At 39.8% G+C, this 70798-nt stretch overlaps 6 protein-coding genes, 1 long non-coding RNA gene and 1 pseudogene across 9 annotated transcripts in view; 3 read left to right on the forward strand and 5 right to left on the reverse strand.

Moving 5' to 3' along the window:
• Window positions 1–27273: 27273 nt before the first annotated feature.
• On the reverse strand, window positions 27274–29472 carry LOC124193526. The gene is made up of 3 exons (XM_046587393.1): window positions 28804–29472; window positions 28532–28714; window positions 27274–28463 (listed from the first exon to the last, which is right to left on the reverse strand). The coding sequence occupies exons 1-3, from the start codon at window positions 28870–28872 to the stop codon at window positions 28248–28250; spliced, it is 468 nt and encodes a 155-aa protein (XP_046443349.1). The 5' UTR covers window positions 28873–29472; the 3' UTR covers window positions 27274–28247.
• A 244-nt stretch (window positions 29473–29716) lies between these two features.
• LOC124193427 lies at window positions 29717–31050 on the forward strand. The gene is made up of 2 exons (XM_046587224.1): window positions 29717–30506; window positions 30575–31050. The coding sequence occupies exons 1-2, from the start codon at window positions 30477–30479 to the stop codon at window positions 30881–30883; spliced, it is 339 nt and encodes a 112-aa protein (XP_046443180.1). The 5' UTR covers window positions 29717–30476; the 3' UTR covers window positions 30884–31050.
• A 23401-nt stretch (window positions 31051–54451) lies between these two features.
• LOC124193417 (40S ribosomal protein S2) lies at window positions 54452–55850 on the forward strand. Its single transcript, XM_046587218.1, has 5 exons — window positions 54452–54531; window positions 54743–54975; window positions 55037–55154; window positions 55212–55535; window positions 55628–55850. The coding sequence occupies exons 2-5, from the start codon at window positions 54745–54747 to the stop codon at window positions 55789–55791; spliced, it is 837 nt and encodes a 278-aa protein (XP_046443174.1). The 5' UTR covers window positions 54452–54531; window positions 54743–54744; the 3' UTR covers window positions 55792–55850.
• A 1374-nt stretch (window positions 55851–57224) lies between these two features.
• Window positions 57225–61669, reverse strand: LOC124193416 (WD repeat and HMG-box DNA-binding protein 1-like). Of its 3 annotated transcripts, none has more exons than XR_006874233.1 (11): window positions 61434–61669; window positions 61242–61352; window positions 61027–61178; window positions 60841–60962; window positions 60319–60727; window positions 59652–60249; window positions 59049–59587; window positions 58725–58972; window positions 58609–58649; window positions 57617–58460; window positions 57225–57537 (listed from the first exon to the last, which is right to left on the reverse strand). XR_006874233.1 is itself a non-coding variant. In XM_046587216.1 (10 exons), the coding sequence occupies exons 6-10, from the start codon at window positions 59728–59730 to the stop codon at window positions 58408–58410; spliced, it is 960 nt and encodes a 319-aa protein (XP_046443172.1). In that variant the 5' UTR covers window positions 59731–60249; window positions 60319–60727; window positions 60841–60962; window positions 61027–61178; window positions 61242–61352; window positions 61434–61669; the 3' UTR covers window positions 57225–58407. The 3 variants fall into 3 exon arrangements, 1 of the variants encoding a protein (XP_046443172.1); XR_006874234.1 differs by having other exon boundaries at window positions 58533–58649; XM_046587216.1 differs by having other exon boundaries at window positions 57225–58460.
• A 696-nt stretch (window positions 61670–62365) lies between these two features.
• LOC124193557 lies at window positions 62366–66022 on the reverse strand (annotated as a pseudogene).
• On the reverse strand, window positions 65827–66410 carry LOC124193894 (heat shock protein 83-like). Its single transcript, XM_046587881.1, has 2 exons — window positions 66023–66410; window positions 65827–65960 (listed from the first exon to the last, which is right to left on the reverse strand). The coding sequence occupies exons 1-2, from the start codon at window positions 66408–66410 to the stop codon at window positions 65827–65829; spliced, it is 522 nt and encodes a 173-aa protein (XP_046443837.1).
• Window positions 66350–67595, reverse strand: LOC124193558 (heat shock protein 83-like). Its single transcript, XM_046587447.1, is given in 4 exon segments — window positions 66350–66719; window positions 66791–67082; window positions 67146–67379; window positions 67542–67595. Coding segments are annotated over 3 exon segments (513 nt in total). The 5' UTR covers window positions 67154–67379; window positions 67542–67595; the 3' UTR covers window positions 66350–66506.
• Window positions 67596–70595: 3000 nt separating this feature from the next.
• LOC124193649 overlaps window positions 70596–70798 on the forward strand; it is a 4036-nt gene continuing 3833 nt past the window's right edge. The window contains exon 1 of the long non-coding RNA XR_006874383.1: window positions 70596–70798. This exon is cut by the window's right edge and continues 57 nt beyond it. This is a non-coding gene — a long non-coding RNA (uncharacterized LOC124193649).

Consider the following 70798-nt stretch of genomic DNA (forward strand, 5'->3'; position numbering starts at 1 on the left):
GTCGCACCAATGCATATAAATTATACAGTAATGCAAGAAGTTGCTGTTGAGGTGAACTGCCATCAGTCGCCTCTTTCTTCTGAGTTGGATACACTATTGGCTACGGTAATAGTGTCGAAGACGTGTGATGGATGGCCGGCCTCGCCATAACCAACACACGGCGGCAGATAGAGATAGTAGCAGACGACGCAAGTGGCTGCGTGCAAAGTCTTTGAGCGATTGAGATGTGACTCACTGACGAAAACGACTTACCTTTTCTTATTTTTCTTTTTTTATTCTTTATCTTTTTTTGGCAGAGATTGAGCTGGACAGCGATGCAGCAACGGTCGGGGTCGTCTTTTGAATCTGGACAGGACGAGGACAGTGGGGCTGTTATTTCAACGTCAGGAACACATCATCTTACCGAAATCAATCGAACCAACCCCCCGGAAATGAAACGCCAGCGGTTCTAAACTCCTTGGCCAATGCAAATTTTCACTTTCTAAAAAGCTCAACGGCTCAGAACACCAACCCGACTAACATCTTAGTTTTCCATCCGCAATCCACCGACTTGTTTGCTTCCATTGATGCCGACGACGTCATCCGCGTCTGGGACATTCAGACCGGATCCGTCACTATCAAACTGGAACCACATCCCGACCAGGTGACCACCAACACAACCTAAATTTAAAAAATAAAATTGGGATTCAAATTTCATTTTTAAATTTCTAAGGCAAGGCTTGATCAACGTAAAGTCAATCACATAAACGAAGCACTGCTGTCCAGGAAGAGAGCGGCAATTGGAAAAACAGCCAGGGAGACGTTGGTTGTAAACTGCGATGTTTTCCTTGTTTAGTTGAGGAGCTGACGAATTTTCTTTATCTTCAGTTGACTATTCGTCATCGATCACATTCAGTCGTGGCACTGGGGAAAATTGATTGTCGACGAGCTCTTTCAGTTCGTGGAGCTTGATGGATGCTTTTAAAGCAACTGCTCGCTTGGCTAGACGTTTTGTGGGCATTACATCTCCAATCACTTCATCTCTCAAGGGAGAGTTCAACGGAAGAAAGAGATGGCATTGGAATAAATTGTTGATCGATGAATATTTGGAAGCATCAGTCGGTAATTTCTTTAGTATGTCCTTGATTTTCTGTAATTTCAACGTCTTTTTTCTGCAACTTTCTTGGTAGTCAGTTGTGGAGCCAAACTAACATCCAGATCGGAAGAAAGTTGACCACAGTACCTGTTGATGACGATACAGCTTTGCCAGAAATACCACTAATTACGCTGTATGTAATATTCTCTCAAACTTATTTTCCCTAAACATAGAAAGTGAAAGAAAAACGGTCAGAAACGGTGTGGTTTGAAACGTTATGTGGTGATTCGCCACGCATCCGCGCTCAATTACGAAGTCAAAAAGCCCAGGAGCAAACAGAAGGAGCTGGCAGACGTTTTAAAAAACAAAAGATTTGTAAGAGACAAGAAATGGATGGTTACTGCTAATGTATTTATCAGTGTAGAAAAAAGTGAAAACAATGTGAAAAACAGCGAGCACGTAGTGGTGGCTAAACAGATGGTGGATGAAGAACAAATACCCAGAGAACGCCCATCCACGGAAGAAGAGATGAAGGAGGAACATCGACTAGTTACAAAAGTGACTAACCCAGTGTCCCTTTCTAAAAAGTTGCCAGATTTTGGTAACTCGAACTGAGACCCCACATTTCCAGTTCTAAGAAAAAACAGCAGAACACATCACAACATACATCACAAAGCAGACGACTGTCGCCATTGAAACATAAATTTACGGGACTTTCACAAAAACGTCGTTTCTTAGAACTGGCAATGCCCAAACATACCTCCACAGCTTCCAGAAAATGCGAGTTTTTTTACGCTGCCCAAGTTCTCTCTAAATCCGCATCCGACGCTATTGGATATTTCCACTAAGACGCGGGAGACAAATATGAAACCAACTTCAACCGTTTCGGCACTCCATGCAAACCACAATTCCTCGAACATGAAATTTTTTTTCTGTTTTGGCACCAATTTTTGCCATTTTGGGCACCAATTCTGTGCCAAATGTAACAATAAAAACAGTGTTTGGGTACAGCATGGAATTTGAGTTTCCATTGCTTGAACGGCAGGAAATGTCATCAATGGTCTAATGGTCAGCATCACGGGCTTACATGATAAAGGATTTAAGGTCAAATCTCAGTCGAGTCGAAAAAGAGATTTCCATAATATAGCAGTTTTGACGGCAGTGACTGCCATATCATGCGGTCACATTTTGCATAACATAATTAAATGTCTTACCCACAAATATTATGATATCAACGGTAGTCTAATGATCAGCATCTCGTGATGCCATGCCAAAGGACTGAGGTTCAAATCTCGGCCAAGTCGATCAGGAAAACTCAGTTTGATTTTTGATAAATTTAAATTATTAAGCTTCAAGAAGTTGATAGAAGATGGAGAAGTAACTCTTCACGACCGCGACTGTGGAGGGAAGAAGATAGAAATGACCCAGAGCTTCAAGCGATACTTCACGCCTGGTAAAATTTTTTTACAATTTATTTTTCCAAAAATTTAAACTCAGTTTCCCTTTCCGATTTGATCAAGATTCGAACCTCAATCCCTAGGAATGGAAGCCCAGGTTGATGTCCACTACACAACAGCCCACAAAGGAGCAACAGGGAAAGCATGGGTCTGAATTGTAGCTCGCTATCCATTAGCCGAGACATTGACTTATTTAATGCAACATGTAACCGCATAACATTGGAGTAACTGATCTGATGCTGCTGTAATTCGAAATATTAAAAATTAATTTTTTCTGAAAATTTCATCTCGACTTTACAGAGATTTGAACCTTAGTACTGGCAGCACGGCTGACCATCATACCACCGTTGACATAGGAGATGAGGATAAACGTGGGGACGTATGGAGAGGGGTGGCAGGTAAACCCCTCTTTCACTGAACCCTCTTTTTCAATAAAATTATTAATATCCCATAAATAAATACAATTGTGCCGAATAGGAAAAACATAGTGCCGAAATGGAAAAACACACACGCCTGGGAACTCTGCCAAAAACATGACGCCCGGAACTAAATCTGGCGGCGGTGCCGAAAAAGATAAACACAGTGCCGAGATCGATAAAGTCAGTGCCGAAAACGACAAAATAAAAGTGCCGAAACGGGTGGACACCTCTTTTATTGGCGAACAATTGGTTTGATGCCCTCGAAAACTGGGAGACAAATAAAATAAGAAGATAATAAAAAATATTTTAACACCCACATTTTAACTTTTCGTGATTTTATAGGCATTGACAGATTTGTATGACCTCTGCGAAGCTTACAAAAATTGCGGCCGAAAAACACGCAATAATAATGTTCACAGCTTACTTCTTTTCGTTATGTCACTGGGGTTTCGACGAATAGCTTTTTTCCAGAAACGATAGTTTCCTTATCTTTTGAGAAAGAAAAGAAAGACCTATTTTGGTCATCGTATTGTTTGGATTTCGAGAAGTACACCTGGAACGCGTCAAGTGAAGAATCCGGATTCAGATTCGTCAGAATTCGTCTCTCTGATTGGTTGGATTCATGAAAACCTTCTAAAAACCCTCTACCGGCAATCCGTTCGAACTTAATTTCCCGTGTAAGCTTATGGGAGACGAATTCTTCGCTTGGCGCGTCCCTGAGAGTCAAGCCATTACAATTGTGCACTTTGACGGAAACAAAAGATTCCACAATCTACTATTTCAATCGCGATCGTAAATGCGGCGACGCGAGCCACTTGCAATGGCTGCACTACTACTGCAAATATAGGTGCGCTAAGGCGATCGACGATGAAAATATGTCAAAAAGAGCAGTTTTTAAAGATAAACATATATTTATTTCATAATAAACACAAATTTCTTTCATACAACAAAAAAAAGGAAACACGTATTCCCATAAGGCCTGTGTGATACTGTGGAAACGGAATTGGGGGGGGGGGCAGAAGTACTTGCGTTCTTGGTCTCAGCAGGCTTACGGTTAGCTTATAGGGGAGAACACTCCTTACCAGGACGCAGCCAAGCAGACGAATTTTACTTCGTGGTATTACAATAAAGCGATTACGTTCTCTTATAAACACTTGGCAGATGACAGCCGTAAGCCCGTAACGTAGGCAACCATAGGCAAAGATTTTATACGTCTGGCTAAACTTTTCCATCTAGCGACAGAAAAAGGAACTAAATTCTCTGCCCGAGGCAGAATCAGTGACGGCAAAATTTTTCGAAAGGGCTTTATGAGAGCAGTAGTTCAGTGAAAATCGTCATTTTACCCCAAACAAATTAATAGTAGGTTTTTTTCAAGAGGTTTGTTTCTACTAAAGTATTAGTTGTCCCAAAAAGCCCAATGAAAAATTAACGGAAACATAAAAATCGTAATTTAAGAATGAAAATGTATTTGAAGTGCTTGTACTATAGGGGAGACCGTTCCCACTTTGGTAGCTGTCCCATTTTAAACAGTGTCCTAAAAAATAGATAAAATGGTACTAAATTTTATCTATTTTTTAGGATACTGTTGATCACGATACTGATACTGTCAGATATAAAAACATCTCATTAATGTCATCAAGACAAGTTCCTAATAATTTTTTTTATCTATTTTTTAAATATCCATCTACATATGAAAAGAGTAATTTTTAACTCATAATTGAGTTCTTTTTATGCGTCAGCATTTCATGAAGGTTTACATTTATTTTGTCCTACGGTTTAGTGATCCTTTAATAAAAATTGTGTCCATATGTGCATGTGAACCAGATAGCGAAGATGAGTTTGATGTTAGTGAAGTGTTACGTTATGAAATGTTATATTGATGATAGTGAATGATGTTTATAGTCTCTAGACGAAGAAACTTATATAAACAAAAAAGTGAATCTCGTAAGGTACATTCCTTTTTACTTCAGAAACTGCTGTATTAACTGTTTTATGCCTCCATTTTCTTTTAGAGATTCGTAGTGATCTTACACTTGTGGAATTGGAAGAATATACAACACACAAATTACGAGAGTGGGTTGTGGAAAGTGGTATCGCACACACACAAGCTACAAGTTTACTGCTCATTCTAAATGATTTTGCTGGGCTAAGTTATCTACCAAGGACAACTTCCACTCCCCTTGGATCAACTCGGGGGAAAATTAATTTTGAGACATAATATGCGCACTGGAAGATTTTCATTGTGGAATAGAAGTTGCACTGGTGAAAATCTCTTTTGCATTGAAAGCATTGGGAATCCAAACACCGACCATGTTAAAGTTGATCTTTAATATTGATGTAAGTTCAACATTAAAAAGTAGTTTTGCGAATTTTGGCCCCAGTTTTGTGGAACTTTTGGTAAGTTTTTCATGATTTATCGTGTTTTATGCCAAGCATAAGTTGTGTGAGTAGAACGCGAACGCCTTGTGGTATCTGTTATTTAGAAAAAAGTTGCGCAAGTCAGATTAACTATACCAGGAAGTACCCTAAAACCTCTACCACAAGGCGCCATGACAAATAACCTGCTTATGACAAATACCAGATTTCGAGTTTCCCCATTATATTCAAGTGGTTTTTTGTGAATCACCACACATATTTATTTACCTATTTTATTTTTTGGTTGGTATCATGTATTTTTGGCAGGAATCCATGGCAGGATACCATGGCCCTGGAAAACCCAAAGACGTCAACATTTTTCTATGAGATTTTCAAGAAGAAGCTATTACATTAAAGTTCTCTGGAATTTTGTTTGAGGGTAACAAAATAATTTTTTGTTATTGGAATGAGATGCGACGCCCCAACAACTTCATTTATTTTGAACATTGAGAAACATAATGTTTTTTATGAATGGCGTAAATGTACAAAGGTGAAGTGGTCCGTTTGTGTTACGAAATGGAAAAATTAAGATCTAAGTAAGGTCAAGTAACATTTTCTGATTTATATGTTTCTCTTCTAATTGATTTTTCTTTTCGTCAACGACCCAATCGTAATCATTATCACAAAAACGGCGTAAGATCTATTGTACAGGACGTTGTCATTCCTTACTTGATAATATTCATATTGATTCCATGCATTTAGTGTGTATTGGAACATACAAAAAATTATTGATTTGCTACTGCTACCCTCCTTTCAATAATATTAGACTAAGTCCAGAAAGTTTGGTTGCAATTTTACAATTGTTTCTGTTTCTGTTTAAAAATATATTCCTAGCGATTTTACTAGGATTCCTAAAGAAGTTCAACACCTAACTCGTTGGAAAGCAACCAAACTTCGTCTTGACCTTGTCTACCTGTGTCCCGTAATATATAAGAGTTTTTAAGTAGAACTAGTTATCAAAAAATGATTTTTCTGTTGCTATGCCACTTTTATTAGGGAATGATTCTTGTCAAAGCGAATCTGATTATTCAGAAAAAATTTTACGATTCTTTATTAAATCGTACGCTAAACTTTTTGGCTCGCAATTTGTTTCTTTCAATGTAACATGGTCTATGTCATTTGGAAAAAGCTGTGAAAAAACCGGAGTCTTGAAGAAACAAGTGCGTTTCCGTTTGAAAATAAAATGCAAGTTTAGTTAAGAACTCTGTACATAATCGAGGAAGAGACTTGGAACAAGATGTTTGTCGTGTTCGAGAAAAGGATGCAATAACACTGTCAAGGGTAGCAGATGTGTCAAAGACTACTACATTTCTAATAGGTATTCACAAAAATGGGCTAACACTACTAGCAATTGGTAATGCCCAAAAGCGTTAAAATTTCGAGAACAATGCTGTTAATTTTTTCAAATGGCTTGCAAGTCAGATGTGTTATCATCAAAGATGTAACGTTACAAAATTTCAAAATCGCAATTTTTGTAATATTGCGGGCGTGCCCTTTATTGCTGGAAAAAGGTAACTTAAAGTAGAATCTACTTTTAAATTCCCTCTTTCGTCAATAATGCTCTTCGAATCTGTCGTTTCTACATTATCTAAGTTGGAATTACGCCCGTGAATCTGGAACATTTTTGGTGTATTGTTCATTAAACTTAAGAGTTAACTAATATAATGTGCATCTATTAGGTTCAATACCTTGTCGCGTCCCAATTTAATTTATTGCCATGTGTTGCCTCTCCTGAAATATTTTTTGGGGATTTGATAGTATGTTCCTTGGCAATATAATGCCTTATCTTTATATGAATGAAGCTTAAAACAACCTTTACTGGTACGAAAGTACGATACACATGAACATATAACATACGGGTTGTGTAAAAAATGTATAAATCTCGTACAATGTCCTGCGTAGAAACTAGGACAGCGATTTTACTGTTCAAAACCACTTAGCAGCTGGATAGAAAAACTCAAGTCTTTGTTTTTCGAAAAAGGCTGAAGGTTGAAGAAAATTATGCGCTTTCCAGAGCAAGAAAAAAGTCCAAGAGTTTCTAGAAAATAGCGTTTTTTGAATGAAATACTTATAAAAGTTATAATCTCGTTCTGCCATAAGTGTACATCGAAGATATAAAGTATATAAAACAAACGTTATAACCTTGACTTTTTCAAGGCTGCAACCTTAAGTTTATAGATGTTAGAAAAGGTCCGCCCTGTCTTTTCATCCTTAATCCCATAGAAATAGCACATTATATACATTTTGTTAATAAATATATTTCACTCCATGCACAATTTTCGTCTCTTCATCAACCATACTTTGTATTTACTTCAGCTATTGGTTGCTTGTCCGTTGTGCCAAACAAAACATTGCAGATAACATCATAAAAAATATACAAGAGAATGTATAGGGATAACACCTTCCCACACACAATGTCACTTCCTCGGTCATGAAGCTAGTGAAGATTCTTCTTTATTATTACAACTTAACTGCTGCTATCTAACATCGATCGGCCCACACCCAGCTGGGTCCTTTATGAACTTTGTATCTCACCAGTTAGGCAGTCACCACTACCACTACCACCACTAGCATACGACTTATTTAACTTGACATCTAATTTTTACATTAAATATAAAAAAATGAATTTCCCGAAATAAATTACACAACTACTGTTGTCAAACATGGATGATGGATCCACATCTAGCTGTTCCCTTTAAACCAATGCAACTATTGCCAGTCCGCCACTAGCATACTACTTTTCTCTCTTGACTTTTAAGTTAAAGAAATTGTATTGCATGAAAAGCAAGCTGTTGATATTTATCTAGAAATCTGACCAATAAAAAAAATTTAATTCGTATAATTTGTCAGTTGTCAACTTGTACTTTGTTTTCCTTATTCAAGGAATCCAGCTACCAAAAATTTTTTTAGAAATAAAATTTCTTGAAGATGTTTACTTTGAACTTTGACAGATCAGTGAGACAGTAATTTTAGTATAATTTGGTCCAGAGTAGGATACACTCTCGTGAGTTCCAGCCTTAGTCATGTTGGCTGTCCAGGTCTGCTTCTTTTTTCTGGATTCTTTATAGATGCTGTTTCCACTTCAAATGGAGTGTGGAACATATTGTTTCTAATCATAACATTTGCATCCACCAATTACTATTTAATTTTCATAATTGTAGTTGAATGAAGGAAGCAAGTGGTCAAATACCAGCGAGGGAACAAACATCTTTTCCTTCTGTATTTCGTAACAGGAATTCCTTTTCCATTATTTCGGATCTTCATGATGTTTTTCGCTTGTTTTAATAATGTACTGTTAAATTTAAAATGAGACCTAACGACCCATTTTTCCCCGGGAGTCATTTTAATGATCATATAGCCAACAAATTCGCTACTTTAAATGGCGGTCAACATGTTGATTATGTAAGGGACCTTGTTGAGCGATGGCGATTGAATTCCAATCAGAATTGATTGGAATTCCTTAATCATGTAGATATTCATGTAAGAATTAATTGGTAATTATCATCCTTGCTCAATAATGTGCTTCAATTTCATTTGATGTTCGGCTGGCATCATATGAATAGGGACGTATTGAATATGAAAACCAACGCAATAACAACCAAGAATAGGAAAACCGGATTTTCTACAGTTGACACCGAATCAATTCAACGTCTGCTTAACTTCAAACCATTCGAATTATTAAGCACTTTTAGAAAGAATGAGAAAAACATGTACGCTTAGAAAGAATAAGAAAAAACGTATGTTATGATATTGATTGACGTATGATTATTGATATTGAATTTTTTAAAAAATAAGTATGATATGATATTGATCAGGAGTCAACACATTTTGTACCAATCTACTTATTACGGAAGGAGGAAACTTTCTCGAGGTTTTTTCATTTAACTTAAAGTGTGCTCATTTCCTGAATTTTTTAGACCACGGACAGTCTTAAACAGTCCACATCTGTTTTTCAAAAGAGACATTTTATTTTATTTTTTTTCATTTTACGCTTTGACTATCTTTCTTCTAGCTTATCATAGCAAGAATTTAAGACGCAAATCTCATATGAACCCTTTACATATTCACGGAACATCCAGTTATGAATAACTCCAAACTTCAACTGAAATTAAAACACAACCCAGAAACACACTGGACGGCAGGCGCAGGCCACGAGGGTACTCAGAACAAACTTTTTTGACAAATTTCTGTTAAAAATATCTGTTCAAAGGTCAATGCCTTAGCAGAGACAAAAAAAGGTAGCAATGGAAACGAAAATGAAAGTCGAAGGTCGTAAGGTCGTTCTTAAGGCCGTTAGTTCGTTTTTTTCGGGCCGTTAAAATTACATTGAATTGGAAAAAAATAAAATTATTTTGTTATCCTCCATTCATTCGTCACTATCTGTCGTCAGTTATGGGAGGGGGGTGGCTAGCGATATTTATGACGTTTTCTTTGATCATTTCCACCCCGTCACCCAGATCCGTTATCGGCATTCAATAAAAAAACTTCAAAACCGACAGAAAATTTATTGAATTGAGGTGAAATTGCCAAAGAGTAAATGTCAAACTGTTTTGTTTGCATTAGCAAAAATTTTTATTTTTGACTAGAAGATATACAGTAGGCAGCAGTACAGGTACACAGAAAGAAAAATAACAATAAATCGTTTCCTCAGAACTCGAGGAATGTGTCACGCACCAACAAAAGGCTTCAATTTCAACCATCTTTTGTTTTGGCTGCCGCTTCTCTCTTTTTGTGACAAAAACATTCGGCACAATTCGAAACAAAAGAAAAATGCCATTTGAACGAAACAACCGCCGCTGTTCCAAGACTATTCTAAGGTATATAGCCGGGTCCAAGAGGGCCAGTCCGTCGGCCGGAACGAATGAATATACGCGACCTATCGTTCCTGCATAATCCAGTAAAGTAAACCCTTTTGGTCCAATTCTTCTGTTTTCCACGTCAACATCCCGGCCCTGTCGGCTGATCACCTATCCCTGGTTGCTGCGATCAATGATCTCGTCATTGATACGAAAAGCGAAAAATAAAAAATCTGGTGTGCCCTCGATAGTTTAAATGTTCCAGACGTATAAAGATCGCCAGGCCATCGCCAGGAAACGATGTAAAATGTCTCTATAAAATGTCGAGACGTTGTCATTCCATTCGACTCTGAATATATCACGAACGGAAATGCGCATATGCTTCAAGTTGGATCAGACGAATTTCGCGCAGCACATCTATTTAATTATTCTCCCCTTCCAGAATCATTTCACCAATCTTCATCAACTGGTCCATTCAAAAGCCCAAAAAATATTTTTGATAGCGTTTTTCATTATTCACCGTCAAGACTTCCGCTTCTTTCTTTTTCGATATTATTCGAAAATTGGTGGTGGAAAAAAAATTGAGCAGCAAATTAGTGGTATTATTACTGCTTTGTTGTTGAAGAACTAACAGCGCCATCAGTCCCAGTATTGGAGAAGCTGATTGAATCTTTAATGGAGACAGGTGCAGCATCTAAAAAAAGTTTTCAGGGCGCTTTGACGTTGAGAAAAAGAGTCCACTCGTACAATCCTAGAAAGGAAAAAATAACAAATTATGATAACAACAAAACAAAGACCATCCTTTTATTTTTTATACCTCGTTTGGCAGATAGAATATCAAATTCAACGTTATTTTTGTATTCCATTTCAGACTCGAGATGATTTTCATTCGCCAACAATGACCCCACTCCATTAATAAGCGACATATCGGCGCACAAATTGCATTATTGCACCAGCAATTTGAAGTACTCGTATTGTTTAACGTCAGTTTGCTGTCCAACTAATTTGACGATGCTGATTTCCACAAACGGATGCTGAATGGATTCAGTGGCAGACACAATCTTCCAGCTGATTTTCGATCTGTAGTTTTTTTTTATTCTGGCATGAATAAATGACAGATCATGAGATCAGACTCCACACAGATAACTCGACTGGCATTAGCGGAATTACTTCTGTGCATGCCCAGTCACGTTTCACATAGTTCTTCATCTGGAAGAGGAAAAAAACGTGAAGATTAAACTTTAATCATTTCAGCTACAATATGTCTCTAGCGTTGATCTGTTTCTCATCCGTGCCATAATTCTTAGAGCGGAAAAGTTGAGGAACACCTATTAACTTCAAGACTAGGGAGGCAGCCCCGGGCTCCACTGCAGTAAGATATTGGCCGGCGCCCGGTGCACAATCAATTCGTTCACGGCGCCGCATGTAAGAATTTAAAGTGGTAGTGGCAAGAAATTATGAAAAATGACTGTCTGCCGCATATTGTGTGATGATCTGGCATCTCATGGCATCTGGCAACGCAGCACCCATCCCTCCAACATGGATGTGCCCAACAGAGAGGCTCGCACCTCCTCAGTCCAGCTTTGCCCCTCTTAGAGTGACGGTCACGTCGCATCTCTCTCCGTACCTATTATGCAGATTGCCTTTCGCTTAGTTTAAGCGTACTTCACTTCATCGCACATTGTAAATTCAAAACATTTACAATAATTTAAGTAAATTGAAAAATAAGATTGATTTGTAAGGACAATTGAGTTAACAAGAGAAATCGATTGATGGTTGATATGAAAAAAGCCGTAACAGTTAAGGCTGTGTTGGACTCTCTCCTTAACACAGGCAATCTTCTCCCGATGGTTTCTTCTGTTGTTCTCAGCTTTGAGGCGACATCATTCTGTATAGTCGTCCTAAGGTTCGCTACGCCTTCTTGAATAGCTGGCATAGCGCCTGTCAACATCGTGATTGACTGGGATTGCTCCCTTAGAATTGCATTTATCTCAGTTATCTGAGCGTCAGTGTTATTGACGTGCTCCGTTAAGTCGGCAATCCTCCGGTTACACAACTGAACTTTCTGTTATACCTTACCCATCAGCGGCTGTGTCAGATCTGCCGTGATACCGTCTAAGTTCGGTTCTGGTAGGTCTGGCGACCCTAAGTTCTGTGGGTTTTGTTCCGGTGGTACAAACGTTGCACCGTCCGCATCAATTGGCGTGGTTGGCCGGCTTGCCGGACTTATGGAACTAGAGCTATCGCTCGACCACGAGCTCAAGCTTGGTGGTAGCTCGGCCCTACTGGCTTGTAGCAACTCAGTTCTTAATCTTTCTGATCCTTCATCTGGTGCACCTCAGCCACGTCCTGTGAGAGACGGTGTGACAGGCTCTGATCCTCTCCCTCTGCCTGCCGCGTTAGCTTGTCTCCTACTGACTACCATTTTTTTTTTTAGAGAATTTATACGAACACAGATTTTTTGGTAAACAATAGCTTGTTTATTTTACTGGACTGAATGCTTCTCCAGCCGGTTAGGACAAAAGCAAGGCCCAACAGAAAATCAACAACGAACAGAACTTAATTACTCCGTACTCAGATGAAGCTGGGCGGCTAAACACAAACAAATATTTGGTTTGACTACTAGATTAATGAAAAAAGAGTTTTTAATTTTTATTGAATTTAATACGGTCCACGTCAGCAATTAGCTGCTCGTCCTGCGACGGGTGGATCTCAAGCTCCACTTCCTCTATCTCTATGGGTTCCGGGGTTTGTGAATTGACTGGTCCGGGTTGAGGAGAAGACAGAAGATCCGCCTCGTCCTCGCTCATGGACCCAAACAGACTTCCAAGGTGAAGATCGTCTTCCACATTTGGGTTTCTCAGAGCTATCGGAGTACGAGGGGCACTTGACGTACGCACCCTTGTGCTCTTTTTGGACTTCTTGTCTTTCTTCTCCTTTTTTATTTTTGTCTTGTTCGGAGTAATGAAATTAGGATCTCACAGATTATGATCTCGTCCGAGTTCTCGTCTGCCCCAACTTAGGGTGGCAGTTCAATGGAAGGCTTTGGACCTAGAGCTTTCCCTAAAGAAAGAAAAATCAGTATTTTACCGGTAGAAGATTTCTAAGTCTAGTACCTTTAGCTTTTTCCCGAGAGGGTGTAGCCTGATGTGTCGAATGCCGGTGATGCAATGTCTGATTGCTCCGCCAAGCCTATAAAGCGAGAGATATTAGGTATTTCTCCCGTTGGATGGAAGTTTCTCTTTACCTTGGATGCTCGCCTGAGTGGATACAACGTAGCCTGGTGTGACTGCCACAGCTGACTGTGACGCAGGTGCAAAAGAAAAGAAAAGGGATATTATATGCTATACCCAATTATATGCTATACCCCCTGCCTGCTTGTGGCTACCGGAACCGAGGAGATCTGCCGGGCTAAACCACTTGCCCCCGCGTGAGCTCGTGGGATATTGGCCAAGTTAAACTGAACTGCTTCGGCCTCGGTTCTGTGGCGTTCCCATAATACGCAAAATTATAAAAAAAAGTACTTTTGAGGTTACGCATCTTTTATTCGAAATTTTAATTTCAAATTCCAATTACATACAGATATTAATATTTAGAAACAATTTAATCTTTTGTTGTTGACTTGTCGTCTTCTTCATATGTAGAACATACTTCAACAGTGCTGCTGCATAAATCAATTAATGAAGGGCTGCACAAATCAATTGTCGATGGTCCGGCAGGGCTGCACAAATCAACAGTGTTCCCGCTTTGGTTAGTAGATGAGGTGAAGTGAATATGAGGCGAGGTGGTAGAATTTTAGGTGTCGGTCCATCCTTCCATGTCGGTGGTTGATGGCAGGGATGTTGATGAATTAATGTGACACCTGTTTGATTTTTCCTTTCTGACTACTAAGGCTTTTAAATTGTAATGTGTACAAATAGAACATCTTTGGAGTAGTAGTACTAAATTTATTAAGAAAGTAGACACAAATGGAACAAGAAGAATGTTGAGCTGACATTCAACATTCTTTAGAAATTGACATGTTAAAATCATCAACATCATTATTAAAAGGGTGATCGGCGACATGTGCGGGAAAAGTATATTTCAGTTCTTGCACGATTTCGTCCAACAGCTCCATAGTAGATAACTGAATGTAAAGAAAAAAACTATTTTAAGTAAAGGAAATTAGGTGTTTTATTCTGTTTTCCGTTACCTCGTGTTCCATGTAGCGCGCCCAGAGCGAAAAGAGGATAGAGTCCTTTTGTTGAACATCTTTCTTCCGATGCTGTTTTAGTTTATCGTGACAAAGAAGTTCAGAAGTCAGTTCTACTTCGTCACAAAGTTTCTCTTACACCATAGTCATTTTGTAAAATGGTAAGTTAGGGCCTCCTGCCAACTAAAAATATAGAAAACTAGTATACATTAATTTAGAACATGCAAAACAGAAACACACAAAACCTTGTTCCACTCGTTGTGTAACCCCTCACCTTCATTGTTGGTTCGGGAAAGTAAATTGAAGCACGACTAGTTCTCCGGAGTCCAAAACTTGCCCCTAATCCAATTGCAGTCCATGTAGTCCAAGAGTTCTGCTAGCTCAACCGGCGCCTCGGCTCTCAAAGAGTCAAAAACAGAAGCGATCTTTCCGGCTACAGATAACAACAATTTATAATCAATAAAACTTATATGCATATTAAAAATTGTTTAATATTTACCAGGAAGATAGGCCAAGCAAAGAAGACGGAACACAAAATCGCGAATTGGATTGGGCCCTTTTTTGTTGTACGCTGCAGAAAGTTTGAGGTCACGAATCTTCTTGATGATGGCATGGCATCAGTGAGCATTGCACCCAAAGTGAGTGCAATTTTCAAAATGTTGCCGAACAGCAACGAAAATTGCCCTTTCGAAGTCGGTGACAATCCTCTGGACTCTACGAAAAGGCATGATTTGCTAAAAAAATATTTAATTAGTTAATGGATTCATCGATGTTTTTTTAGTACCTGGCTTTATCTTCCGGAACAAAGCTGCGTACTCGATTGCTCTCCTTCTGGTCATGCAGCAAAACAACAATGGAATTTGTTTAAGGTGTCCTTTTTATGAACCCGTTGATCGATAATAACTGCAAGTAGGAAATTTTTAGTTTTGAAATTATTTTGGATAAAAAATGATAAATTGCATTATACCTGTTTGATAGGCTCATTGACGATGTAGAAGGTAGCGTCGATAAACCATGTCCTGCAATCCTCTCATTGCCTCTTCATAACAGGAGTGAACAACAGGAGATGTCGGGCACGGTCTGTAGCTGATCCAGCGTAAATTGGTCCCTGATAGAAGTTTTCTGGGAAGAAATCTACCTTCACATCGAAAAACGGTTCGTTTTTTTGACGGGTTCACAGGCATAAATTGCGATCTTAGGTATCTAGACACAAATATAAAACAAATATTCATTTCTTTAATAAAGGTCTCTAAAGTTGAATAATAGATGCAATATTACCTCAAGCGGCGAGTTGCATTGTCAATATGCTGCATATCTCTTCCTTTGATGGACTTCCTTTTCTGTATTTCTCCGTAAAGAATCTCTCGGGGAGCAGTGAACTTCTCCTTAGCTGCAACTTGCTTCGCTTCCCTGAAGATAGGTACCTTTTTTTTAAATTGGATGATTAAAAATAAATCTCACGACAATAATTATAGGTTTTGCTGTTTTGTTACCCGTATATGATTTCCATGGTCAAGAGCATGGTTCTGTTTGGTGTTTGAGTCATGTGGGATTTCAGTAAAATCTTCCTTGTCGAAGTCAACGAAGAAGTCACGGCTCTTGTGCTTCTTCTGCTGACAATGGCTTTACAGGCATTTTTAGCTGGACGTTAAGAGCACCGCCAAGTGTAGGTGGCGTTGCTCTCGGCCTTCTTTGTGAAGCAATAGCCTAGAGAAGAAACACTTAATTATTTACTTGTTAAACAACGAAATATTAAATTTTTACCTAATCCGTTTGTAAGCTTTACTTTTCCTTTGTTTGACCCGTCGTGGTGCACCTGGAAGTTGGGCTCCGTAGGCTCTTCAAATGACGATTCTTCCATTGTATACTCGATAGGATCTGCAGGAGCTTCATCTCGATATCCATCACTGTCATACGGTCTTCTCTGAACAGCAACGACTGGAGTTACAGCTTCAAATGGAAGATCACCAATCACCTATGGAGGAATCAATTACGGTAAAATTCCAATAATTAGCAGAAGTTAAGATAAACGGTAATTCAGTCAAAATTGTGACTTACGGGTGGATCTCCAAGTGATACAGAAATATTTTGAATTTGTAGGGCGCGTCTATTTCTGCGTGGTGGAGGAACTGGTGGAATTTCTGGAGAACTAGGCATTGGAGACATAAGAATAGGAGAAATTACTAATTGGCCGATTGGAGATTGAGATTGGCATTTCGTTGAGGTGTTTGGGGAGATGACGAATGCTGAGGTGATGATTCACGGCAAGGAGATGGAGATTTCTGCTTTTCCGGCGCTTTGTGAACCTTTCGTCTTTTGCTAACATGTGAGACCAAGAATTTCTCGACGCTTCACAGCCCGTTTTGGACGAGATTCACTCCGAGCACGGATTGCTTCAACATCATCTTCGTCACCTGAACCACCAGCAACAGCATTGTCATCTCCGACTGCCACACCACCGCCACCATCACTAACAACACCATCACTAACAACATCATCACTAACAACACCGTCACCAACAACACATCACTAACAACACCCTCATTAACACACGCCACATTGGTCGGATCACCCGCATCACACTTTACACAACGCCAACTGATGCGGAATTCATCCCAAGTAAGCAAACCACCTTTAGGAAACGAAACTGGAATGTATGGTAAGTTTCAGATTAAATAAAGTAATCAACAAAAGTTATATAACAATTAATGATACAGTTAATAGAAAGTAACGGCAACAACATTTTAAACTTTAAAATACTTACTTCCACAACAGGTACGATGAATTGATGACTTACAACTTAGACAGCAGCAGAAATGCGTCCGTCCGATGTCAAAACCACAAAAAGAACACAGAGAAGACGAGAGATGAGCCATGGTAATCGAATAAACTAGTGCAAAAACAAGAACAGACTGTTGAAATTCAATCAGAGAAACAGGTGAATTATATAAGGTGATGTAGCCAATGGGAGGGGCCAACATTTTTTGTGGTGAGAAACATTCCCTTTTTTTCTTTCCGCTTCTTATTTCCCTTCCGTCCCAGCGGAGCATCTGACGAAAAGCTTCCTGTTTCATGTCGCCGAGAAGAATGAAGACTAGTCGCATTGGGATTTCAACCTGCTTAAAGTCTTTCTTCTAAATTATGTTGTTCTTCATAAGATTGTTTGAAAGGAATAGACCAGATAAAAATTATTTTTGCTGTGTCAACATTTTTTTCAACAAACTTCACATAGATTGGTTTAGAAACAATGTATTTTTCATTTACATCCCCCTTTCTTCCTCATTCACATCTAATTCTTCGCCTTACTCTTATTCATCTACTCCTTCTTTGTCTTTTCCTTTTTCTTCACCGTCAATTCGTTCTTCTAAATAAAAATAAAAATTAATAAAGATTAACGCCAATATTGCTATGTTTTAATTTTTAAAAAATGAAATTTAAAAATGTATACCTTTTTTTGTTTCATCCGCAAGTACGTTCACTGGGCCGCCCCCTTCGTTGCATAAACTCTTGTTGATCGTGGACTCCTCCTCGTCCCTCTTCCTTTTTCTTTGTTCCACTTAACATGTGCAAATTAAAGGGGGAAATGAAAAAATATAAAAAAGTAGGAAAAAATAATCTCATAGAAAAAGAAACTCAAATTGACTTACCTAAAATGGAGTTTACTACTCCTGCAAAAGGCTCCAATGGCGTCGAAGCTGCAGCAGGTACATCGTAAAAAAACATAGAGATTTCTTCCAGTGAGAGACTAAGTTGGTTAGACATATTTCCTTGGAGTATTTGCCGTAACTAATCTTGTTAAAATTCCGCTTTCCATAAGTAAACTATTTTTAAATTTTAAAAACTGCCGCTATGTGTGTGATTGTTGCGTGATTGCGTGGTTGCCGGAAGCTTTTGGGCGATTTTTATTTTTCAAAAATTCGAAACTCAAATTGATTAACAATACACCATTGCTGATTTGAGAGGAAGGAAATAAAGTGTGCAAATGGTAATTTGCTATCCATTACCATAGATATTGACTTATATAATGCAACATGTGATCGATTGATATTACAGTACCTGAAGCTGTTGTTATTTAAAATTCTCAAAATTAAACTTTCATTTATCTCGCTTTGACCGAGAATCGAACCTCGATCCTTGGAAAATGTCTTCATATTCATCAAAAAGATAATTACTTCGTTAAGATGATCGTTAACATAAAAAGGATAAAAAAATAGTCCAAACCATTACAATAACGGTACTACTTATGAGAAAAAGTAAATCGCATAATAAAAATCAATCCACTATTAAACGTCCATTTGTTTTCCATTTCAAACGCTTGCTCAATGAATGACGTTTCAAAGAGAATTGCCAACACGTTTTCAAGGATTTTCGAAGAAACTTTAAAACGTTGACCTAATTCCATACGGGGTTGAATCATAAGGGATTGCTTTTGAGGAGTGCAAGGATATACAAACCAGTTTGAAAAAGAATAGCATCAGTCAGCTCCTGACAACCTCATCTCTTAAAGCAAACTTGTGCAATAATCAAAATTTTCCGGGTTCTTGCAAAAGTACTTCAAAATGTGTTTTACAGCATCTCACTATCGTGTCAAAAGTGAGCCATCAATAGCTTTTGAAAACTGAAAATAAAAAATTGTAAGAAAAGATACTTTCTTTGCAAAATAATTTAATTCAATACCTCGCTTTTGTCTTCTATGGTTGACCTATTGCGCTAAATCAACAAAAAGGTTTTTGAAAACCCCACGATAGGAATGACCCTGTACCAACTCTAGAAACTCTATACAGATGAAGCCTGAAGTCACAGAAGCAATAGGAGAATCGCAAGGGATTTTTTCTGAGACCTGGTTACTTCCATTGCAGCCAACAAAGTTTTTCTGTGACTGTTAAAAAATAAATTTTTTTTACTTTTTTTCACATTTCCTTTATAAATTGTTGATTCAGCGGATACGAACCGTACGATTCCGTTAGGATTGGGATAGCAACTTGGACACTACCTTGTGTACCCACAGTTCTATAATCAAGCAATGGCTTACAGTAGTACAAGAATCGTCAGTCCCATAGAGGAATAATCGACGTCATTAATTGTAGAAGCAACACCATTCAATTGAGAACTGTAAAATCTGTTGAAAATCTTCAATGCGTCTTCACCTACGCGATACTTGAAAGCCATCACGTTAGCAAGAATATTCATCTTCTTGATGGCGGCGGGTGCCATCTAGATTTTGGTTTCAGCAAGTCATCCGACCGGAATAGGAATTGCCCGTGCAAATTTGGTTCTCCAATTGATTTCTCATCTGTTACATAAACATACTCTCACCAGCACTAACTCCAATCATGGCAAGTTCTACAATTAAGCTTAATTAAATGTTTATTATTTTTTAACTTCCAAAATTTAACATAATGTGTAGAATTGATTACTTTACAAAGTTCATGTTTTAAAATTAAGCATAAAATACCAAAATATTTTTTAAAAATAAAAAAAATTACGGAAGAATTCGGATTTTGATGAAAGATTTTGTACATTAGCCCGTAATAAGAAAAAGATATGAATATGTTATAATTCCAACACATCCAACAGCTCCGGCTCTTAATATGAAGAAGCGTTGCGATCCAAGTTTTCTTGAAATTCCTTACCAAATACTGCCACCTGAAAAATATCATGAAATATGTGCATGAAAGCCGGTAATTCTACTAAGGTATCAGTAATCAATACCTGCTCGGTAGCCGATAAGATGGCTGTTATGAGGCAGTGTTATCACTGACTATCCGTCAAGTCTTCAGTCATCAAAATTAATAGTTAATTATATAAAAGTTTAATTGGTTTAAAATTAACGTCGAGTCTTTCTTTGCCAAGAAGTATGTCTATAAAAATGGCAACCATAATCCAATAATTCATTCGTTTTACTCCTCCTACAGACTAACGTTACCGGTGCTTTCAAGTAACTTTCTGGGGGGATTGAAACACTTATGGGCGAGTCCCGGTACAACAAAGATACAAAGAAAAACAAGTATTTTTCGGCCGGGGCCTTTCTGAGTTTTTCCAGCCTCAGAGCTAGTCTGGGCGGCACAAGATAACACAAGAATGGGCGGCGAAGAGCCTTTTCTGAATTTCACAAGTAACAGTTTGTTCTTAGGGCAGGTTAAGTACCAACCGGTTGGCCAGGGAGATGACATCTTCGCCCGGGGAAGGATGGAGCTCCAGCTCTACGTCCTCTGCCGGTTTAACAGACTGCTCTGTCTGTGCAACTTTGAATTCGTCTACCTTGATTGGAGGGGCAGGCACGGTGAGTCTGCCAGAAATTGGTCCTTGTCAGTAATGGAGCCAAATAAGTCGCCCACCATGTCTTCGTTTTGTAATGCTGATGGAGGCGTCAGTGGAAGGGGTATGGCCCGCTTCCTTTCGTTCAGTTTGGTAGCTTTCACCGATATGACCCGAGCAACTCTTTTTGTCTTTGGCTCTTTCTTCTTGGGAACGTTTTTCCGTAGTTCCCCAAAAAAGCCTCTCTTACTGCGTATACCAGTTCGGACCCACTGGCTCTCACTGGAGAGCTTGTGTTGGGCGCTGACACGGTTCTGGGCCGAAAATTTTTGCCTATATATGAGAGCGATTGATACTCTAGTTCTAATGGATGGTTAAGAATGTTACCTTTTCCGGTTATGATCAGACTGGTAGGTTTGGCGACTCAATCCACCAACGGGCGAAGGGCCTTTCCGTCCTTTACGAACAATAGACCAAGTGGGTTGGGTGGTGCGCTTGGTGCACTCCTTGGTTGGATCAACCCTTTACCGTCTTTCCACAATTGCTCGATGTAAGCTGGTGCGGGTGGCACTATTTTGTTCAGTGTCCAATTTGGCGTGGAACCTCCGGGAGGGGACTCCGAGTAATCCGTAATCCGTATACGCCGGTGCGGCTATCTCTAAATTTTTTTGATCGGGTTTAGCAACAATTCTTGTTGTTAAACTTAAGGAAGTTACCCTGCGACGAATTTGCTGGAGAGGGTGGTGGACCGGCTGTACGGGCAACTCGTTTGATCGCTGTTAGTAGCGGGCTGATGGTGGCTGGAACAGTAGATTACTGCTGTGCCAGTTGCGTTGGCTGCAGTGCCTTGCGGAAGTCTGTTTGGACAAGCTCTTGGCAACTTTTGCACTTCCTATCCTCAGGTTATCACCTCACTGGTGTGTGTGGTTGGTAGTGCGCTCACGGACACTGTATTGCAATGGATGACTAATCCGGCGTCGTTCCGCAATCGCTTTTTTTTGCGTCTGCTTTCAACCTGAAACTCCACTTCAACGAGAGAAACTTCCTCATAAACCAACGCTTTCCTCTTCACCGTGGCCCAAGCTGGTAAGCCTCTAAAAGATTGGCGTTGTGGATTCCTCGTTGCTTGCAACGAAGCCATTCTTCATGATACAAGAAAGGGCCATGCATGTTTTTTGATAGAACACGTCAAATCCACTGTTCCTCTTTCCCTTTAAACAATAAAGTATTGTTTTTGATTCGGTAGAAATTGACCGAAATTTTTAAGCCTAGGGTTATGCCACGACAGAGCGTCAACAGGACATTCCCTAATTTGAATTGTTGCGTTACTGTAGTGCGTAAGTCGCAAAGAAGCACGCCTTAAACAATACATTAAGAGACTTCGTTACTCACCCAGAAGTAGTCACAGAAATCAACTACCATTTTGAATTTATCAATGACCTTCAATTATCAATTGCGTGGCTTCAATATCAAGGTTGTGAGACGTACAGCTTGTACACTTAGCCAAAAAGATTTTTCTAAATTAAAAAATCGCAAATATTACAATGGTGTCTAAGAAGCCACGTTAGAACTTGGTATAGACAAAGACAAAAAAGAAGGTTGGGCTAAATCAGTCTTGCCACGCCATCATTTTTTTGCCGATAATTTCCGCTAGGATGATCGGTTTGAAAGTGATCAAAAATCAAATCTTTGAGCGAAAGATTTAATTTTCGATTAATCTAAAATAATTTTTTTCAGATTACGGTTTGTGCCATCTAGCGGTAAGAATTTAAGTTTTTAGACAGGTGTTGTCCCTTTTCTAACACATACTGTTCATCGAAGTTATGAGAATTTTATCAATCCCCGTTAATTGAAGCACCAAAATGAAAAATCTTTGTAAGTGAAATTCCTTATCCTCAATGAATCAATGAATAGTTTCACGCAAATTAACCATCGACGCTTAAATTTACAAAGAGAAAAGTATATATGAATTTAGAATGAAAATACAACGAATCGTGTTGTGAAAAGATTTTATTAAGATTACCACACGGTAAACGCTGGATCATTAAGTTTAAAAATAAAAGCATCTCAAAATGTTGGTCAGTTAGATTAGTCCTTTTCGGAACATAGATCAAGCCTCCCTGGGCAAAAAGCCTTTCCACGGAAGCCGATGACGGCAGCACGACATTGAACCGCTAAATGGCAAGCCTACGACTACCACCATATGTCATTTCATTATAATTAACTTAATACTTATTTCTCTGTCAAATGATGTTGATAAACAAAATAAAATAATAATCAATAAAAACTAGTTATTTAAGTCACCAAGAAAATTTTGTATTTATAAATATGGTAAAAACTAATAATTAGAAACAAACGAGATTGTGATATGGAAACACTACTTGTTTTATTTCGTCTGTCACTCGTTTCCTCTCTTGTGTTTCTATCAAATCATCCATTGGATTGGGAGGGCAGGTGAGTGAGTCGAATAAGGCGCCGCTTAGTGATCGGGGCACTTTGGGTTTCCGAGTTCGACTTTTCTGGTAAGCATAGTTGCTCCCACACCTGGGCACGCACCACTACACAAACAGTTCACACCTCTTCCTTTCTAGAAACTTATAAATCGTCAAAAAAGCACAGAAATCAAAATGATGGTACTTCTATCAACCTCTTCCACACAATAACACAATGCAACATTAACACTGCTCACGCGAACCCCAAAATCAATAGAAAAAATATCTCGTCGGTGCAAGAAGGTCATCTAGTTGAAGATCAGATGTCTGCTGGCATAGCAGACGCACCTAATCCTACCAAACCAAAATCCACTGGATTGGAAAATTCATCGAACAATTGTTCTTGTCGACTGATGCTATCGAAATCTTCTTCCAGTCGAGAAATTCGCTGTAAATCTTGGAAGTTACGTTCATCTTTCATGCTGAACAACTTACTACCTTGCCATTCTGATTCCTCTTTTGTAGGGTGCCCTTCTTTGTCGTCGACCATTGCCTCGTACAAGAATATAATTCCGCTTCTGGGTGCTCCGTTTCTTCCTGAATGACCAAACGCATGTTCTTCCACTCGTTCGCTATCTGGAAGGTAAGTCAAACAGACATGCAATCCACCATTCTTGCGTAACAGGTTACTTATTTTAATATCCGTTCCTCAGCCAGTCAAGTTAGAAGCCACGGTTATATTTCTCACATCGAGTTCAGCGCTTTCGAATACCAATTTTTCATAGTCCGCGTGTAACGATGAATTTTACATTTTTTCCTCTCTGAACGAGAAGCTAAATTATTTTTCAAGTGTTGATAAACAGTGTTGACTCCCTTAATTGAGCGGCAGAAAATAATAATGGAACGAATTTTATCACCAGAGAGATCAGTTAATCGTGTCTCTTGATTGACGGCCACAAGCCAGCTTTCTTTTGTTTTGTAGACTGCAGTCGGCTTTAACGTAAAACATTTGGGCAAAGCTGTTGGAATTTCAAAGAAATTGCATTTGAATTTACCCGACATGAACTTGCACTCTCTCTCTGAGCCCAGCGTTCCCGAAACGCCAGCTATTTTACGTTTGGATTTGATGAATGCTGCGTTTGAGACGAAGACAGCTTTGAGACTTTGTAGCGTTACCTTGCAACATTCTTTTAGCTGGGGAAATTTATGTATTCCTCCGTCCCATTGTGAAGACGTTTGGTCCGTCCCCGTGTCCTGGTCGTTAATAATAACTTGCGGTTCAAGATCCGTGGTAATATTCGATCTGGCTCGGTCTTGATCGACGACGTAATCCTCGTCTGGTCTGAGCTGAAGTGCGCGATAGGCATTGTCCAGCAAAGTGTCCATATGTCTGTCAACAAAGGACAGAAGATCCTCTGGGATACGAATGCGTCACTCCCGTCTGACCACATTGCGGAAAAAGAAGGCCAGATGATGATTGAGTCCTGATTGGACATATTTACTTTGGTAGTTGAAGGTGTTGTTTGTGATTTTGTCGGCATCTTGGATCAAAATTCGTCCTTGCGAGTCTATAACTTTCATTTCGATTCATAGCGCGTTTTTCTCGGACGGGTGATCTTCAAGTGGTCCGTGAATAGAATTCAAATTGTTCCTTGTAATAGCACCATACATATCAAAGAAAACGGCAGATTTGATGGCTTCACGTTCCATCGGCTGATGGATTTTTTCCCAGATGAAGACGTCAAAGGATTCCAGCATCTCTATTCCAGAAATGTCGTGCGATAGGTAAAGGGTGTTGTTACCTATGTCCAACAGCATGCAGTCGACCTCGTGGACGATGACAAAATTGAACGTGCGGTCACCGCGAATGTTGCGGTGGTAGAATTTATCCAACAAGTAATCGCGCTGAAAATTACTCAGTTCTCGATAAACGACGTTGGAATCGTAAGCTTTGACGCGGTCGTACTCGGTTCAGCTGCAGTTGTTGGCCACATTAACTTCGAAAAACGTGTAGAGGTTTCGCAACCCACCTTCATCCACCGAATAGTGCGAGTCACGATAGGATATTGTTACTTGTTATGACGTCAACTTTGTTTCTCTGTTTGTTCTTGTCTGCGCTCGGTAGACGAGAAAGAGCGAATGCGATAGCAACTCCGGCTACAATAAGCGATTTGCTTTCTCCAGTGGCTACCAGAACTAACGTGCCCTTTGGTGATTCAGTGAATTTTATTTCGGTGTAGTCAGTCAGCAATGTCATAATGGCAACTCTTTTGGGTGTCGCGGAGCTGAAATGGCACTTTCAGTCCTTCCTTCTGAAAGGTTTTCTGAACTGCGTAATCAAAAACGTAGAGAAATTTCTCCAACGATGGTCCGTCTGCCAGCAGATCTATTCCTTTTCCTAGCCACTCGTTTGAAATTAAATCGGTGATTTCGTTTCCGCTGAGTTGCATCTTTTTTATTCCTCTACCTTTAGTCTTATGTCTTCTAGCTTACATTTTCTTTCAGGTGACATATTTTCTGTATCATTTTTCATACTGAAGATGATTTCAGCGTTATGCCACCTCCACGTACCTCTTCTAAGTCTTTCTCCAATAAGTGTAGAGGAAGGCTCTAAGCTCCTACGCTGCCTTGAAGTTGGGTCTCTTGCCTCACCTGTTGCACAGTAGGCTAACAGCGAGTGCGGGGCATGATTCCCCAACAGTTCAAAGAACGGGAGCTCAAAAAGATTCGCCAGGAGATCCCAGCCACCACGTGAATCGCGTGTATCAACTAGGACCTTCGATGCTTCCTTGATTTTCTGGAGGGCTTGGGCCCACTCAGCAGCCGGGTTATCACACGTGCAGTCGATGCTTCTTCCCACTGTAAAGAAACAAGAAGAATAGGTTAGTTTCGGTCTCGGTCCCGTATAAAACCGGTATAAGCGTTGAAACGCAGACGATAAAGAGCAGAAGCCACCAACAGCATGCCAATCAAAAATGGTTTGAAGATCGCTAGGAAAAAAACAAGGAGATGTCATCAGGAGCGGAAATTGGAATTTTGTGAGTTTTTGAATGGTAAGTTTGTAATTTCTAATGGTTCCATTTGAAAGGACACATCAATAATATCGGTAGTATTGAGATTGATATCCCAAATATAAATGCTCTAACTTCATTAGAAAAATAATAAACTTTGATTTATTTTAATAACCAAATGTGGCTTTATAAGTTTAAAAAATTTCTGATTTCTTATCCACTTCCAGCACTTAGTGTCTACTGGTTATTGATAGATCTGAATAGTGCATTAATCATCAATATTCATAACTAAAACTCAGAGTTGCTGTTCGCTCATTATTTGGTGATCAACGCTCTCGATCTTGATCACTTGAAATTTATGGTCAATTCGCTCCAATCGCTCGATCGTTTATGAAGTGATCAATCGCTGATCGATATTGCTCAAATCGCTCACCAAAACATTGCATTTCTGGAATGACTCCACTGTCCATCAAAACAATTACAAATCTTGTTACACAGTTATTTCCTGTTACTTCTAGTGCTCGTTTTTGATGGATTATAGGCCCACTCACGACAACACGACTCATTCAACTTGAGAAATACTAACATTTCAAAATTTTTATCAGAAAGATTGCATCTTTTTGCAGTGAATATAAGACCTGCTGTGCTGAACAATCTTTCACATGCTGCAGAAGAAGGGATGCCACTGTTGTACTCTCTATAATATAATAATTTTTTTTCATGATTAATAATATAATATTGCGTTAGATTTTACAATTCTCGAACTTCCCAGTGTCGTACCTGTAAACCATTTTAATGTTGGGAAAGCGATCTAATGCATCGATGTCAATTGCCTCATCTGTCAAATATTTCTCCACCTCATCGACTTCCGTTGACGCACGCCGATTTAATCCGTCAAGGAAACGCTTCTTTTTCGGTGATAGACAATTTGGGATGTCAACTGTAGACGAACACGAACTGAAAAAAAACCTTAACTTAATTCAATGTTACGATTACGTTTAGGCTATGTAAAACAGTGGAAGAGTTATGTAAAAAAAATTAAGGTGTACTGATTACTGAATGTCTGAATCACATATTGGACTTACTGTGGCTGACTATCCTTGAAACGTCTGACTGCTCCTTTTAGTAATGAAGTATACTCAGCTTTGAGAATATCATCTACCCATATCATTTTAAACATTGGGTCACTAATTGAGGCAATGATAAAATGATGCTCGGTCAGTAAGCGTTCAAATCTTGTCTGCAATCCACGGAGAACAGCAGAAACAAGAGGCCCACAATAAATTATTGTAGGATCAGTCCGGAATTCTTCCACTTTTTCTATGAGTAGCTTTATGGTGGGTATAACACATCCAATACTCATGTTTTCTTCATTCTGTAGAACATCAAGTGCTTCGGTAAATGGCTCCATTATGCGTACGTATTCCGCTATAAATTCTTTTTCCGATTGTGTTAAGGGATTGACTGCAAAGTGGCAGAATGTTTCATCCAGCTCCGTAGTTTTCGTCTTAGAAAATTTTTGAACACAGTTCAGGGCGTCATAAAATGAATTCCACCTCGTTTGATTGTGTAAAATGAAAAGCAATCCCAATTTCTCTTTGATGAAATCACAAGCCAAGGAACTTCGAGATTGCTTGTTCCAAATTTTTTGGAGTTTTCGATCCACTTTTTTTTCAATTTCTTAAAGGATGGATTCGTTATTTTAGAAATATCAGTTGTTGCTATAAGGTTCAATAAGTGAGATGGGCACTTAACGTGGTAAGGCAATAATCTGTTCTTGCGGTTCGTCAGTAATCTCCGTGTCAGAATCCTCATTTTCGTTTTCAACTATTTCTTCTTGTGCCAATGATAATTGTCCATAATGTTCTTGGAAAATGTTATCTAAATCCAAATAGACAACGCCATCTGCGTCCTCCTCGTAATCTTCGTCTTCTTCATATTGCAAATTTTCTTGATCTTCAGTCAATTCATTCTCTCCAAATATTTTAAAAGCCTTCAGGAAGTTTGACCCACTGTCAGTTATCATAACATTTACCTTCCCTTGAATCTTGAATTCTTTGTGGATTTCGTTGATTGTACTCGCAATTACATCGAAAGTATGTCGGCCTTTCACTCGACGGACTGCTAGGCAAGCACTGCTTCTCTTCAAATCTTCTCCTTTCCAGTGGGCTGTCATTCCTAAGTAGCTTCTTTTATGCGCTGTCCACATGTCGGCCGTAGTACAGATGAGTTGCCTTTTCAAGGGCCAAACACAGAGCAGTTTTTGAGTTAGAATACTCTTTCTTCAGTTTTTCAGTAAAGAAAGTCCTTTTCTTAACCCTTAACTTTCCGACAACACCCTGCATGAGCCCCAAAAAACCTTCCTTTTCAACAACTCTTAAAGCGTTCATGTCCTTTACAATGAATTTCTAAGGAAATAAATACTAATTAGTTTACTTCTTACTCTTAGAGACTGATTGTGAACCATGATTATTACCATTATTCTGTCATCTAGCTCGTCTTGAGTTAAAATTTGCTTTGAGGTTGGAGGATCTTTTGTACTGACCAAATGTTTGTCAATCGGAGCCTGATCATTTTTAACTTCATTATGTGTCTTGTCCTGAAGTCTTTGGTCTCCAAATGAAGAATTGAACTCGACTAATCTTGGTTTGTGGAAAGTCTGTAAAATCAATATTATGAGTTAAAATTAGCAGCGTGTAAAAAACAGATTAAATTTTACAAAGCACCAATGAAGTACAACAGACCCACCTCAATATGTCTGCGAGCATTATAAAGACTTGTGTGGTTTACATTAATGGTCTTATTCACACAACCCATTAAGCATTTGTACACATTGGATCTCTCTCCACTGCTAACCTTCGAAAAGAATTTTTCTGGGACGGTGACAACATATTTCCTTTTCGTTCCTGACTTCCCTGAAGAGTTTGAGTTTTTATCTTGACTTTCAGTTTCAGTTCTAGTAAATTAGTAATGGAGATAATTCAAAAAAGAAACGAAAGTGAAACTTGGTATCATAGATATGGCAATAAAATAACTTACAAATAAATAACAGTGTCATCTTTTGATGTGGAAGTTGTGGGATCCATCTCATAATTGTTCGTTTGCTAGACAAACTGTCAATTAAAGAGAAAAGTGTAACAATTTTCTAAATCGTTAGACTCGTGATGTTCTCGTGGCGTCTTCAATGGCAGACCACTTCTTACAACGGAAAAAGGCAACCGTTCAACGTTTTTATAGATCTTTCAATTGCGACCGCTAGATGGCGCTGAAGTTACGATCGATATCGCTCAACACCATTCGCTCTTGATCTCGCTCTCGATAAATTGCTGCGATCAATCGCTCGATCTCGCTCGCAAAAAAACGAGCGATCGCTCAATCGCTCTCGATCAATCAATCGCTCGCGGCAACTCTAAACTCTTTTCCTCCTATTAAAATATAAAAAATTTATACTTTAAAAATACATATACTAATTAAACTTGACTGTACGGTACTTTTGTTGGGAATAATATGCAATCAAAATATTGAATGTACATGACTTCTTAATGATGAACCCTATAAGTGTAATTATGATATATGTTGTATTGTAACAGCCACCAGATGGCGCTTATTGTGAAGGTGAGGAAACCTGTCTTCCTCGGTTGCCGTTTAGAAACACCTTCTCTCTCTGTTTTGACACCTCGACTCATTTTGATGGAGGCTTATTGTATCTGCTTGGAACTATTTTACAAACATATCATATTACTTCCCTTTGCTGATTCTTTTAATTTCAACAACTTTGACTATTTAAAATACTTTTCCGTGCAATAAGTGATGAACTTTGAGTAACTCCATCAGTCCCAGCATCCATAGCCAAAACATATTTTCTCCTGTAATTAGGATTTTAACAACAATTTGTTTGGCGTCACCGAATTTCTCGATATCACAGTAACATAGGAATCCGATATATTTAGGGAACTTAGCTGAAAACTCACTTCATAATTTTCTTCATCACAAATCTCCTACAAAAAGAAAATTTATATTGGATCTTGAATTTCTATTACTAAAAATGTAGATAAATTAAAAAAACCTAAACTTACTAGTCTGAAAATAAAAATGAATAACAAATGTATTACCTAGCTATTGAAGTTGAAGTAAATCCTTATGATTCCGAGTTGACTTAATGTTGTAGGTTTAGTGCTGGACAAGTGAAGGACCAGTCGGACCTGCCGGCAAAATTGGATACGCTGGTAGCCCGGGCATTGCTGGACCTAAGGTGAACCAGGCAAACCAGGCTACAACGGAGCACCAGGTAAAGACGGACTACCGGGAGCACCAAGCACTCAACCCGGCCCGGTTGGACCAAGGACCCGTCGGCAAACCCGGCTACCATGGCGCTCCTGGAAAAGACGGTGCCGTTGGCCCAGTAGGCGCTCCAGGCAAAGATGGACTCAACGGCACTCCTGGCGCTACTGGTAAATATTTAATTTAATTTTCTACATTTATTGACACTTTTTATTCAAATTGCGGTTTTGTGATTTAGGTCCTCAAGGAGAGCAAGGTAAACCTGGAAAAGACGGTTATCCTGGCGCTGCTGGAGCTCCTGGAACACCCGGAGATCAGGGACCTCAAGGAATCCAGGGCGAACAAGGCCCCGCTGGAAATCCCGGCAGCATCGGTCCCCAAGGAGAAATTGGTCCCGTCGGCTGGACTTGAAGGCAAACCTGGCCAAGCTGGCAAACCTGGATATCCTGGACCTGTAGGACCAGTTGGACAGATTGGACTGTCTGGCTTGGATTGTCTTGGATTGTTTTGTCTGGCAAATAAATATTATTACAATCAAATGACGTGAAACGTAAGTTGGGGGCCCACCTGGACCTCCAGGAGTTCCTGGGGCTGCTGGTTCCGCTGGAGCTTCTTCCGGTGGTTATGGTGGTAGCTACAGCCAACCCCAACAAACTACGGTAGTTGGACCACCAGGACCACCTGGACTTCTATCGTTAGTCGGTCCGATCGTACTGGGCAACAGGAGGAGGAGGCGCAGCGAAGCTAATACAATGAATATTATCAATCACCTAAAGAGTTATCCAAGATGGAAAAGGTGGTCCTCGGAAAGGGAATTGTGGTTGTGGTGGAATTGTGGTCCCGATGAATATTATTTTTTTATGTGTTTTCTTTTATTGTTAAAAACGAAAAATAAAAAATGTATCGCGAGAAAGAGAGTGATACGCACTTAACTGTTCGGGATGCTCTGTATTGGTAAAACAACACCCAAAAGAAACATGAATTAGAAAAAAATGTGGAAGTTAAATTTTCACATAAAAATTATGTAAGCGGCTGATGAGTGTTTTCCCCATGGTTCCTGATTGACTTGATCGTCGTCAAACAGCCGGATGACACCATCGCTCCCTTTGCTCTGGCAGATATAATGACCTAAACAAATCCCCAACCAAAGACAAAAAAAAATGTTAACGAAAAAGCACTAACATTTTATTACCCCAAATAAGACATTACCTGAATGAACAGTGTTGCCAATATGAGTCACATGTGACTGGAGTGTAAATTTGGTTAAATTGTCGTCGGAATTCTTAAACGGTTTCCAAATGTTTGGGAAACAAATTGGTGAAAGATTTTTCGTTCCATTTAAAAACCGTTTTAGGGAAACAGTCATAACACTAATGAAAATAAACATATTAAATTTAACTCGTAAGGGGAAAAACAAATGTGAGAAAACCATAAATTACTTACCGCGGGATTTTTGCTACGGACTTAACCATAAAAGCTTTTTTAGCATTACATGCCGGACAGACCCAGACACAATCCTCCTTAGCCATAAACGAATTCACACATCCGCCTATTGTGTAGTTGTCTGGCGGTAGAGGCAAATCCCAAATAAAAATAATTTGTCGGCTTTCTGACGAATGTCCACATCTACGAATTCATAGAAAAATAAATAAAATAATGCAATTCGTCTTTTTAACGAAAATTCTTAACGGAAATGGACTTACTTCTTAACAATTTTATTTTAATAATCTTTATTTGCCGTAAAAAAATAATCAATGGGATAGTGTGTGACAGAGTTACACACTACTTAATCTTTTTTCTCCTTCAACATTCGATTGGAGCCGAGGAGGAGGAGGAAATCAAAACCGATGGGCAAAAGCGAGGGCGTACGGAATTTGACTCAATTTCAGCCACTTAAATTGACAAACGCCATTTTCTTCCCTGAAAATGTAATCCAATCGAGTCCCATATTCGTCTTGCAAAACATACATCAATGACTTCCTTTCCCCTAATTCATCACGCCTAGTGACGTTATAATTTTTGGTTGGGAAATCAAGAGAGAGGCAAACTGCTCCGGGCCACAACTCTCATAAAGGATCGTCAAAGTAGCAAGTAGGATTTTTCGACACAATGTACGCACGTGTAACACCCGCAGAGTACAAATGGGCGGGTGAAAAATAAAATTTAAGTAAAACGCACGCGTTCAATTCATCAGATTAAGCAGATGGTTTGGTGTGGGGAAGGAAGCGTGCGAACCGATGGAAGGAAAGCCATCCGGTGGCATTCCGGAGACGAAGTAGACGGAGGAAGAGTTTTTGGAAGAAGGAGGCAGAAAAGAGATGCGCTGTTTGGTTATTGGCATCCTCCCACGTAGTATGTGCTTAACTATAGACCTATGCTATAGCTGGTAGGCTATGTATCCCCTTTCCGAGCTGTTTCTCCATTGAACCATCATCTTGTTCCCTTCATTCTGCTACCGAGATGGCGCGCGTGTGTCTAGCTTAACACATTCTCCACCACATTTTTAACCGCCCTAAGCAACCCGTTTACAAATGAGAGCCATCGACAGCTAGTGGGAAGTCTGAAAAATGGATTTCCTCCATAAGCTGCAGAAGAGACGGAAGGATGGATGGAATTGTACTTGAGTGAAAATAAGTGGAGTTTGAAAATGAAAAATGAAGGAAAACAAACCAACGACATTTTTGCGGTTGCCAAAAACACACACACACTCCAGCTTGATTTTTTGCGTAAAGGGAGAGAGAGAAACTTAATGAAATACGCTACACGACATAGGGCTAAAATTAAAAACTAAAATAATGGAAAAAAAATTCAATAAAATAAAGACTAAAAATACAATAAACAATATAATTCTAATAACTAATCTAAAATAAAGTAAAAATCAACACTTACGCCCGACAGATTAATTTCTGCATAATGGAGCCTTCGAAGTAATTTTTTAAAACAGTAGCAGAAGCAGCGGGAACATTTTCTGCAAAATGTTGCAACAATTGGCCGCAAAATTCACTTGCGTCCTGCTACCCGCCCTCACCAAAAGTAACGTCCAAAAGATGCAGATTTTGTATGAATTGACTAAAAATAATAGATATGATATAAAGTTGAGTATTGATGACGGAAATCATTCAAGGTGATTTAACTATAGACAACACTTACCTATGGAGGTCCTCCACCAACTCTTCCTCATCGTCGTCATCGCTGACGCGCATTAATTTGACAAACAAGTAAAAAAGAATGGGCAGTGGCACTTTGACATTGCGACCAACTAGACTTGTTTCAAGGTCGAAACAAAAATCTTCCAGTGAAAAAAGGGCTCTAAGAATAGAGTTGACGTAGCAGCAATTTCTCATGTTACGGTACCTAAAATTAGCCGTAAAAATGTTGAAACGAATGAAAGATAGAGAGAGAACAACACAGCGGCAGTAGAGTACTTATTCAACATACTTAATTGAAGGCCAGTTACACTTATTTTTCTATAGCACTTAAATTTTGTTCCTACTTATCTGCAATTTACAGATAAGTATGCTGTGCAAATAACTAGGTTAGCATACTTATTTTTGAAATAAAAGATATGGATGTGACTGGAAATGAACACGGGACTCCCGAGTCGCAGTCGGATACTCATCCACTGTGCCTATCTAGATATAGTAGATGGTCTTCACAATCATATCTTATTAGACAATCAGTGTTGGGACTTAGAAATTTTTCCAAATGTCGGAACTTGAATTTTGGTTTTAAATCAAAAACAATTAAAATAGTCTATCATAAAATAATTAAAAAAGAACGTAAAAATGTTACATCTACATATCATACCGTGTTTACCTTATTTAGTTATGTTAATGGAGCCGAAATCACGTTCGGTTAACACATTTCTTAATTTATTTTTTAAGTGAACAGTAATATGAATTCGAATAACTTACCCGCACGGGTCCGTAATTTCCGATGACGAGAGAGCAAATCCTTCGACAGGTATCGGGTAATCATAATGTTTACACCAAACGGTGCTACAACGTGGCGTAAATCCAGCAAATAAAGCATCAATCGCCATCTGCTTGCGGCATGTCTCGTGCAGTGGACATCTAAGGTCCATCGTTGACTTTTCCAAAAGCGGTGATCAGCTAATACAGTCACTCTACGAGAAATAGGAATTTTATAAAATATATGCCATTACTAATACCACCCTCGTGAAAAATAATTCATGCTCTTAACCGGCTTCATTTCAGCCGCAAACACAAAAGACTAGTCACACAAACAAAAAAAAAATAAATGAACGCGAGCATCCGTATTCTCTTTTCTCTCCTTGAGATTTTTAAAGGAAAGTGCAGACCTTTGTAACGCGCGTATTTTCTTTCATTTCAAACTACTGAAAAAGTATTCTGTAATATCCAACTTTATGTTATGTTATGTTATGTATTACATTTATATAGCGCCTTTTCCATAACATGATCAAAGGCGCTTCAGTTTATCGAGATGTATTATACATCATAGTATATTTAACGTCATGATTCTTGACACTATTATCAAGAATCTGTGCTGTGCTGCCATTACAGGCGCGACTAACAATTCAACTTTCGTGCATATGCCTACCATATACAGCTATGCTTACCGGCAATGATGAAGAAGATGTGAAAATGTCGAAGGTAAATTCACGGGTAGTTGACGATACTAATGTCTAATCTCTAATGCTAAGGGGAAAAATTGGTGCCTAAAGGAACGGATAGTAGGAGTGGAAAAAAGTAGGACTGAAAGTGGTAGACTGAAATTTTACCCCACACCTCACCTACACCTCCCTTTATTCCTTATCTTTTCGGCGGGGGTGGACAGAAGTGGACAGAAGTGGAAAAAGGGTAGGGAGAGAAAAACTGAAGGAAGGGAGGGAAAACTTAACGGCAAAGAAATCAAAAGAATCATTTTGAAAGACTACTGAGGCTCAGTGGTGATACAGCCAGCCAAGGATAATGATCGTTCAAAGTGTCTTTCCTAAATCAGATTTTATTTTGTCTTTTGTTTTCGCTCGTTTGACTTATGGTGACGCGTCGACTTGAGTTGAATCCCTCGTGAGTTGACATCGCAGTTGAGTAGACATCGCTCCTGACATAGAGAAGAGACTAGATTTGGAAATTCAGGAGGCCGTTAAATTCCGAAAAATAGGTGCCCATTGCTATGACATTGACCGTTGGCTGAATGCTCAGTTGCATCGGCCATTTTGACAACCTGCGAGAATAAATATCGATCGTGTTTGAAAGGAGGAGGAAGAAGAAGAAGAAGAACAACGTGAGGTACGTGGCCCGCAGCAGCAGCAGCAGCAGGAGCTGGTGGCTAACAAACCCACACAATCAATCCCCCTCACGAAAAGGGGTGGAGGGGGAAGCAGCAACACAAAAAAGGGGTGGGGGGTTGAAGCAGCAGCAGCACAGCTTCCCTGCTTTCTTCTTCGTGTGTGTGTGCGTATGTGTCTGTGAGTCTGTTGAGTGTGCATGTGTCTCTGTGTCACTCCGGTGTGTATGTGTGTGTGTGTGTGAGCCAGGGTCAGAGATTTGTGCTTGGCGCTTAAACTCTGCTCCATTCCACCATTGTTGGCCCATCTTCGCTGGACTAATTTGATTCTGTTGACATCTGCGACTCGTCCTGCGTCTCATTTGTAAGTTTTCCATATTCCTGCATGTTCTTTTTCTCTGTGTGTGTACTTCCCGTCCGTCATATTTCGCTGTTTTTTTGTTTTATTATTACTATTGTGTGCTTACACATAGTTATATGCTGCCGAGGCTGGTAGAAGAGAAGCAAATTGGCTGGTAAACCGAGACCGCGGTGTGTGTGATGATCCTCTGGCTATTACTATGTGAAGGGGTTTGTAAAAAACCCAAAAAACCAAACAGGGTGAGGTGTGCGAGACGAGAATAAAAGAAAAAGAGGATGGAGGGAAGGATGGATGAAGGGGAGATCGCATAGCGTATAGAGTGATAGACTGTAATATAACTAGCGTGTTCTGTGTGTTTGGTAGAAATATATACAACCACCGTAACTTAGCCATTATTAAGTAGCCGAAATTAATTCGGAAGCTCCACCTATATAATCTCATCACGGACGATGTTGTTTGATTTTATTGGTGTGGTGGATTTATTCGAACATCCGTTGCACCGATGAAAGTTAAAAGCGACTGGCGCATTCATTTTTTTGTCAGTTGACCACCGAGATTTTTTAATGAAATAAAAATTTTGGATGAGAGACCATGTATAATAAAGCTTGGAGATGAATCGGAATAGTAAAAAAAAACGATTTTGTTGGTCGCTCTATCCGTGATGGACAGAAATAAGCATTTGCAACAACAATCACTTTGTGTTGGAATTCTGGTTCGTTATGAGCTCGAAATTTTTTTTCTTCGTTTGTAGTTGTTGATGTTGTTGGGGGGGGGGGGGGGGGGGGGGGTTTCGTCTGCATTTGGCTATATAGAAAATAGAAAGAATAAGTCCCTCTCAATCGCAACCGAGCCAGTATGTGTTGGCCTAAAATATCGTATACATACATCTTTACCTACCTGTATGCGCTCTGAATGGGATTATATGAGCTGAGCGCCAAACGGAATAACCGTGCACCGGATTCTGTCGGGAATAAAAAAAAAGAAAGGAATTCATATATTACTCTATAACAAATTGATCAAACTGCTTTATTTTTATTATCCTTTTGTAATTCCTTTTTATTTTATTACATAGGTTAATACTTCCTTTTTTTAGAATAGAATTATTCATAAGTCGGTGCTATTGGTGGGATGCCGGCTAATGGCGGATGGCGGATGTAAGAAATAAACCTTTGGCGTAGGCAAATCCGTCAAACTTATGTTCGATTGTAGGAAGTAGTTCAACTGGATAATTCAGAGGTACAGATATGTTCATGTTATCGTGAAACAAGAGAACGGTAATGACGTCAACTCCAAGTTCAGAGGCTATATGCATTACCATTAATGAAATACAAGTTTTAAAATAATCGCGAAGAATATTAAGCGGAATTTAACTATACCCCAATTAGGAAGATCCCCTCAACAAGCGTTGCTAATCCTTAATTTAACCAGATGTCAGACCACAATTGTAGTACAACAATTAATTATTAATATTTAGTTAGTAAAACCAAAAATTTCAAAATTCTAACCAACTAGATGTGACGAGGTTTCCGAACCATTGGTGAGCAAGTTCGTGCACAAAAGTGATGGCAAAAATAGCCTTTTCCATTGTGTCATCCTTTTTACTATCTAGGAGAGTAGATTCACTAAATTAAGAGAAATTATGAGTTAGATAAAGGTGGTATTAGAATAGAGGTGAAATGTTTGCCTACCTTTAGGCCTGGGAAATACGGCCAGACATCCATCCACAGAATAGTTGAATGTTACACAAGGATTGGAAAAGGGCGTTTCACTCAGATGGGTGTACACGAGGACATTTTAAAGAAAGGGGAAGAAGAGATCTGTAACTCGAGCATCGGAAGTTTCTCCAAACAAACGGGATGCTGTTCATCTAAATAAAAATAAAAAAGGGGTTACGAAGAAATATTGACAGAAACAAGAAGCAAGTAGGGAAAAGTTGAAAATGAGACAGTGGGTATGCATTTTCATACACTGCATTTATGCGAAGTCTAGCAGGTCACAGGTTAACAAAAGTAATGAAAATTATTACCCAATGATGATACTGAGATTCTTGCTAATGACAGGTCAAGCACGAGCAAAACTTGGATATCTTGCTGTTATGGTGACTGGCTCAGACCTTGAATCTGTACATAAAGTAAAAGGTTACATAGTGCAAAGTAACTGCCATGCATTGACAAGGAACTTATTACATGATAAATGAGTAAGGAACTAACATTTCAAAAAACAGGGTTAACTCTTCTGTTTAAGTTTTCACAATCATTCCATTTTTATTCTTAGTTTTATTAACCTGCTAATGAGCATGGAGTGGAGGGTATGGAGAGCTGCGAAACGATCACATTTTTGTAATTTTGTTTGTTGCCCTATTTGTCGTGCAGCTGCCATGAAACTTTCAAAGAAAAATAAAGCAGACGATACTAATATTCTAATTAGCCGTTTTTCAAGATTTTCCGGCTCTTTTCCTCCCGGATGTAACTGGCTTTCGAGTCCAACGCTGAGAACGATGCCCAGCTGAGCAGCATAGTACGTTTTTTTCATGATCAGCACCTGTCGCCCGAAATTTAGTGGATTATCAATCGCCGTAAGCCCGTAACTTATTATACCTTCAAAAAACACTTTTGACGTTGGAATATTACTACCTGTCCGTAAGAAATGGGCGAATAAAACATGTGAAATCCGATTATGGCATCCGAGATGACGAAGAATAAATCCCCGAAGCAAGAGCAAAGTTTCGTCCAGGTCCACAGGTCCTGTGGGAAATAAAAGAAGAAATTCGTGAGCGGTTACACAGCCGAAGCCCGGTTTGTATCGATCTGCGTGAGCGATTGCTATAATTGAGTTATTCGTTCAAAAATTCACCTACAAAAAGCGGACGCGGGCTGCGGCCCTCCAACGCCATTGTGACCAAAAGGGCCGTGTAAATTGGAACGCTCATCTTGTAGATAAAAGTTTGCTGTGGCAGCCGGCTGCTCACGCCAAAAGAGCAGTCCGTCACCCAAGCACAAGAACATCAGACCAATCAAATCCGTAGTGAAAAGGCGTACCTGTTGGGTTGAAATCAAAACAAACAAACGGTTGTGACTCTTTTTATTTCATCTGGGTGGTTCACTGCTATTACAAAATTAGTGAACGAATTTCGAACAGTTGTACGCGCAATTACGGTAAGGGCAGAGTATGGTATGCGAAGTCTTGCAGTCTTGTTTTTCTTCACGTCAATTACCATTTTCCTATAGCTTATGACTGTTGCCATCGCAGTTAATCTTGCAGAGTAAATAATTCATGGATTGAGAAAGATGCTTTAACAAAAAGAAACGGGTAATTCAAGCTTAAAAATATCATTAATTAAAAAGTGCTGCAAAAAAGCCCTTAAAACATATGGATATAGTGGAAGAATTAATTAACCTGAGTTTATGAGCAGAAATTTCTTTGGTTTCCGCTAAGTCACTCTCTTTGATGTACCCAACACCACTCAGACAAGCCAAAACAAACATAAACGATTTTTCAAGGGTATTCCACTGATCCTCTTGTGGAATTGGTTCCACTGCATGAATTTTTTTTATGTCAGAGAGTTGTAGAGCTCTTATATCAGTCTTATGAATGATGTCTTTCGGACAACCTTCCCCACAGTAGAATGAGAGGGGTCTTCCTTTTTCATCTACAAAAAAAATTAACACAAATTTTGAATTTACAGAATTTTTGAAGAAAAGTTAAACAACCAAACGGATTTTCAACTTGGTCAAACTCAAATGGGTTGTATTCAAGGATAACACGAATAAAAAAACCTTTGTGAAACACACTGTCATTTGTCATATTATAGCACTACTCACAACTCTTGAGGCAAACTTATACACATTTCGAATAATATAATTTTCGGGATTCTCGTCGTTCAAAAGTTCATGAGAATATGTTTCGAAAGGTCACTATATTTTTTCGAAAGCGAATCATTATGTGTTGGGTGAGATGGAGTGATGGAGAATAAAACTTGTTCTCATCAAATGTAGTTAATAAGTCGAAATACTACAACAATAGGTACCAAATTTATCAGGGTAAAGATATCATTTTCATTTTGGGGTTCAACCTAAAGATCATTCCCATCAAACTCTGTTTTATATCACACCGAGTTAAAAGTTTTGAGCCATTCTGTAGTTTGTTCTTAAGCTTAGAGTTTGAGGCTGGAAAAATCAGCTGTAGAAACTCTCCTGTCATCCCATCCCATCCCCATGTTTTACTCCTAATTGCAATTTTTTTTTCGTTTCAACTATACAAAACGTTTCTTTCTCGCAAAATATATTTTCGGTGTCCAGTTAACCATTATATGTCCAATCAAGACACAAATAATCAAGGGATGTGTTATAAATCAAATAAATATGATCACTAACAAACATCGGCTCTTTCCTTGCAAGGTTAATTTTCTCCTATCAAAAAGTGATTACAAGGTTATGGATACGATGTCTTGTATGCGTAAATATGGATTGTATAGATCCAGGTCCTAATCAGAGGGTGGTATTAGTGAAAGGCACACATAATTCTCAAATCTAGAAGTAAATTCAATAAAGGATATTTGTTGTAGAATCAATAAGTTTATTACTTTTATATACTGCGGTTGTAGGTCAAAGTAATGTACCCAGTGGTATGCTTGTTAGGACTTTGAAGGATACCTTCGCAATTTTTTCAAATAATCACCCAGCCTATTTACCACAGACAATGTTTCCTTTATTCAGGCCGAAAACCCCAGGAATAATTAAGCGGCTATTCAAAAAAATCACGTCTCCCTAAAGTGTTAATGTAAAATGACTGTCAAATTGTGGTCAGAAATAAATGCATTGTATTTAACACATGGATGGAAGGACAAGTTACCTTTTATCAAGTGTGTGGAATAATGCACTAATTTAGTTAACGTAACAGAGATAGTCTTCTCTTGAACAAGTCAGGAAAGTAAGAGAGACTTGGAACTTGAAACGAGGCTTTCAGCTGACAGACAAGGGGATTAGGGTTAAACAGCAACCTTTTAGGAATCGCGCCTTCGCTGGGGTTCGGCAACTTAGTTGGCAGCGGTGATTTCTGAGGCACGACTTAGGTTTGAACTTCAACACTCCCGCTCAAACCAGAGTAACTGAAGAAATTAGATTGGGACAGGAATAATTCCAATTTGATCACGTAGGCGTTCAAACAGTGGCGTGGCTAATGGTTTGGTGAGAATATCAGCAATCTGCATTTTTGTTTCAATGTAGATGATGTCGATTTTGTTGGATTCTAGCTGGTCACGGATGAAGTGATATCGTATATCGATATGTTTCGTTCTTGCGTGAAATACCGGATTACGGACTAGTTGAATTGCGCTCTGATTGTCGCAGTGGATCTTAACTGGATTTGGATTGGCCAGGTCGATGTCTTGAAGTAGATGCCGGAGCCAGATCGCTTCTCTAGATGTCTCGCTGGCAGCGACGTATTCAGCTTCAGTTGTTGATAGCGTTGTGCAGGTTTGGCGTCTACTACACCAGGCAACCGGGCCTCCGTTATGAGTGAAAATGTAGCCAGTTGTTGAGCGACGGTGATCGAGATCACCTCCGTAGTCTGCGTCACTGAATCCATTGAGTGGTTGGCTGCTCCCGCTGAAAAGGAGTCCGTGTTTGCGAGTACCTGAGATATAAGCCAAGATTCTCTTGACGGCCTCCCAGTGTGCTGGACCTGGATTTTCACAGTAGCGCGATACCTGCCCGACAGCAAAGGCGATGTCTGGTCTGGATACGATGGTTAGGTACATCAGGCAGCCGACAGCCTCACGGTATGGAACTTTTCTCATCACAAACGTTCCGGATTCTGTTGTTGGTGACATGGACATTGTCAGACGGGAACTGGGGTCGGCTGGTGTAGCTTTTGGATTTGCTGAGTCCATATTGAACCGGTCAAGAATTTTGGCAATGAATTTTGCTTGATTCACGTACAGTTGGCGTCTGGCACGGTCTCTTGTGATCTCCATTCCGACAAAACAGTCAGCGGGGAGTGCGCGCATTTCAAAGTAAGTATTCAAGTGTTTGAGGACGTCTTTGATGACTTCTGCGCTGCTACTGCATACAAGGCCGTCGTCGACCCAAATTGCTATGAGCGTGAGTTCCTCCTCTCGACGGCGGAAGTAAATGCAGGGGTCGGCAGTGCTTCGGGAAAGACCAAACAACAATAAAAATTCGTTGAACTTTTGATTCCATACCCGGGGTGCCTGTTTGAGTCCGTAAATACATTTCTTGAGTCTGCAAACTTCCTTTTCTCTTCCGGCCAGGACAAAACCTTCAGGTTGTTCAAGGTAGAGTTCTTCTTTGACCACTCCGTACAGGAAAGCGGTCTTCACATCCAGCTGGATCATTTCCAGGTTGAGTGAGGCCACGATTGATAGAAGAATCCGCAGGGAGTCATGTTTGACAACAGGAGCGTAGGTTTCGTCATAGTCTATACCTTGCTTTTGTGTATACCCCTTGGCAACTAGGCGGGCTTTGAAGCGTGTTGGGGTGTTGTTGTGGCCAGCTTTTTCTGTGAAGACCCATTTGCTCCTAATGACTTTTCGATCTGGTGGAAGTGGCACTACTTCCCAGGTGTCATTTTCAATAAGTGATTTGTACTCGTCAAGGATTGCTGGTTTCCAGGAATGGCGATTTTTAGACTGCATTGCTTCTTGATAGGTTCGTGGCTCAAAATTCTCTGATGTTTCGGCAGCTTTCATGCTGATCCACACCTTAGGTTTGCGAGTCCGTAACGGATATGGCCGATTTTCACATGTTGGCCTTTCTTCGATATTATTTTCGTTCGACTCGTTTCCATGGTTGCAGAGAGGTGGTCCAGTTTCTTCCTCGATTGTGTGCACGGGATCAATTGTCATGCTGATGGCTGGCAAGAGATCATTTTTCGTCGGTTCATCTTGAGCAGATGGCTTTAATGGATGAACAGGCAGAGTTGATGGATGAACAGGCAAAGTTGGTGGCTCAGCAGGTTCATGTCGCTCTTCAGCTCTGTGGTTTTCATCAAAAATGATATCACGAACTATCTGCACCTTTTGAGTTTCCGGAATGAGAACTCGGTAGCCTTTGGATGTTTCTGAGTATCCCAAAAATGTTACTTCACGTCCTTTTGGATCCAGTTTCCGCCTGATCGAGTCTGGAATGTGAATGAACGCTTTAGAACCAAAAATTCGGAGATGTGAGATATTTGGTTTACCTCCATTCCATGTTTGGTATGGTGTGACTTTTCCGGTGCTGGATAGGGTTCGGTTCAGCGTGTAGACAGCATAGGCTACTGCTTCCGCCCATAGGCGTAGAGGTAGCTTCTTTGCGTGCAGTGAGCTCCGGGCTGCTTCGACCACTGTTCGATTGTCCCTCTCTGCGACTCCGTTCTGTTCCGGAGTGTACGGGATGCTTGTTTCGTGGCGAATTCCTTTAGAACGAAGCCAGTTGTTAAATTCTTCTCCTCTGTATTCTCCACCATTATCAGATCTTAAAGTTTTTACTGTCTTACCGGTCTCAGTTTCCAGTCGTGCAGCATATAGTTTGAAATGGGTGGCTACTTCAGATTTGTTTTTCAGGAAGTTCACAACTCGCCAACCGCTGCAGTCGTCTTTGAAGAGAACGTAAAAGCGAGCTCCACTCAGGGATGTTTCCTGCATTGGCCCACAAACATCTGAGTGAATTAGTTCTCCTACTTCTTTTGCTCTGATCCGCCCGGTGGGAAATGGGAGGCGGTGCATCTTTCCATAGACACATCCTGTGCACACAGGGACTGTTTCGTCTTTTTCGGATTTGATGCTCAGTCCTTCGACCAGTTGTTGGGATTCCATCCGTTGGATCGTTTTCACGTTCACATGGGCCATCCGCTGGTGCCAGACAGAGAGTGAGATAGGACATTTAGCTGCAAGAGCGACCTCTTCTTGGACAGATTTGACTGTGAGGTTTAAAAGATAGAGTGTCTTTCCTTTCCTCTGACCAGTTATCTGTACGGTGCCGTTCTTGGAGAATAAAACTTTGTTGTTCACAAAGTGGACTTCAGCTCCCATCTCAGTTGCGGCTCCAATGGAGATGAGGTTGATACCGAGCTTTGGCACGAAGAGAACATTTTTGAATGCTCCTGTACGGATGACTCCATCGACTGCGGATGTGAAATATACATCTCCATACCCGTGAACGTTGACCAGTGCTTCGTTAATTCCTTTTACGGTCCAGGTACCGATTTCCACCATGGTGAAGTTTGCTAGTTTTGATTTCTGGTCCGTCATGTGCTGGGTTGCGCCTGAATCGGCGAACCAGTCTGCATTGTTTGATGTTTCTGCGTCAGTTGAGGATGGAAAGCAGAAATCAATGTTGTCTCTGTTCACGGTTGCCGGATTGGCTGTTTCACGTTTTGATCTTTCATCTCGTTCCCGGTTTCGGCATTCCGAGGCGATGTGGCCCTGTCCTGATCGTCCAAGGTTGATACAGTAGGTGCATTCGACTTTAGGTTTCTTTTGAATTGGGGTTTGGCCTCCTCTTGAGCCAAATCCTCCTCTTGAGCCTCTCTGTGTAGTTCCACGACTATGGTTGCCTCTGAAGGAACTCGTTTGTTGGGGTGTGCCGGCAGCAAAGAAAGCTGTGTCTTGTGGGTCGGCTTGTCCATCGTTGTACATAGCTGTCATGCTTTCTTCCTTCAGTATTCTTGCTGTTAGAAGTGCAACCGTTTTCTCTTCTTCCACGACATTGTCCCAAGCGGGGATGAAGCCTCTGTAGCTTGGTGGGAGAGTACAAATAATCTTGGTAATGAGTTGGGCTTCTGAGACTGGCTGGCCCATGTTGCTGAGCTGTTCAGCCAGGTTCTCAATGGCGGATATGTGACTCATTGCGTCGTGGCCTAGTAAGAGGAGAAAGAGGACCGAGTGGAATCAGTTTTATGTCCAGATACCATAATGATTTATGTGGTTACCTGCTTGGAATTTGTAGTGATAAAACCGTTGCATAACTACATATTTGTTCTCAGCAGCGTTCTTAAGATGTTGGGAGGTCAATCTCACCCAAATTTCGTTTGCAGTTTTGCAACCAAGGAGAGTATTCTGTAAGTTGGGGTCGATGGTCGATAGGAGGATACGACGTGCCAGAACATCTTTCTTTTTCCAAGCCATGATTTCAGCGGGGTTCGTCAACTCAAGTACACCAGCTTCTGGATCGTTTTCATTTGGAATCATTCTATAATTCTGAGAGAGAAAGAAAGAATTCACGAGAGAAATGGTATAGGTTAGTTTAACCTGATACTGACAGTCTCTGTGGTGGAATCACTTGGGTGACGATAGGCATCACTTGGGTTTTTCCCATCACAATAAAAAACTTTGGTACATATTATGCGAGTTTTATATAAGTGTGTTACCTCATCTGGGATACGAGTGGTTCCATCAACTATGGACAGCACTTCCTGTTCTTCCAGTGATACAAATAGACCGAGTTTCCAAAGTGGGAAGTTGGTTCCATTGAATTTAATGATGTGGCTTACATCCCTTGACCCAGAGCAGTTCATTTCTGTTTTACAGTATGGCGGTTTCGTTAGAACCTGGGCCCATAACCTGTTAATGTAAAATGACTGTCAAATTGTGGTCAGAAATAAATGCATTGTATTTAACACATGCATGGAAGGACAAGTTACCTTTTATCAAGTGTGTGGAATAATGCACTAATTTAGTTAACGTAACAGAGATAGTCTTCTCTTGAACAAGTCAGGAAAGTAAGAGAGACTTGGAACTTGAAACGAGGCTTTCAGCTGACAGACAAGGGGATTAGGGTTAAACAGCAACCTTTTAGGAATCGCGCCTTCGCTGGGGTTCGGCAACTTAGTTGGCAGCGGTGATTTCTGAGGCACGACTTAGGTTTGAACTTCAACATAAAGAGATCAAGCGCAATTTTTTTCCGTACAAAACAGTAGTACAGTATAGTACAGTATAGTAGTACAGTTTATATTGTAATTTTGAATGTAAGATCACTTCATTGTGAAGCCCCATTTCTTCAGTTTAATACTTTTTGACAAATAATAAAAATCTTTGGCAAATTTAAAAATGTAGATTGTGTATTTGAGGAAAAAATTAAATTGATGAAATGAAATTGATGAAATGAAATTTTAAAAAATTTAAAACGAAATTAGAACAAAAATACGCACATTGATGAAATTTAGAATTTTCTGTATTTTCGATTACTTGGGCTTTGGAAAAAACCATTTTTAAAATGAAAATCTTGTTGATAATAATTGAAAAACTCCATGAAAAATCTGTAATGGTGTCTAAGCAATGATGTTTAAAATTGAATAGGGTATGGAGCAAGTAAAACTATGGAAGAAAAATAACCTTAAGATTGGTTGAAAACTGCTTGCTGCTTTAGGATATTGTCCGATGACATATTCAAACCTCTTCGGTTATTATATTATAGTGTCAGAGCTGATATGAATGTTCATCATCTCCAATTGCACCGAACTGATAGAGTAAACCTAATCTTTATTTCTGAATACCTGTCGCTCGTTTTTTTACACATACGAAAATGAAGAGGAAATTTGCGAGACGAAAAGAAATGGAGGTAGAGAGATTTAAGTTGAAGAGAGAGAAAATATGAATGTACTAAAGTGATATCCATATCAAGAATTACTTGACTTTTTTTCTGAAATTGAAAACATGTAGTCTCTCCATTGGCTTGTATGTGTGCCAGAGTAAATCAAAAGCACAAAATTTTATTCAGAGACAGAGTCATCCCATCTATCCTTCAAATATTTGTGCAACCTTATACTTCAAAATGAAAATCCCTTTTTGAAATGGGCCCAATCCAGAATTAAATTTCCATGTTATCACTGATTCCACAATTTAAAAAAATCTTATTTTCAAACGTATTTTAAGCTACGTGTACTAACAATTATTATTACAAACACTTCGGGTAATTAGTGTAATTCGAAGCAATCCTACCGTATGACAAAAAACCTGTAGACATACAGAATCCCTACGTGAAAATTTACCACCGTACAGAAACTCTTCGGATAACTATTGACGTTCCGTAGAAAATTCGTGGCAACAGACCTAACTTTTCAGAAAAGGACGATGAATTAATTCTATCTGTTTTAATCCCCAAATTCAAAAACACTTCTAACACCAAATCCTAGCGACTTTGCTAGGATTCCTAGAGAAGTTCATCACCTAACTGGTTGGAAAAGCAACCTTCTCTTCTTAAATGTTAAAGAGTTTTTAAGTAGTTCCCGTAATTTAGAACATTTTTTGTGTCTCATTTATTAAACTTAAAAGTTTAATAAAACAATGAGCAAATAGCATGTTAATACACTGTCACGTCCCAATTTAACTCATTCCATTCAAAAATGTTAACTTCCTAGTCGAAAATGGACTGCTTCGTCAAGAGCATGACGTAAAAATTATCGGATTCCCATGTGATAAACCAGCCCGTTCCTCCATTGCGAAGTCATAGATGACATAGACAGCACTTTTGCTGTCTTGGACTGACGAAGAAGCTCCTTCATCACTGGCAAAATCAGAAACAGTGTGTCATTTAATCAGCTATGACGTCGTAGGAGTTATTATCTAGGGAAGAGACAAGAACTTTGCTATCCGTCGGTCACTTTATTCCAAGTCATGACTTATGTAAAAAAGTGATGTATACGTTGACTTTAACTGAAAATAACTTTTACGTTGACGTTTGACGTACCAAAAAATTTTGCGTCTTCAAAAAAGTCAAAAGTAAATATAACACTGTCATTCCAACTAGCGCTCCGCTAGAGCGTCTTTTAAGCTAAACAGCACTAATTTTGACAATAAGAAGAAATACATTTTTTGTTGGAAATGTTAATATTCTAAAAATTGCTCAAAACTTGTAAAACAACTTAAAATTGGCTTTCAATAAATGAATTCTTTTGTGACAGTCATGACATTAACTTATACATTTTTGACATGTATGTGACTTTTTTTACTTTTGACGTTAGCTTTAAGATTGACATATGGCGTGCAAATTTTTTCTACGCTACTAAAAACTCCGTGACGTTCCGAACACTTATGGACATTTTATAACGTTTAGCTTGCATTGTTTAATCCCTCTATCTATGTTCATGTTCTTCGATTTGGCCCATTAGACCATTTCAGTTGCTTCCCCCCTAATAATTCCTTGTATGGTTTGAAAAAATTAATCAGGTTTTTCTCAAATCCCTTAGCTCAACTTGTGAAGCGTTTAAGCGATTAATCTTGTCGCCTTAAATTCATCTCTTATTTTTTCCGTGCTTCAATCGCATCCCGCCTTCACGAAAGTGGCCCTTTGTTGGAAGGACCGGATGACTCTTTACAGTTTTTCAGACTCTAATCTACAACAATTAGAGAATAACAATCTGCCCTCCTAATAATGATGTCCTATTGGAACTTGACGACAAATCAACTGATGCAGATAAAATTATTCGTGGTGGTGAAGGATCTATTTTAATCATTTGATATTTTTGAAACAAGAAATTTCTTTTTTACGGCACCTTGTGATTCTAATTCAATTTTATCTATCAAATATCTCGATTTTCTATTTTCTACCTTACAACTACGGTCAGTGGTATTTATACTGTACAAAGTGTTTCTTGTACCAAAATTTTTAAATTTGAAGAGGCTTAAAAGAAGGAGTTGAGCGTTGTGTTGCTTTTGTACTTCTTGTGGCCAACAACATTAAAGAACTTCAATAAATAATCAATTCATAGAAGAAAAGTTGTTGTTTGTGCTTCAATGAATTAATCAGATTTATTAAAAGTGGGAAATTTCAAAATAATTGCAAAATTTGTATGTTTGTAATTTGGGCGTGATTTTTGAGTGGTAAGCAAATTAATTTTGGAAGTGAACTGTGAGTAATATGTTCACTCACTAAACTAGGATAAAAATGTGCAGGAAGATTTTTGACGTGTTCATGTTTTGTTCATAACTCTTTTTTGGTGGGCTGCTGCCCTCGCCCAACAGCCCAACTTTCAGGCAGTACTCGTGGATCTCATTAACTTTCAATTTAGTTTTTTATGGCCTAAAACAAATGTGATTTCCTTAATTGATTGAATACATCAAAAAATAAACTGTAGTATGAAGATTTGGTGGCATATAACAAGCAAGATAAAGCCATCGAGATATTTTTACCACCGACTTTAATTAAACCATGAACAGATTTTTTTCAATTATTTCGCCGTTTAAAAATATTTTTAAAGTTCAAATGGCACTCAAAGTAAAAGGTTGCCATTCGAATCGGCAGATGTCGCCCTTCTATAAAATGGACGATAAGACCCGCTCTAGTTATCAGAACTTCTTAGTTCTTTATTAGCGAATAAGCGAAGGATGGAATCAATGCATGCCAATTTTATATATTTCTTGAAATAAGCTTATTATTTTCCTAAAAAATCATAGATTTTATGTGGTGGATTTTCGAATTTCAATATGTTATATTTGCCCTATCAATGCTGCATTCCACTCATTTACTATTATTTTACGAAATTGTACGAATAATAGTTTATCAATGAACGCCAAAGATGTACACGAAAATTTAGTGAGGCACGGAAATTACACGAAATAAAGCAAAAGGAAAATTCAGCCGTTCTCTTTGCTTTTCAATCGTGATTGCAGATCCTCATACTTTTTTTCTTTTACACAACTTTTATCAGTTATTATAAGTTTTGGTTCATTTATTTTTGAATAATTGCTTGTTTCTTAATTAAGTGCTTCTATTGTCCCTCTCATATTTAGGTGTTTAACATCTGGTTTCAATCAAAGTTCTTACTTAATCAAGAATAATTATGTTAAGATGTCAGGGAACAAGAATGGACATTTGGTTCTTGTTGATTTATATTCTTGGATATATTATCACAAAAATGGTTACAGGTATTTTATCAAATGAGGGACACATAGTGTATAGACATTTCAGATAATGTTTTTTAACGAAATGTCGATATGTAATATTTAAACAATTTAGATATTATTCCTTCGTGGCATCTGGTGGTGAGCGGTGCTGTGGCGCTGGTTCTGTAGAAGAGGAAGATGCGACTTTCGTTCCTACCGGAACACCACACCTACATAACAATCAAAAGGCCAAAATTCATCAAATGATACTTTTTCAGGCAATGATTGCTGAATGAACCTTTGCATACAAAAGGAAATTTATGATGAAGAAGTAGAAAGGTATCCGATACAGCAGAAGAATCTATTTTTTCTTAATTTCGTCATGAAATGTTATTATTTTCTAGAATAAATATTAGAGATGTTCGATATTTGAAAATTCGTTTATCCCTAGCCAACAGCTCATTCGCCGATATCGTCAACCCCCCTTTCAGTGGCAGACGTGGGGTACTTATTTATCGGATTTCCTCTATACAGGTTATTTATATAGTCTTTCCTTTATTTTCAAGAAAATTCTTTTTTATTCAGGCATTAGTTGTCAGGAAACACGTTGTTTTTACGAGGCACAATATCAGCTAAAAAATAAAAGTGCTCTAATATCAGCCCGTTGTTACCTTCTTTGAGGACTTCAATCAAAGTTCTTACTTAATCAAGAATAATTATGTTAAGATGTCAGGGAACAAGAATGGACATTTGGTTCTTGTTGATTTATATTCTTGGATATATTATCACAAAAATGGTTACAGGTATTTTATCAAATGAGGGACACATAGTGTATAGACATTTCAGATAATGTTTTTTAACGAAATGTCGATATCTAATATTTAAACAATTTAGATATTATTCCTTCGTGGCATCTGGTGGTGAGCGGTGCTGTGGCGCTGGTTCTGTAGAAGAGGAAGATGCGACTTTCGTTCCTACCGGAACACCACACCTACATAACAATCAAAAGGCCAAAATTCATCAAATGATACTTTTTCAGGCAATGATTGCTGAATGAACCTTTGCATACAAAAGGAAATTTATGATGAAGAAGTAGAAAGGTATCCGATACAGCAGAAGAATCTATTTTTTCTTAATTTCGTCATGAAATGTTATTATTTTCTAGAATAAATATTAGAGATGTTCGATATTTGAAAATTCGTTTATCCCTAGCCAACAGCTCATTCGCCGATATCGTCAACCCCCCTTTCAGTGGCAGACGTGGGGTACTTATTTATCGGATTTCCTCTATACAGGTTATTTATATAGTCTTTCCTTTATTTTCAAGAAAATTCTTTTTTATTCAGGCATTAGTTGTCAGGAAACACGTTGTTTTTACGAGGCACAATATCAGCTAAAAAATAAAAGTGCTCTAATATCAGCCCGTTGTTACCTTCTTTGAGGACTTTGCATTGATGCGCCACCTTTCAAATAACTACAGATTTATTTGATCAACTCATGGCCTTTCACGTTATTGCTTTTGACAGCGTATTACTCTTATTGCTTATAACTCATTAAACTTTCAATAATATAATAATTTATTACTTTTGACTCCTAGTGTTTCCCTGTTGGATTTGCTCTAATAACTGCGAAGACCACCGTCTTTTATGAAAAAGTCCATGAGCAAAGAGTCCCCCTTGAGCCAGAACTTATGATTTCAGACTATAAGGTAGACATTCTGAATGCCGTTGCCGAGAAGTTGCCCACTCTTTTGGCAAGTGCAATTTTCGAAAAATTTTAAATTTAAGAAATAAATGTTTCCGACATTTCCGGTGTTTTCTCATTTTTCTCTAATTTTTCTTATTTTTCCCGTTTTTCTTATTTTTCTCGTTTTATCTTACTTTTCTTGTCTCCCGGTTTTATTGTTTTGTTTTGTTGGTGTATCTTAAGATTTAAACAATATCAACGAATCAAATTATTGGTTTTATTTCACTTTTGACCAAAAAGGAGTAACATCACACACAAAATTATTGTCTGGATATGAAATCATTTGACAGGACGGGATGGTTGGCGGAGATAAACTGCAAATATAAGTTTTACAGGAATGAAATCCATGAACAATAACTCCCAATTTTTTTTTCCAATCGTAGAAATTTTACTTGATAATTCAAATGTATCATAGGCTACTTGTCCCTCAAATGTGTACCGTGTGCAGTTCACTTATATTTCTTCATTTTTTTCTCACTTGAGCTTTGCCATTCGTTAATTGACCTTTTTTGCAATACGTAAATGAATGAAACTGACGAACCTTTTTTATCCCTTCTAGGGATAAATATTCCCGTTTGGGACAAGGAAGAGTTTTAAAGAGATGTATGGCATTTTGAACCCTACCATTTCGGCCCCGTACCATTTCGGCTCAGTCTTAAATCGACTTACCAATTCGGCCCCGCTATATACCTTTTCGGCCCTATTTTCATTAATATTTTTGAAATTTTTAAATAATTTATTGTGTTGAAAAGTTAAATAAAAGTAAGGAGAAATAGATTAAAAATTATTTAGTTGTTTTTATTTTCAATATTTGGGAGGGAGCTGTAATTCTGATTTCAGTTGTCATTCAAAGTCTTAATAATGCAAAAAGATGGTACAGCAACGCTACTTGGTATTACGCCATCACCTTGGTATCAAGTAATCAAGTTTATTCTATCATTGCATTCATTTGACATGACAATTTAGATACCCAAGTCCCCCTTGTTTTTGTTCTTATGGCACGCTAAAGGGCTTGCGATCCTTGCGATTATCGAGTTGTTTTCACACGCATTTTGGATTTACTGATGGTCGAACTAGGGCAACAATTTCCTGCGGTTCCTGTGGTGATGACGAGCCCCAACAAGCACAATCGATTGAGTCACCATAATAATAATATGATGTCCATATAATAATATAGAATGCAAAATAAACAATACAAACTTCTTTCTTTCTTTAAACTTCTTTTATTTTAATAAAGCTGCCATTTCGGACCCAGTTTTTGTCATTTTCGGCCCCGGGCTGAAATGGTTAAAAAAGGCCGAAAAGGTATGGGGCCGAAATGGTAGGGTCCGAAACGTCGGAATGCCGTTTTAAAGAGATACCAATCTCCGATTCGCACAATCGGTCTTTTTTCAACTGATTTCACTATCAGCTTAAGAGACTCAGGAAATGAAATCAATTGACGGGCACGCAAATTATCTTCGGGCACTACTCATCTTTAATTTACTTCTCTATAAACCAACAGAGCGTTCTTTTTTTAACAAGGCGCATGTTCCCTTCTACTAATTGTACAAAGGCAAATAAATTTATATTGATAACTCAAACGTGAGTTTTCGCGAAAATAGGGAGAATACTTTAGCCTGTAAGCCACCGTGTTAAAAGCGCGGAAGCGATGGCGACGATCGCCCCCTTCGACAAATGCCCGCCCTGACTTAGCTCCAATTGGCCGCCGACTGTCGCCCCGAAAAAATACGACGAATGGAGCCCGCATAAATACGGCAATTGGAGCAAAGTCAGGGGGGGGCATTAAAATTTGAAGGCAAAAAAAAATTGTAAATCTTATTATAAATATTAGATTATTATTAATTTTACATTCAATCATACTTAATGTACCAATAAACATCTGTTTATAATTTAGATGAAACTGTCACTCTGATGAACATTATCATTTTATAATTAGTTTAATAGTTAGACAAATCGCCTTTCACAGTTTCGCGAAATTTTCGAGCCGTGTTTCACACGGCGCTTATAGCGGTTTCCCAAAACTTAAAATTAATGACTATGAGAACAAAACCATTAAAAAATCCTCACTTAATCTCATTTAAAAGCCCGGCAGAAGTTCTTTTACTTTTTATAAATTGATTTCTCATGGGAAACACAGCAGAAAAGGTTATTTCAATTAGAATAAAGTACCCTTTTCCAATTTTTCAAAATGATTTCCAAATTCCAACACACTCGCAAGGGGGAAGTTGCAGCGGCAAACAAAATGTACCTCTAGCGTGTGTTTTAGAAATCATAAAATAAAAAAATCAAAATACTTACTTAGAAAGTAAGTAGAAACAATGCTCATTTAAAAAAAATCTAATTACAATTTTTACGGGGTATAAATGCAAAGATGACGAGAGCGTCGTCTCCTCTTTCATGCCCAGCACTTTTTGTTTTACTCTGCCTTGATATTTCAGTTAAAGAAAATGTTAAAAAAAAGCGGTTTATTTTATCTATTACGACTAAAAAAAGGCATCCTTTACTTGCGCTAAAGTGGTTCCGAGTTTTTATCCACGGCCTAGTAATTTATTACCCTTCTAAAAAGTCCCGGTTCTGATTTTCTTGCCTGTATTTTTAAAGTGGGGGGCTCTCTTTTTTGTTGGTCTGAAATTTTTAATTTAAGGGAAATTCTTAAGAAATCTTTTATTTGTCTGTTCTCTGTTGGCATTTGTTCAACTTGTTTTGCAGCCTTGCAGCAGACGATAAGTAAACAATAACAAAACAAATATGGCAACTTTGGATGGGGATTGTCGATACAATAATCACAATTTTTTCTTCTAAAAAAGTATTTTACTATTTGTTGCATCTCGCACAATTTTTTTTTTTCAATAAATTAAAAAGTCATCAAAAATTTACAAATTAAAATAAATTAATAAACAGCGTTTGACAAGAGTTTAAATATGGCAACCCCGAGTTTCTTAACCAAGTACCTCGCGCAGTCTTTATTATTATTCTACATTTCTAACCACAGGTGAGAGCATCTACTTTTATTTCATCGTTAAACATCTGCCTAATTTTAAATTCAATTTGCATTAGAATATCAGTTTGATGTGTTTTAAAGTCCCTAGTTTTATATTTGCTTAGTTCCCCGAAGATATACTTAAAATAATTTGGTTAAGTCAACTATGTATACTTCAGACTGGTTTGACGTAAGTAACACGACTTGACTTGGGTGATTTCAGCAATGGCGGATGCAGCTCCAGCCCGTGGTCGTGGAGGTTTTGGTGATCGTGGACGTGGTGGACGCGGAGGACGAGGTGGTCGTGGTCGTGGACGCGGTGGTCCAGGCCGTGGCCGCGGACGTGGAAAGGAAGGAGAGAAGGAGTGGGTTCCCGTCACCAAGCTCGGCCGTTTAGTCCGTGATGGAAAGATTCGCACCCTCGAAGAGATCTACCTTTTCTCTCTCCCCATCAAGGCAAGCAAAATTGATATTAGTCTGGTTTGAATTCATGTTAATATGTACTTTGTGTCAACAGGAGTTTGAAATCATCGATTTCTTCCTTGGAAGCGCCCTCAAGGATGAGGTTTTGAAAATCATGCCTGTCCAGAAGCAAACCAGAGCTGGTCAGCGTACTCGCTTCAAGGCTTTTGTTGGTAAGAGCATATTGAGTTAACATGTTTGACAAGTATTAATTATTAATTCTTCCATAGCTATTGGTGACTACAATGGCCACATCGGTCTTGGAGTCAAGTGCTCAAAGGAAGTTGCCACTGCCATTCGTGGAGCAATCATCATGGCCAAGCTTTCTGTCGTACCCGTTCGTCGTGGTTACTGGGGTAACAAGATCGGTAAACCCCATACCGTCCCTTGCAAAGTTACCGGCAAGTGCGGCTCCGTCTTGGTGCGTTTGATCCCAGGCCCTCGCGGTACCGGTATCGTCTCAGCACCTGTCCCCAAGAAGCTGTTGCAAATGGCTGGTATTGAGGATTGCTACACTGCTGCTCGTGGTAGCACTGGCACCCTTGGCAACTTCGGTATGTTAAATATTCGATGAATTTATTACTTTCGTTTATTGTTATTTATTATTTAATTTGTTGTAAAACGTTTCAATATTTCTCCCTTCCAGCCAAGGCAACTTACGCTGCCATCGCCAAGACGTACGCCTACTTAACACCCGATTTGTGGACCGAGACTGTTTTCAACAGCTCACCGTACCAGGAACACAGCGACTACTTGATGAAGAATCATCGTCCCATTGGTACTCAACGTCAAGAAGCTAAAGCCTATTAAAAGCTTTCTCATGTTGGCACCAAATCGCTGAACACCGAATACACGTGACGTGAAATCACTGCTTATTTTACATTCACTTAGCAGTTAGTTAGTGGGCTGTTAAGTTCGTGTAAACACTGTCGTTAAATGCGACCACGAAGCTGCTGAAAACTATCACCTGAGTGCCAGATTGAAGAAACGCCAATTTAAATGGAAGAGAAAAGACGAGATGAAATCGTGAGTCTTAACGGATAGCATTGAGCATTAAGTAAAACGTCTTACCATTTGCTACGGCTAAGATTTTTCCTAGAAAAGAATCGTTGCTTTCGTACACAACCGCTTGATTATTCTATTGCTTTAACAAATTGGCCATGTGGTAACGTGCATGTAATTTGGTTAACTATAAAAAAATATATTTGTTTTAGGAGAATCTTCCGTAGGCATGTAATATCTCCATTATTTCGGGTGTAACAATGACGACCAGTGGGTGTAGGGTGACTCAAACTCGATAAATGCCTCCGTGCTCTTTACCCATTTGCAGCTTGCATTTCTCAGCAATTCTTTGACAATATAGAAAACCAAAATTATCTCGTTGACTGCAAATAGAATACCATATAGAATATTTTCATCGTGATCAACATTCAATTCGAGAATACTTCCTAAAAATGGCAGGGCTTTCGGTACGGAAATAACATCGACGAGCCGAACGAAGCGCGATTGACTTCATGCGTAGTAGGTAGATGGCTAGCAAGTAATGACCTAATCATTGTAGTCCATCCAATCAATATAAAATCTAACATATTTTGAAAAACAACACGGTTAATCGGTAAAATAACCACTAGCATGCCAATCTCACTTCATAATCCATCTTTATCGAACGAAAAATGACTGGCTACTCTTCTGCACTCTGCGTTCTCTCCATATTGCTAAAACCAGGCTAAAACTGAAGTCGTTATTAGACATGTTAAACACCTTTCCCATTTTCCAATTTGAACTATACTCTATAGGCTATACTGGCTATATTCCGGCGTATAATATATTACTTTTGCGAGTTGCGACGATCTATCTAATTCAATCCAAGAGAAAGTCAGAAAGTCTTAGATTTAGTCTAGACTTTACTTTCTATTGTGTCAAAGGTGTTTCCTTTTCTGCATTTTTCTATGAGTCCTATAAGTTAAACGTAAATTGTGGTTCCCTTCATCTCTTTGCTTTATAAATAACGAAACAGGCGGTTGTGTATACTATATCTAACTTATCATGGAAAATATGCATGAAAATTGTCTGAGCAGATTATTAAATATTGTTTAAGGGGAAACTTTCGAATGTTTTAGCTCATCCATTCCTTTAAACCGGTATAATACTAATATTATACTATCTTCAAGTAGAATCCAGTATATTAAAGTTTTCTTTCATCCCTTCAATATTAATCGGACTTTTTAAAATTGCGGAATAAAAATCTTTGACACTTTTTATTTTTATTATTTAAAACAAAATTAAATGAAAATAGGATTATATATGGTTGGACAAAAATACGTTACAGCTGTTACAGCAAAACTACGCTAAAAAATGAGTTGGCACCAATAAATCGCTAAACACCGAATACACGTATGACGTGAAATCATTGCTCATTTTACTTTCACTTAGCAGAAAGCCAGTGGGCTGTTAAGTTCGTCGTGTAAACACTCTTGTTAAATGCGTCCATGAAGCTGAGAACTTGAACTTTGAATGCCGGATTGAAGAGACGCCGATTTTTCTTCCATGGCTCAGCTGTGTGATAACGGTAATGAGTCAAGATAAGATCAAAATCGAATGTTTTCATCGACTCCAATTTAGTCAAATGTGTCACCTTTTGCAACGCCCAAGCTTTTTCCGAGAAGAAGAATGAAGCAATCGTACTCAACCGCTTACCGGATAATACTAACAAATATCTTTTAATTTTTAAAATTAGAGTAAAAATAATTGTAGATTTTAGTACATTCTCAACTGGCAATGTTTAATTACAGAAGAAGGCAAATATTTCCGAAGTTTTGGATATAATACTTAAATTTTATACAGTAGTTTATGAATGTGAAGTTAAATAGTGAAATTCTGTTACGATAATTTGCATGTAGAACGCTATACTGACAATAGCTTTTGAGTCCGATGGATTCTGAGTGGAACTGGTGATGTCCATCTCTCCGTCCTCACCTTTTGGCACGACCAAAACCGATTGCGTCTCCAAGTTGAAATGCTCCTGACCGCCCATCTCGAAAGTTCCTTCCAGGACGTGCTGGGCATTCCGGAATCCGGCCTCGACGTCTCCCTGGATGATTTCACGGCTGTGGCCTTGGTAGAAGGAATTGTTCTTGATGGCGTCTTGAATGGTGAAGATGGCTGGACCATCAGACGGACTGTAAGTCAATCGGACGAGCCGGCTGGCCCGCTGTGCCAGCACCAGATTGTCGGCCACCACGCAGGCGATCACCTGGCCGCAGCAGGTGACCCGTTTCGAAGCGAAGACTTCCTCGTCGTGGACGATGGGTCCGAAAACGTTCCGGCCGGATGCGATATCTTTGGCCGAGAAGAAGCCTCGGACGCCATCCACCTCCAGAGCTGCCGATGGATCGATGAAGACGATTTCGGCGTGGGCTTGATTTCTCACTTTTGATCTCTTCTTGAGCACACTTTCCGTGCACACATATTGTTTCCACCTAGCCATCACAGAAGAATAAAAATGAAGAACCGAAACTTTCCTTAAACGTAAAAATGATTCTTATTTATACCTGAATTGTAGGTTGAAAATACAAAGAATCAATTAAATCAAATGATCAATGATTTAAGTCATTTCATTTGGTTTACCTTTGATCTCGAGAACAGGTGGAGTAGAAATAAACATATCCCTGATGAAAAACAAGTATTAGAAAAAATTACCAACGAATCCCATTAAGTAATAGATTTTGTTTTTAATTAAATACCTGTCATCGTCTAAAGTATTGTTAGAAGCATTTGATGAGAGGTATGAAGTTCGTGTCGGTTCCATTAGCAAAGTTTCTTCGGCTTCACGATCTCTGACTAGCTGCTCGGCCATCTCCGTCAGTCGGTTGGCCAGCTGGCGTTTCCTGCCTCGCGTTGCGTACTTGACGGCCAGCTGGAGCAATTGCTCGCTGGGCATCCATTCGGCCACTTCCACCGTTCGGACCTCCCTCTCGGCCTGACAGGCCAGCTGCAAAAAAGGTAGAAGAATAGATTATCAGCATTGGCTTGAACAACAACAACACGAACATGGGCGGGTGACTGACGGTGAACATCTTCATCAACGATTCCTTGGACAGGCGGTCGGCCTTATTCCTGGGGTCATCCACGTCAAATCCCGTCTGGTCCAAGGTGCCAGTCAGCTGGATTTGCAGCGTCGACTGAATCAGGGCTTCTTCCAGCTGAGTTTTCTCATTGGCGCCGTCACACAGCGGCAGTCTGACGTCCAGCAAGGACATGTTGTGCCGTGGCAAGGTGGGAGGGTAGCGGGCGCCCTTGCACAGCTCGCAACGGACGCATTCCTCCAGCTCGCTCAATCCGATCAGAAAGTAGTGGTTGGATTTACCCTTGACGTTCTGCCTCGTGTCCAGCAGAGGCATCCACATGCCGGATCGAAGTTGCACTTGCAGGAGGCCGCTGCTGTCCATCGTGGCCAGCGTTCCTTCGTCACTGAATCCGGCCCACGATAAGTCGCACTCCGGGCCGAGGGGAAGAGTTTGCGGATTGGCCAGCCATTCGTAACCAATCGGAGATTTCCTGTCCATGCCCACCAGTGCATAGCCGATAGTTTGTTCGCTAAACATGCCTGTGGGGTTAAGTTGTGAATTAAATTAATTATCTTTTTAAAATCAAGCCAAAATTGCACTAACCCAGTGAAGAATGATAAGCCATAAAGAGTTTGGAACCGTGGCCGGCCAAGCAGAGTATAGGACCAGGGAGAGAAATCATGGCACGCTGGAGCCCAGAATTTGAAAAGAGTCGAAGCAAATTTCTAGAGGTGGCCACTGCCACCCAGGCATCGCCGGCAAGCCAAGGCTAGAGCCCCTTCCCCGAGTGGCAAGGTGGTCGCCCACTCTTTGTGTCCATCTCAGGCAGCAAAGTTGACACAAACAATCCGACTGGGGCTATCTTCCTGTGCCGGACAGGCCAACAGCAGAGCCTGGCTGGAAAGTGAGGCCAAAGTGTGGCCCAGTGTGTTGGGTATGTGCAGTCCATGGTGGATGGACGAATCGTGGAATTCGACTTCGATGCTGCTGGCACTTTGGTCACCTTCCTCTCCGAAACATTTCACGATTCCGACATTGTTCCAGACCATATACCGGTGATGCAGATGGACTGGTGATGACCCTGGTTGAAATGGCTCTCGTTTTTTACTGGAGGATTGATAAGGGCGCCTGGAATGGCCAGCCAAAGGACTTGAAGGTCTGCTGTTAATCTTAGAGGCTCCGTCGTCCAAGATATCAAAATCTGAGAACAAAATATTTGCATATTTTAAAGATACTATTAAAAATAATAATAAGACAAGTGATGAGCTACCCATAGAATACGACTGAACTCCTGTGAAAACATCTTGGCCGTCTTCTGCGTTGGTGGGGAATCCAGTATCTTTCTTTATCTGGCTGATGGATATTTATATTTCTGCGTCGTCATCTCCAGCAATAGCCGTCAATGAGATGGCCACTTTTGCACTTTGCTTATTCGCCTTGCCCTCCGCCTGAGCCGTAACATTTTCCAACAAGCCAAGGTAACCCTTGCAGTCGCAAAATGCAATCTCCTTTTGAGTGGTAATGGATGGGTTCCATGCCATATTGCAGATTTGTGTCTTTTTCTCGTGTTGAAACGAGTTGACCACGGTTTTAGTCTGCATATCCCAAACGAGGATATCACCAGCCTTAGAAGCGGTCGCTAGAAACTTGCCACAAGTAGACCAGCAACAAATGAAAATCTACAACAAGAAATAAACTTTACATACAAAAGATTTAAAACAATTTGCTTAGAAGTACTCACAACTACTACTACAAAATAATGTTATGGGATGTTGAGATAATATAAACTTACCAAAAACTCTGATTTAGGATCCAGGTTGACACTGAGAATGGGTGCAGTTTCTCCAGTGAGAACACTTTATTTGGCCTTATTGCTGCTCAAAATTAATACCTTTCACCTTGATTGTCATATCACTGTCAAATCAAACTAGTTGTTACATTAAATATTCAAATTCAAAATCAAATCTTATCAGTAAACCCTGGACAAGTTGCAACTTTTGATCCATCTTTATTAACAGATGTGTGGGTGATTGTAGAAGTGGCCCGTGTTACACTACCATCAGTCTGGTTTTCGTGATGTGAAAATATTGGCAGAACATGCATGTCGGTTCCTACAAATACTTTTTTGTTCTGCAAATGACAATCATTAGGGGATTATTTCTTCACATTAATTTAAAAAACTTTTAGAAATACCTTAAATGCAAAGACAGTGGCTTCATCACCAACACAAATACATTCAGGATCATCATCCTCGTGGCCTTTCCAAACACGATAATTCCATCTGCACCACATGTTATAATGTTTCTAACAAACAAACAAATAAAGTGATTTTAATGTAATTTGATGGGCAAACACATAGTCAACAAAGAAAATTTAAATATTTACGCTCCATCTTCTGAATAAGTAAGATCAGTGTGACCTTCACCGTGTGCAAACTTCATCCGCTTCATTATGGTAAGTTTAACTTTGACGGAAGTAAAACGTAAAAATAATTGCACTCCAAAGAAAGTAGAGATACTTTGTTTAATTAAAAAGAGAAACGCTTTTGACACATTCATCCATCACAAAACTTTTAACAGCAAACCGTTCTTTTTTCTTTTGCAGCAGCCGATGTCTGTATTCCCGCCAATCAGAGACAAACAGCATTGCCCTACTCAAAACACAAATCATCCCAAAAAACGGAGGGAAATTTGAATAGCGTCAGATACTCAGATCGTTAGATGGTTGATTGTGCCTCGCGCCTAGCGTCGCCAGTTTCCCTCCGGGACTTTGGGGTTTAATTTAAATGAGGGAGTGTGTATAATAAATTTTGGGGGGTTAGGGGTAAGGTTATATATATAGGTTAAGTATTTTTTCGCGCAATGTAGGGTGATTGCTCGGCGCTTATTATAGACATCATTTTGGGGTGTAACTGTAATCCAGGAGCACGCCTAACTTTTTTTTTTGTTCGGTTACCTTTTGACCAGTTTAACAACTTGTATCATTTGGATCCCTATCATGTTGGAATGGAAGCCATTTAATGCAACTTTAAAGCCGGAATATCTAGGCAACAAATTTTGTTTTTTAATGAGGAGAGGGCAGAATTTTTTTCAACTCGCTTCAACTCACTTATAGATTAGCGAAGTGTGATTTATGGATCAACTTAGTCGAGTAGCCTAGTGAATTTTTCCACGAATAACCAATTCCATTCGTCATCATTTTTCTACAATCATTTCTCATGACCAAAATGTTAAGCTGTATGTACCGCTTTTCTATTCGAAACTCGGTGTCGTTGGATAGCTGTCACAAGCAGGGGTATGGAGAGAAATCGAACAAAGTTTTTATATATCAAACCGCGATTGGTTGTATTAAATTCCAACTCTTAACACGTAGTTATACAATGCCAGGAATGAGGGAGCAACGCAAATTAAGTAAAGCCATGATTTTAAGAAAATAAGACTAGTTTTATCATATGAATGCCCTCATTTCAGTTCGCAAAAACGCTGAAATAAGAACAATTGAGAGAAACTGAGTTTGTGTTTTATAACAGTAATTGACACGTTTAATCGCCTTTCTCCAGCGAAAAGCATTTTCATCATTCTCCAATGGCGGCATTTCTTCTTCGGCTTCCTCACCACCAGCAGGGACATCATCTTCATCGATACACAAACCCAATTTGATCATGCGGTAGATGCGAGATCAGAAGCATGGACGGCTAGCTCTTCCAGGGAAAAACCAGATGACAGCAGAGGTTTCAAACAGCAACATGAAGAAATCCTTGACGGCTTTATCGTTTTTGTCAGCCTCTGCTTTGACGCGCAGGGCTTCGACGATGAGATGGTCGGAGTTGATTTCCAAGTGCTTCTTGGCGGCCATGTAATCCATGGTGAAGGTATCCCTCAAAGCCTGAGCCTTCATGATACGCTCCATGTTGGCTGTCCAGCCGTACTGGGAGGTGACGAACTGACGATAATCTGGGAGACTCGACCAACGGTTGGAAATAACGACCATCCCGACTTTCTTGTCCGTTTCTTGTGGCAAAAATAAAAGGATTTCAATATGGAACATAGAAAAGTGTCATGAAACTGAAATACCCGATGATGGAGAACATGTAGACTAGGATGAGAGCCAAAACGGCAGTGAGAACGATGGACCTGCCGTTTCGCGTCACTGAGCGGATTACGTTGAGCAGCGTCTCCTCGCGGTAGACGACGTCAAACAAAAGGACGGAGAAGAAGAACGGATGGGTGCTGAGTCCGAGGAAGCAAAAGATGAGGTAAACGACGTGGTAGACAATCTCCGTGTCCGTGCAGATTTGTCTGACGCTCCGCTGGAATGTCCCGGCGTTGGCCATGATGCTCAGCAGATGGACGCCCTTCAACACTACCGTGGCGGTGCCAAGGAGCATCAGTGTGGGTTGAGGGCCGGCTGAGCAAATAAGCCGGAGGATGACTGTCATGACGAGAGTCCTGATACCCGACGGTTTGGGTAACGTGATGGCCACAGAGGCGGATAGGAGCATGACGGCCCAGATGAGACCTGAATTAATAAATGGAAAAGATCGTTGAAAAGATGGAAATGGGAGTTACTATTCCAAGTTGGGCAGACCTGAGAGGTGAGTGCCAGGATCAGGAGCCGGTCCGTCAGTGTCAAACGGGTAAAAGAAGGCGACAATCAAGTTGATAATGACGGCCAAATTGAAGAGGATGGACATGTGCGAGCTGACCCAAAAGAGGAACGGCTGTCCGCGCAATTTCTTCTGCCATTTCATCTCGTCAAACATGTCGTCGACTCCTTCGAAAAAGGCGGCCACTTTCGATCCCTGGTCGTCGCGCTCCGCCGTGTGGAAGACGCGCACTTTCGTGTCGTTGGTCAAATACTCGCACATTTCCGGAATGGGGAAGACAATCTGCTCCATCGTCCGGTCGTGACGGACAATTTATTTCGATTTGCGCCGTGTGATTGGCGTAGTACTGCAGGGCCGCATCACCGCTGACTCCGTCCACTGGCGGCGGTTTCATCAGGGCGGCCAATTCTTTGTTGTGCTGCGCCAACTGGTGTCACAAAATGTAAATGTTGTGGCCAACTGGCGACTTCTTTCGGATTGGCCGCCTCTTCTCCACCGACCAACTTTTGGTGATAGGCTTTGCAGGCGACGTCCACCAATTGGCGAGGATTCATGTTGTACAGGATCCTTTCCACGTTCTCGCTGTCGCCACGACTCTCCATGACGGCCAGCAACAACTTGGAGGCGTTGTTTTTCAACTCCAAAACAAGATCCATTCTCCGTTGTCCTAAATAATTGATCAAATAATTATTAGAATCAAATGGAATGAAGGAAATTGTTACCTAATGGATTGATGTCGGTAAGAAGAAGAGCCGTGATGATGTCCAGTCCATTCGACTCGTGAGTGGCGATGCAGTTTTGGTTTTCGTGACAAGGTCCTTGGCACTATTCCGTCAATGTTTCCAGGGTTTGGTTGATGAGGGTGACGTTGTGCTCATTAATGTAGAGGCCGAGCAGACCCAGTTCGCCCGTCGTCGATCCGCAAATGCAGTCGAGGAACATGAGTGTCGTCTGACACTAAATTGCAACTTTTTTTGTTGGACTGGGCCCGCAAAAAGTTCTGCAGGTCTCGATTGTGATTCTCACACAGCAACTGCAGGAAGCGGAAGACGGGCAGCATTACCAGAACCTTAGCCGACAACTTGGACTCCATGTCCGAATCAGTTGCCGTAGTTAACTATAAGGGCGAATTCAATTTATTTTTTGCAAGAATTTTAATAAAATCACGAATTCAAGTTTTGTTGTACCGATTTGGGTTGTTGTTGTTGTCTCACCAAGTTCTCCAGCGTCAAGTTGACACTACTCAACGTCGTTGTAGTGGTAGTCGAATCATCCAACCTGGAGCTGTTCCACGAGTCACTGTAAGGATCCATGCGCTCCCCTACAGTGACGTTACCGTTTGAAGCTCTTGTGGACATCATGCGTTGATGTTTCATCTTCATGTCGTACGGGAAATGATCCTTCATTTCATGGGAATGGTCCTTGAGCTTGTTGTTACCCGCCGAGGCCATTTCGATCGTGTTGACCGACATGGTGGACTTGATTTCCGCTTGCGACTCTCTGACTTTGTCGTGGAACACCTTGAAGAAGATGGCGCTCGTCTCGGCCGACTGCAATTTCGTGTAGAGACTCCGCTGGATGACGGGGTTGCCGCCTTCCAGCAGAGCGATGCCCAACTGGACCGCTTCCATGAAAACGTTGGGCAACAACGACGACTTCATGACCAATTCGGCCACCAAATCAGAGATGCCTTCTCGGTCCAGGTACACTTGCACCTCGGGCAAACACAGTTCACCTCGCGACAGGAGACGTCCTCCAGGTCCGTGGGTTGTCAGCGATGACGATTGTCCCACACCGCCTCCAACACCAGTACCACCAGATAATGTTGAATGAATTCCAGCACCAGAGATTCCGCTTCCGCCATAGAGCTCGGTCTTTTTAGAACTATGAGAGGCTGGTTTGGCAAAGTAGCGAACTAAAAGATTCTTTCTCAATGCGTCTCCCTGGTAATAATTGATTCATTAAGGTAAATTTATTGCCTCAAATTTTAATAGAATGATTACCTTTTCGCCATTGTGAACATCGAAATTCATCATCTGACGTAAGGTGTTGAGAACTTGGATGCAAAGTTTTTCCTCCTTGTCCTCCAGCAATCGTTCGGTGTGTTTAATCAATCTTCAATAAAAATAAATTTCAAGTAAGATCAATGGTTAACATAAATACAAGTCAAATTTACCTGCGAATGAATCCGCCATTGTCACACTTTTTCTGTGCTTCCGTGCCAGGCTGGAAAAGGTATTCCGGTCGGTAAAGGACATCGACGATAACGGAAGACTTGGCTTGAACCAAAGAATGCAGTTGAGCCTCTAACAAGACGACAATGTCTTACAGGCCATCAATAATTGTCCGATCAAAGCGGACGCTCAACTGTGACTGCGAAGATTCCCGACTGAAGACGCTACGATCGAAATATTTTGCTGGCCTTGCTGGCCCCCAAGTGTAGGGCTGGTTTGTTGAAGAGCGAAGTCCAAGATGTCCTTTATGATTTTGCAGAGACCCTCGAATTTGGCCTTGTCGCTCTCGCGTTTCTTGGTTTCTCCATCATCTTCGGGGAGTTCCAGACCCTCCTTGGTGACGGAGACGAGCTGCTTGCCATCGTATTCCTTGAGCTGCTGGACGACGTACTCATCAATGGGCTCAGTCATGAAGATGACCTCCAATCCGCGCTTCTTGCCACGCTCGACGAATGAGGAGTTGCTGACTTGTTCTCTGTTGTCACCAGTGATGTAGTAGATGTGTTTCTGGTTCTCCTTCATGCGGGAAACGTATTCCTTGAAGGAAACCTGGTTTTCTCCAGAGGCGGAAGTGTGGAAACGGATGAGGTCAGCGATCTTCTTGCGTAGGTAGAATCTTCATGGACTCCCAACTTCAGGTTCTTGCTGAATTGTTCGTAAAACTTTCTTGTCGTTCTCATGCTTCTTTTCCTCCTCCTCAGCCTCATCGTCGCTCACTTTCTTGTCGCGCTACTTCTCAACCAATAGCTTGATTGGGTAGCAAATGAACTGTGAGTTCTTCTTGACAACCTCCTTGACTTTCTTCTCCTCCAGGTAATCCATCGGATAATCCTGTCAATAATGAAAAAAAAATACAGGCATGAGCATATTGGAAATTATGCCAATGAAGACAAAGAACATACCTTCAAGTGGAGGATAATCTTGGTTCCTCTACCCATGGGTTCTCTGTGATCAGGCTTGATGGTGAAAGAACCACCAGCTGACGATTCCCAAACATACTGCTCATCATCATTGTGCTTGGAATGAACTGTCACCTTGTCGGCAACCAGGTAAGCAGAGTAGGAACCCACACTAAACTGACCAATCATGGAGATGTCAGCTCCGGCAGAGAGGGCTTCCATGAAAGCTTTAGTTCCAGACTTGGCAATAGTACCCAAGTTGTTAACCAAATCAGCCTTGATCATGCCGATACCACTAAAGAGAAACAGAACAGTCAAATTCGTGTTCAAATAGGAGGAACTAAATTTCTCAACTTACGTATCCATGAGAGTGAGTCAGCATTCTTGTTGGGGACAATCTTGATTTTAAGGTCCTTACCGCTGTCCAACTTGCTTGGGTCAGTCAGGGATTCATAACGGATCTTGACTAGGGCATTTGAGGAGTTGGAGATCGACTATAGAAGGTGTTGATAATCAAGCTCATAAGCTGAGCAATCTTGGCCTGGGATGTGAAAGTCTCAGCTTCGTCTTCCATTTGAACTTCTCCAGGCATCTAAAAAGGAAAAGGAAAATATTTCAGTAAGAAATGTTTGTCAATTGTGGTAGATCACACTCAAAAATAGAAATTCTACATATATCTATGGACTTGAGGCATACCAAAAAATGTGTAAATAACCAATTTGTTTGTCTAAACCAGTACAGTAGTAAAACTTACTTTGCTTTAAAACGTAAACAAACAAACCGGACGCTTTTCTGTTCACGTTTGGTGTGGATCTACATGTATACAAGGCCGCCGGGCAGTCGTAAAAATTGCCACCAAATTCGCTTCTTGTTAGGCCTGCAAACTATAGCTTTTGGGTTGACACACATCAAGCCGGGAAAGTGAGCCCGTTCGACTTTGAATCGCTGTGTAAAAAATACAGCTATTAGTATATCTTCATGTGATCCATTTTGAAGACCTTTCTTTGTTTAATCTCTTTCATACAAAAATTTTCGTGATTTGTAACACATTTACGTAAATTTTGTGTTAATGTTTAGTGGCGTTTTGAATTTTGCAGTTTGAATTGCAGCGGTGGCGTTTCGAAACTGAGCCCCGTTTGACTTAGAATCGCTGTTTTAAAAAATAAATCTATTATATCTTCGTAAAATGTGATCCATTTTAAAGAGATTTCTTTGTTTAATCAAATGCCTACAAAAATTTGCGTGATTGTTGTCACAATTACGTAAATTTAAGTGTCTAATTACTGCAATTGAATTTTGCAGTTTGAATTGCAGCGGTGGCGTGTCAAAACTGAGCCTCCTTCGACTGTGACTAGAATCCCTACGGGAAATTCGACAGAAGTCAGTATCAATTCAATCGGTTTATTAATGTGACACGAGGACGAGAAAAATTTTTTTGCTGTATAATCAGATTTATTTCATTGATAAACCAATACAAAAGAGCTTTCTAGTCTAGTAATAAATGTAGTAGTTAAAAGTAATAAATGTAGTAGTTAAAATGAATAAATTTAGTAGTTAAAAGTTATAAATGTAGTAGTTAAAAGTTATAAATTTAATAGTTAAAAGTTATAAATGTAATAGGTTAGTAATAAATGTAATAGGTAAGGAATGTGTCAATAAAATAAAGCAGAACTGCTTAATTTTATTGACATGTATTACTTACCTACTACATTTATCCCTTACCTATTATCTATTTATTATTATCTAAGTCAAGCAATTAATTGCCTGGACTAACAAGGAATCCTCCAAAACTGGTAAGAGGGTGAGTCTCATCACTGCTTTGATAGATTGAACCATCTTCTAGCTTTACTCCAATAACGTTGTGTTTTTCCAAATAAACGGTTGCTTGAATCTGTACTGGAAACCAACCGTACCAATCCTCAGATTTGACATGGCCTTCTGCCAACACAGTTTCCGTGTCAATTTTCTTTAACTGAACCGTGAGGGAACTGGTTCCGGAGATATCTCTTTTCATTTTCAGTGCTGAATTGCAACGAAATGGGAAGAATTCAAATAGATTTAATGCAAAAAATATAAATAATGAATCTGTGAAGTGAAATTGGTTAACACCCGCCACTGGAACGTGAAATATTCCGGTGGTTTTGTTGAAAGCATCCCCAAAATTTAGCTCTTCGACGGCCACAGCACACTCTACACACACACAGAATGTCTTGGGCTGTGTGTACACCTCGCACAAGTTTCTCTCTAGTCCTGGAAGAAGAAAGAAGCGAAACACTTTCCATTTTCGCGGCTGCTTCTCTTCCGCTTCCGGTCAAATTGCGGAAGTCTTTTTTCTTTCTTTTTTAATGCTAATAATTTTAATACTATATGGACCGAGCTAGAAGGTGTGTACAGGTCCGTCGTCGTCGTCGTCGTCTTCGTTGCCTCCGCCCAAAAGGCTTTATCGCTTGCGGTTGGGAAGAAAAGAACATACATCCGGGTTGAATATTTAAAAAAAAAAGTCATTTTTCTTTTGAGTCTGATTGTCACGGTGCTGGTGTCCGAGACAAATCGTTTAGAAGGGGGGGGGGGATATTATTATACGGCCGAAAGACACAGTGAAATATAAAATTTGAAAAAAGAAATGTGCCAATAGGACAAGTTAACAAAAGGTTTTAGCCTATTCGCACCCATCGGCTCTTGTGTTTCGTGTGCTGGCCATGAAGAAACTTATTTTTCTCAGAACTTCTTTTTCTTTTTTAGACAAAAATTCGATTCACTCGACTTTTATTGTCAGGTGTCTGAGGGGAAAAATGGGAGGAGATTTCCAAGGTGTACCACCGCTATGTGTGTATTTCTCTCTTTGCGGTGGATGGTTAGCGTCCGCGTTTGTCCGCGCGGTCGAGCGGAAGTCGACTCTCCAGAATTTTTCTTTTTTTCTTTCGGTCAGCAAATGAGGAGTACCTAGAGCTCATCTGCTCCCTGGTGATTTGTTCACGAATTCACGGCTCTGTGAAATCTGCTCTACCGCAGCCTAACTGTTCGACGCATCCACCGTCCACGAAACAACGTCTGGCGCTATAGGCCTACCACCCCGGAATAGTCTAATCCACTTTCGGTTTTTCTTTCGTGTTTTGGGTGCCGGGTAAAAAAAAAAGGCGATGGAATTTGAATTGCCTAAAAATGTTCAAAGGGATGATGATGTGAAGCTGCTGCCAGGTCCGTATGTATTCAAAAGGGGTGGTGGCTCAGCCTCTCCTCTCCCTTTATAGACAGTCGGTTGAGAGAGACAACGACGCCTTTTGTCAAATATCTTTCGAAATATTTAATACTTCAAATATATTTTTCGAAACGGGACGGACGCCTCTTGAAAATTGCCTGCCGTGGCATTATGATGATTATCTTTTTCTCCTTCCTCTTTCTTTCAGTGGGGGACTCAAAAAAGGTACTTTGTTTCATTTCGTTTTGATTGTGTATAGTCTTTTTTTATTATTATTATATCGCTTTTTATTCGACGTGCGTTTTCCTTTTTCCTCGTTGGCGTCTGCACAATTCCTCCGCACCAACAAGTTGTAAGTCGGAATCTCTGGGAAGAAAATTGAACGTCTCTAACGGCCGTGTCACTGGCATCGCTTTATTTATCGGTGGTCGGACGCTCATCTCCGAGACTCTGCTGGAATCGAATGGCTGCTGAATAAATATCAGGTAGAGAGGGCGTAGCAAATCGCAGCGTTGCGGCTCTTTCACTCGTAAATTACGGCTCAATATTCCAATACCTCGTCCCCGCAAAAGGCCAACAGACGGGAAAAATCCTATCCAACTTTTATTCCGTCTGCTGTCGTCAAGTGGAATTTCCGCGACGTGACACGACGCAGCCGAGCATCCATCAACAAAACACACGGCGACATTTCGGTTCCTTTTTTTCTTTCATCTTTTTGGAAACGGAAAACGATAAAGAAAAGAAGAAAATAGAAGAAGATGCCTTCGCGTTTCCTGACCCTTTGGTCGATGCTGGCCAAGCCCAGCCAGCAG

This window comes from Daphnia pulex, chromosome 5 (genome assembly GCF_021134715.1).
Source record: "Daphnia pulex isolate KAP4 chromosome 5, ASM2113471v1".
In the NCBI taxonomy this organism is placed as follows: Eukaryota; Metazoa; Arthropoda; class Branchiopoda; order Diplostraca; family Daphniidae; genus Daphnia; species Daphnia pulex.

Coding starts and splice junctions, on each gene's coding strand:
- LOC124193894 (XM_046587881.1), bottom strand. CDS start 66,410: ATGAAGGAGAACCAGAAACACATCTACTACATCACTGGTGACAACAGA. Junction 65,961..66,022: donor CGGGAATCTTCGCAGTCACA/GTTGAGCGTCCG, acceptor TCGTCTTGTTAG/AGGCTCAACTGCATTCTTTG.
- LOC124193526 (XM_046587393.1), bottom strand. CDS start 28,872: ATGGGTTGTGTGAATAAGACCATTAATGTAAACCACACAAGTCTTTAT. Junction 28,715..28,803: donor ATGCTCGCAGACATATTGAG/GTGGGTCTGTTG, acceptor TTGATTTTACAG/ACTTTCCACAAACCAAGATT. Junction 28,464..28,531: donor AGCTAGATGACAGAATAATG/GTAATAATCATG, acceptor TTATTTCCTTAG/AAATTCATTGTAAAGGACAT.
- LOC124193417 (XM_046587218.1), top strand. CDS start 54,745: ATGGCGGATGCAGCTCCAGCCCGTGGTCGTGGAGGTTTTGGTGATCGT. Junction 54,976..55,036: donor TTTTCTCTCTCCCCATCAAG/GCAAGCAAAATT, acceptor TTGTGTCAACAG/GAGTTTGAAATCATCGATTT. Junction 55,536..55,627: donor TGGCACCCTTGGCAACTTCG/GTATGTTAAATA, acceptor TCTCCCTTCCAG/CCAAGGCAACTTACGCTGCC.
- LOC124193416 (XM_046587216.1), bottom strand. CDS start 59,730: ATGATTTCTCTCCCTGGTCCTATACTCTGCTTGGCCGGCCACGGTTCC. Junction 59,588..59,651: donor GGCTTATCATTCTTCACTGG/GTTAGTGCAATT, acceptor TTAACCCCACAG/GCATGTTTAGCGAACAAACT. Junction 58,650..58,724: donor AATACTTTAGACGATGACAG/GTATTTAATTAA, acceptor GTTTTTCATCAG/GGATATGTTTATTTCTACTC.
- LOC124193427 (XM_046587224.1), top strand. CDS start 30,477: ATGGACTCAACGGCACTCCTGGCGCTACTG. Junction 30,507..30,574: donor CGGCACTCCTGGCGCTACTG/GTAAATATTTAA, acceptor TTTGTGATTTAG/GTCCTCAAGGAGAGCAAGGT.